This window comes from Acomys russatus, chromosome 15 (assembly GCF_903995435.1).
Source record: "Acomys russatus chromosome 15, mAcoRus1.1, whole genome shotgun sequence".
In the NCBI taxonomy this organism is placed as follows: domain Eukaryota; kingdom Metazoa; phylum Chordata; class Mammalia; order Rodentia; family Muridae; genus Acomys; species Acomys russatus.
Window position 1 is genome coordinate 29,530,648 of NC_067151.1, and position 72,089 is coordinate 29,602,736.

The following is a 72,089-nucleotide window of genomic DNA, read 5'->3' on the forward strand; positions in this document are numbered from 1 at the left end:
AAGAAAGAAGACTGCGGCATGAGAGAACCCCAGAGGTCTTCAGGTGTTCTCTCCATGATTATGTACTTGAGTGATGACCAATATACTCTGATGAGGAAATGACCTGAAGCTGGGAAGAACCAAATGAAGGGATGACAAAGGACAACTGTGGTACACACAGTGCCTGTCTATACTCTCTAGACCTTAGAAACCCAAGATCCTCAGGGCACTGAGTAGAATGCTCAAATCAGCTAGCACTGCTAGGAGAGGAGTAATCTGCAGACTGGGCTCTACTCTGGTTCCCAACAAATATTGACACCAAGATCCCCAAAGATAAATATTTACTTTTATAAGTAACACAGCGGTGCCATAACAATATAAAAAATATTTACAGAATAAAGAGAAAGGATGCTGAAATTCACAGTGTGTGGAGCCATCATTATAGAAGAAAGCCGAACAAACCTGTCAGCTAGGTGACCTGGACAGTGTTTTCTGGGGGTATTGGTGGATGATTTGTTCCTGCATCTCTCAGAAACGAGAGAGAGAGAGAGAGAGAGAGAGAGAGAGAGAGAGAGATGGAGAGAGAGAGATGGAGAGAGAGGGAGAGTGAGCAGGGAGCACTACTTAGTCCCAAGAGGCAGAGGGAGAGGCAGGAGGATCCAGGACAGACAGGATTAAATAAAGAGACCCTGTCTCAAAAGAAACACACAAAAAGATGGCGAGACAGGAGGGTGAATGTTTAAGTGTACATAAAATGGTATAGTATTTGTGTATAACTTTTAGACATACTTCAGTGTAGGTTAAAATAAAGTATATATGCAAATAGTTAATTTACTGTATTGTTTATGGAGTAAGTGTAAAAGAACTCAGTGTATACACCCCCAAGGGTTTTCAAATTTCAGTTTGTTTAATATATAAAAGTAAAAAATTTAGATGGCTATATATCAGAAAATGTCCTTTTTAAATGTTAGTAAATTAATGATCTTTTCATAAATTGAGGAGTTAAGACAACTTACTATGCACATACTCAGAAATAAATGTAAAAGAAATCCTTCATGCAGAGGAGAGTGATGAGTGGAGTCCTTCCTGCAGACAGGAAGGATGGATCTGTGCAGAGGAGAAGGGTGGAGTCTGTGCAGACAGGAAGGATGGATCTGTGCAGAGTGAAAGGATGGAGTCTGTGCAGACAGGAAGGGTGGAGTCTGTGCAGACAGGAAGGGTGGAGTCTGTGCAGACAGGAAGGGTGGAGTCTGTGCAGACAGGAAGGGTAGAGTCTGTGCAGACAGGAAGGATGGAGTCTGTGCAGACAGGAAGGGTGGAGTCTGTGTAGACAGGAAGGGTGGAGTCTGTGCAGAGGGGAAGGGTGGAGTCTGTGCAGAGGGGAAGGCTGTCAGATGGAAATCTAACGCAACCCAGAGGAGTGAAGAGCTCCAGATGTTTACAAGGGCAAATGTGTAAGATTTTGTCTTCTTCATTAAAATCTCTTTAAAAGACAATTCGTTGTTTAAAGAATAAAAATAAAATGTGGAGTTTATTGAAGATGTGAAATTAAACTATGACAACATATTGAAATAAAAATAAACAAGTATATTTGCAAAGAATAATCAAAGAATAATAAAGGTAAGAATGAAAATAAAAAAAGTAAAAGTAAAAAACAATGAAACTGAAGAGTCTCTTTGAAACAGTCAACTAAACTTTTGAATGTATCGTCAGACCTATCTAGAAAAAAAAAAGGCCCAGAATCACCAACCTCAAGAATGGTGAAGGTTGTATCAGTAGAGTTGTTAAAAAGACATGAAGATTATGAACAACTTTGTTTCAATGAATTTGACAACTTAATTAAAATAGAACCAATGATGGTAAATAACACTCATGGTTACCTGCATATCTATTAAAATAGTGAGTTTGTAGCTTGCAAGTCTTTGTGTGAGGACAGTTCTAGATCTAAATGACTTCAATGGGAATTTTCTTTACAAAATAGAAATAAAAACCCAAATACCAATTTTGTACAAACTCTTCTGGAATACTGCAGTAAGAGTAATACCAACTCAGTCAATAAGACTAGCATTATCTACAGACTAAGCCGGAGACACCATGCCACACAAATGAAGCTACATACCGTATGTACATGAATACAGGTACAAACATGTTAGAATCAAATGTAGAAATCTATCCCCAAAATGTCTAAAGGGAATAATTATGATGGCCAAGCAGGCTTTATCCCAAGTATGCTGGTTTACCACCCAATAATCAACTGATGTAATTGAGTATATTAATAAGCCAGAAAGGAAAATTCATATCCTCCCCACAAATACAGAAAAAGGCTGGATTGAATCCAGCATCCCATTTGGAAAAAAAAAAAAAAAAGCAATTCTTCAATAAGTTAGCGTTAAAATGAACCTATTGTTAAAATACAAAGTTAATTTAAAATGAATTATAGTTTGTGGTGATTTGAAAAGGAGTGGCCCCTATAGGTTCATGTGTTTGAATGCTTGGCCCATAGGGAGTGACACTAGGAGGTGTGGGTGTGTTGGAATAGGTGGAGGAAATATGTCACTGTGGAGGTGGTCTCAAGCTACCTCGAGGAGGATACGCAGTCTCAGCTCCTTTTCCAGCACCATGCCTGCCTGCGTGCTGCCATGCTTCCTGCCATGATAATAATGGATTAAACTGTAAGCCAGCCCCAATTAAATGTTTTCTTTCATAAGAGTTGCTGTGGTCATGGTGCCTCTTCACAGCAATGAAACCTAAACTAAGACACAGAGCTCAATGTAAAGCATAAATCTGCAGACTATCTATAAGTAAAGAGGAGAAACACTTTTGTAGGTGACTTTAGAACAGGAGGAAGCTGGGACCACAGTGACTTCCAGAGGAGTAAGGATCAGAAGTGGTGAGAGCAAGCCGAGGAGATGTTTCTTGTGTTCCACAAAAGCCCTTGAAAACGTATCACATGTTCCCAGCAGGGAACCCCTGCTAGTGTCTGTTAAGTTTCAAGGGCTCAGTCACTGTCAGTGGCGGACTGTGATACACAGACAGTGTGAGACACTGGCACTTCTGTACACAGACTAGAGTGGGCAGGTAGTGCTGCCTGGGTCACACTTTCTGAGGTAAGACAAAATTATCGCTTGAAATGGAAGCTATGGACCAGCATCACTCAACAAATGCTGGCACTTTGTCTTTCACCAATGAGGGAAAGATACATTAGGAGTTTGTAAAGCCTGTAAGAGGGGGAGGGGATATTTTTATTCATTTATGTATTACCTTCATGAAAGCAATGAGTTAATGTGCTCCTACACCGGAAGCTCTAGGACAGCGTTACTCTTTGCCAAAGGCGTGACGTCATGGGAACGTGAGCATTACTCCCGGAGGGAACTGTCCACTCTGTGTATGTTGCCCACTTGACTCTTGCTTCTGCCCTGAGCAGGACAGAGTTAACATCACAAGCAATGCCATAGGGGACACCTCACACCACTGCAAACTTGTCCAAGAGACAAGCTGTGGTCAGAAACGGGTCCCTTGAGAATCACAGAATTCTGGGGGCACCATTTGTTGGGGTTCATTTCCTTCTCCAAGCCTGTGTCGAGTTCTTCTGAAACACCAGCCTCACGTTAACTCATAAATCACTTGTTAAGAAACACTCATAGCAATACAGTTCATGCATTTCTGCATAGGTAGACGTAGGCCTCCTCCCCAAACATTTAGAGGATTTATTAAGGAATTGTTGTGTGCTGGTTTTCTGAGACAGGGTTTCTCAGTGTAGCCCTGGCTTTCCTTGAACTCACTTTGTAGGCCAGGCTGGCCTCCAACTCAGGGATCTGCCTGCTGCCGCCCCCTGAGTGCCAGGAGATAAAGCAATTTTGATTGCCCTTTTATTAAAGGATGGGAGTTTTCTAGGATCATGCTCTCAAAGCACCGGAGATGTAGTCATGGTTATTCTTTGCAACTTAGCAAGAAGAAAAATGTGAGTTTTATGGAAAAGATGGTAAAATAGAAAAAAGAGGGAAGATTCTGACTGGACAAACATCAAACACTGGGTGTACAGACTTGGTGGGATGTGGGGATGTTTGTTTCAGTTCTCTTCTCTTTTCCAGTTATCACCTTATGGATAACGAAGTGAACTTAGTTTGAAACCCCTTTAAGTCCTGTATTAGGTTTTAACAATTAGAATACACTTCAGACACTCACTAGGAACTTGAATCTTTGTCCAATCTGTATTCAGTTTCCCTTTTTAATTTTTCATCCTGATACTAGCCCGGCAGAAGTTTGATGTCACAGACTATATTCATTATTATGTTAGTAGTTTGTGGCTACTCACTGAACTTTCCTGCCCCTGGTTGTGCTGTTCTTCACACCCTGGTGCCATCCCTCACTATCCCTCGCAAAGGAAGCTGTGGTTAATGAACAGCTCCTGGTTATCTGCTTGTCTCATGACCAGAAGGCAGGTAGACTACACTTCCCAGCTTCCCACGCAGTTAGGTACGGTGTTCTCCAGCCATCACCTCTAGGGCCTGTCCATAGAAACCCAGCTCATTCATTCTTTGTGTCTTTTTCCTCCATGTAGAAACCCAAAGCAAATGCCAAGGCAACTGAGCTGTGTAGGTCGGCTGCTGGAGATGGCCGTGTCTTCATCAGCTCCTGTGCCTGATATCGGATAGATAGCTTTTCCCCCGTGATTTAGACTTTTCCTGTTTAAAACTGCTGATGGGTCAAACTACTAACACCTGGGGCCTTTTTCTTATGGTAGCTGGTGTTGTCTTAGTAACAGAACTGTCCTTCTGGTCTGACTCAGAGTCACCATGTCTCTACAGAATCACTTGGTCTCTACAAGCATATTTCTTTTACATTTCTTATTATTTAAAACAATTTTTAAAAATTTGAGTGTATTTTGATCATAGTATTCCTCTTCCTCAAGTTTATCCAAATCTTCTCCTCCTCCCTATCAACCCAACTTTAAGTTTTTTCTCAAACAAACCAAAACCCAATACAACACAACACCCCAAACCTAGGAAACAAAATGCACTATCACCTGAAAACAAAAACAAAAACAAACCAAGCCGAACCAGTCCCTCCCACCATACTATAAACAAATACACACACACACACACACACACACACACACACACACACACACACACACACACACTGTGGAGTCCATTATATGTCAGTCAATTACTCCTGAACATGAGGCCTGCCTTGGAGTGGTTCATATACTCAGTGTCACTCCATTGAAGAAAACTGATTTTCTCTCTTCCAGCAGGTGTAAATGACAGTTCAGTTCCACTGTTAACTTTTACCCTAGTGACTAGGTTTATATATACTCATACATTTAGTTTTTAAAATAATAATAGAATAAAATATAATAACATAAAATAAAACTGTCACATCAAAGTTGGACAAGATAGGCCCACAGATGGGAAAGGACCCAAGGGAGGGCACAAAAATCAAAGACCCACTTTGTACCCAGAGGAAAATCCCACGTGAAGACAGTAGGAAAGGCAGCTATCTGCAAGCCCCAAAGGGAGGCCACAGGACAAACTGACCCTGCACCACAGCTTGGTCTCCAGGTTCCACAACTGTGAGACAAGATCTTTTAAGTCACCCAGCCTGTGGCATCCCCAGGAATAATGAAGAACAACACAGATGATGGCAGTCTGAAGACAGGGTCAATTTTGGCTCTTTTAGGGTTGTTATCAAACACCAAAGCCCTGTCACATAGTAAAGCAAAGTCACGCACTTATGGAATCTACTGATAGACAAGCAAGTTTGATATTGGTAAGTGAATAAAATATGGCTATGGTATGGTAAGTTGATTGGAGACTTACGACGAAAGTGCTATGAGATCACAGCTGTTCAGGACAAGCCTGTGATTGGCTATGAGTCAGTCTTATGATTGAAGTGCCCTGTACTTACAGAAATATTTGTCTAGGGGCGGGAAAAGAGGTCTGGCTTTTATCACTACATTTTTTGTACGAGCAGCTCTAGTCACTGAGACCTTGTGGGGAGGGACCCCAGGTAAAAGGGGACAGGAAGTTTGTCTGGAATCCATGGGACCCAGTGTCCTGTCCAGCACCGACACCAGAATGTCCCTCTACTGCAGAGCATTGAACTTGCAAACAATCCATTGATTAGTTTCACGAAGGTCCAGTGAGGTGACTTAGTCACACGTGCTCCGAAATGACAGTAGCACCTGGAAAGGACCTTGGGGATTGTGGTGGAGAATAAACTGGCAGTGTTGGAAAAGAAAGGTCAGCCCATGGGAATTTGTGACAGAAAGCCCCAGGGCAACAAGCAAGCAAGCAAGCAAACAAATAAACAAACAAATGCGGGGTCAGAGTCCGCCAGACATCCAGATGTTCTCTGCTCAGGAACGTGACAACATCTGGAAACATCTGGATGACAAGTGGAAAAGCATGTGTTTTTCCAGCATGGCACATTTGGACAAACCAGAGCCAGAAGCAAGCTTGGCAAGGAGGGAGCAGGCTTGCTGCTGCAACATTCCCCAGATAATCCTACTGCAGTGCAAGAGGGTGGGTGATTTAACACTCACAACCTCACATAAAAAGGCGTACACAACAAGACACGGCTGCTTGTAAGGAACCAGAGATACAGTATGGTAGGATCCGGAGGGAAGAATTGCCTTGTGGAAGAAAAAGGTCTGGCAGTTTCCAGTACACTGAACCTGTCTGCACCTGTGCACAGCCAGCGATGGACACCAGCCATTAGCAACACAGCAACAAGAGAACACTGTAGAATGTAGTGCTTAGGAAGCAAGGGAGAATGATCAAGGTAGCGGTGAGCCTGTGGAGGTTAAGAGACAGAGCAGATGCTCCTGCAGTGGATGAAGATGGCTGAATAGAAAGCAGGGCTTTGAGATGCATTCAGTATGTTTTGAGGCTAATTCTTGAGTTTTTGACTCTTTCCACTTAAGAACATCCTGAGGCTAGGTTAAATAATGCTGCCATTCTTATCCATCCATCCATCCATGTATCCATCTATCCATCCATCCTTTAATCATCTGGGCAATGTTTGTAGGCATAAGGTTATTGTGTAGTTCAAATTCTTATTTCCTGTCTAAATGTTGTGTAAACTCTGCTCCCCAATTATCCCCCTGATGTGTCAATAAAGCAGCTTACAGCCACTTGATGAGCAGGGGAGAGAATAGGGCTGGACTTCCTGCCAGTCAGGGGAGGAGGAGTTAGGAGAAGAGGCAGGGGATTCAGCCAAGGGTAGAAGTCTGAGGAAGATGAGGAGGAAGGAGCTGGAGCCGAGGAAACCTACTAAGTGCCAAGTATCGCTGAGTTGTTTGCTGCGAGTAAGACAAAATGACATAGAGGGTTAAGAAGAGACATTGACTGCTCAAGATTGTGTTGTGAAGTCTAATTTTAAACAAATATAAAAGACTCTCAATTATTTGTGTCCTAGCCAGGCTAACAAATAAGCCCAGAGGAACAAACACAGTTTTATAAAAATAACTCCAACAAATATTTATTGAATAGCTTCAATGGTTAAGAATTATAATAATTTGTGGGAGTTTAATGTGAGCTTCAAATCTAGGGGATGGAGAAAAGAAGCATTGCACTAGGAGGTGTGGAGGCTTACCCAGGTCTGGTAGTAAAATGCCCCTCCCCCACCCCCACTTCCTAGGAGTGATGTTTACATGAAGGTCTGAGGAAGAAGGGAAGGGAAAAGGAGAATGAGAGTTCACTAGATGAGGGCATGACGGCAGCGCAGCTGCAGGGCATACATACGAGCCAGTTCAGGAAGGCTGGGTTACTTGGAGAAATGAGACAGAAGGCAGCATGGCGGAGTCTGAGGAAACCACCTCCTGAATGTGAGGATGGGCTAGTGAGAGCAGTATGCTGTGGTGCTGAGGCAGAGAAGCTGTTACTGGGCGGGAGGTGAAATGTGGGGATCACTGACATACCGTGTATACTCAATGGGCAGACCTGCAGGGAATCCTCAAAGCTAGTTAAGCTAAACAGGTGGTGAAGCCAGGGGATCTAGCAGCGAGGTTGCCAAAGGAACGTCAAGATTCAAGAACTAGGTCATCACTGACAGTGTAAAGGGGCCTGAGAACAAGATCATAATTGGAAAAACTGTCTCCTCAGCAACTTGGGGATGGGCAGCAGCCATGATGAGCTCAGAGGCTTCCTGGTGGCTCAAGTGTAGGAGAGGTGTGAAGGAGGAGTGAGATAAAAAAACTTCCTGAATTGCTCTGGTAGTGATAGCAAGAAAGACTTTGACCCGGAATGGAAGAAGTATTATATGGGAGCACATTTTAAGATGGAAGTAAAGATTTGAATACGGTAAACTGTAGGACCAAAACATTCCATTATGGGTGGCTTGGTTAGGGTTCCAAGGAGGGTGGTGGAAAGTGTGGCCCACGCAGATGTGATATGGTGTCAGTGGGTGACCTCTAAACTAGACCGTGAGAGCAGAATCCAGCCTCTTCCGCTTTCTGGCTGTGACCTTCAACAAGCACTGAACCTCTCTGAGTCTTAGTGCTTTCCTCTGCGGGACATTTTCCCCTATGCGACATGCCACGTGCAGGCCCTGTTCACGTCTGTTTTCTAGACTGTATTTTCTAGACTGTGGAGAGCCTACAGCACAAGACCAGCAGCAGGGTACACCTGCAGGAAACCCAGCTTGCCTGGCCTGTGACTCAGGAAAACCACAGCTCTGTGACTCCGGGAAAGCCCAGCCTCCCTTTCTCTGAAGGCAGAGCTGTGGTTTGGGGACTGTCAACTGAGCTACTTGGGGGGTGGGGAGGGGCAGGGCATTACACTCAACATCTGAGATTCTTCAGTTTTGAACCTCAGTATCTGATATGTTGTCAAGACTGAGGAGGGAAGGAAGGCAATGTGTCACTTTCCAAAGTAGATACTGTGCTCTTTCTTTTGCCCCTACTTTCTTCCAGTGGGCATGGCTGTCTTCCGGTGGACTTTGCTCCCCTGGATTTTGTTAAGCTAAATGTGGCCGGAGGTGAGCCTTAAGGCAGGGAAGCTGAGCCCTAACTGAATTGGGAAGCTAACTGAAAACCTCACTTAAAACTAATCACTAAGCCGGGTGTGGTGGTGCATGCCTGTAATCCCAGTACTCTGGGAGGCAGGGGGATCACTGTGAGTTCGAGGCCAGCCTGGTCTACAAAGTGAATCCAGGACAGCCAAGGCTACACAGAGAAAACCCTATCTTGAAAAACCGAGACCAAACCAAAACCAAAACCAAGCAACCAACCACTACCACCACCACCACCACCAACCTAATCACTAGTTGAACCTCATCCAGTCACAAAATGGGGACTTCTGTCATGCTTTGCTCAAATATGGCAAATGTCAACCTGCAACGGGTCAGTGGCGCTGCGTTTCTGTATTCTGTTCCTTGTTTGCATCCTTCTGTGTACAAACGCAGTCCGGCTACCTTGCCACTCAGGACCTCCCTGAGTCTTGTGCCTTCTAAGACATACTGGAAGCTGCAATTACAAAGATATTAGCTCCGCAAAACCAACTTGCTCATAATTCTGACTTTTAACATATTGGGTCAAGATGCGGGTATATATGTGAGCGCTTTGTAGTCCCTGGTGACCAGGGTGGGGTGGGGGGCAGGGACAATGAAGCTCAGGATCACGTACAGAGTCTCTGCAAGGCCAACTGATGATTTACAACTAAGGCCTCTTGGCCCAGTGGGTTCCTTTCAGATCTTACGCCTATATATAAGACATGGGAGTTTAGTAGTTCGTTGACTCCCCTTCAGTCTCCATGAGTGTGACCATGCATTCACCCAAGACAATGTGCTTTGCTGCTAATGTAGGGCTGGGGGGTCAGGCCCTAACAAGACGCTAGGGTTTAGCCAGCTGGAAGTTTGTAACTCTGCTCATACAGGACTCACCAGAGGCAGATAACAGACCTATTGAATAAATAAGATAGACCTCTGTAGGAAGGTATTTTCTAGATACAATACCCTTAGGTTTGTACAAAACTCAACCCCATTGACCTCAATTTTCAGCCAATAGCTATACATGAAAATATATGGTTTTTGACTGAAAGCCTCAATACAATATTTAAACAAAGTGATTTTCAGAAGTAATCCTGAGTTCCATTTACATACAATGATAGGAAGGCTGAGTCAGGCAGGTCTCTGAAAAGAAAGTTCGGCTTGTACCTGCGCTGCGTGTCTTGCTTGCCGTAAGGCTAAGAGAAGAATTCACAGTACATTAGACTTGGCTTTGCCAGAAACTAGAAAGTCATGCTCGAAGCTTTTTACAGCCTAACATCACAGTTGTTACTTATATAGAGAGATATGCAGGCCATTTACATCCAGGTTAGGAAGTTGACTAGAAGGCTTGGATTGATGTGAACTACAACCTAGAGTTTCCCAGGACTCAGTGGAAGCAGCCTCTTGTTTATGAAGATTTCCATGTGGATGGATGGCTTTTAACATCTGTATCTGATGGTAAGAATGTTAGACGGTGAGCATAGTTGTAAAGCTCAGGCTCCCCTCCAGATGTGCCATGCCAACAAAACCTGCTCGCAGCCTCTCTGTTCCCATGGATGATACATTCCTTTTGTGGGAGAGGTCCTATAGAAAATAGTGCACTTAAAGGCACACTGGGGCTCTGTCTTAATGCTCACTGCTACTTGCAAAATTTCTTCAACAAGGAGTGTAAAATGAACTCCCATTAAGATTAAGTTCAGTCAAGTTTCTCTCGCCCTTGAATGGTAGTGATGGAATTGTAGGAAGTGTCCCACAAAGGATTTCCTTTGGCCATTGTTGTTTTCTCTCTGTTAAAGAAAAAAGTGTGGCAAGGCAGAGTTTAAAAGGCCAGGGCAGGATCTAGGTCACAGCCTTGCTTTCCTCCTTGCATGGGGCCTTGTGCTTCATAGCCTGTCTCTTTAAATATTGGGAATAGAGCTTTGCATTCCTTCTGTTTTTTCATTCTTGGCCATAGGAGTGAACAGCACTTCCCTCAGATTTGTTCAAGGGACATTTTATGGAGCGACCACAGCTTGAGCCTTATCTTTACAGGGTATGCCGGACCACACAGTCCCACCCTCCTTTCAAGGCTGTCTCAGTTGCAGTGATGGCTCAAGAAGACCCTGTGAGTCCAGGGTCTGGCTGGCTGTGGGAAGTGTTCTCAGAGGTCACCGGGAGACAGAACGCATGGGAAGTGGCGGCTCACAGGATTATGGAGGCCTGCAAGTCCAAGTGCCACAGGGCAGAGTGCAGGATGAAGGCCCAGGCTGAGTAGACATTGTAAAGCAGGGCGGAAGGCCTAGCTGGAGAAGTCCTTCTGCTCCACAGTGTCTGCAAGCTTTAGCTTTCCACTGCTCGCACGAAGCCTGCCGACATGAAGGACTGTCATCTCTTTGACTCCCAGTAAACTAATTGCAATGGAATTTGTCACCCCAAACCTCTGTCACAGAAACATTTGGAGTCTTGCTTGACAAGGTAACCGAGTAGCAATGGCCTAGCAAACTTGACATAAAATTAGCCAGCACTGTGGGGTGCAAGATGTAGGATGTCATATGTTTGTTAGTGTTCAGAGAATAAGACACACACACACACACGCACACACACACACACACACACATCACTCATACAGATACACACACACACACACACCACTCATACAGACACACACACACACACACACACATCACTCATACAGACAGACACACACACATGCACACACACACCACTCATACAAACACACACACACACACACATGCACACACACACCACTCATACAAACACACACACACACATGCACACACACACCACTCATACAGACACACACACACACACACACACGCACACACACACCACTCATACAGACACACACACACACAGACACAAATACATTTATGCTCACACACATACACACAGGCACACACATGTGCACTGACACAGAAATACAGACATAGTCACACAGATACCCACAGACAGATGTGCACACAGAAAACCAGATATGCAAATATGCACACACAACACACACACACACACACACACACACACACAGAGAAAACCAGACACACAAACATGCACACAGAGACACGTGAACTTGAAGAACTCTGTCTATTTAAAAAAAAAAAAAAAGCTTTGGGTAAAAACATCTCTTTTCTTTCTGCCCTGGGAAACCAGTAGGGAAAGGACGTGGCACCTGGACCTCAGCGACCCATTAGGAAAAACTCTAGTTGCAAACCTGTTAAATGCTGGTGTTAGCCAGCTGCAGACTTCCTGCACTCCTGTATTTGTGTAGGGACATGAATGGGGCAATTAAATAATGTGTACAAATGAAGTCTACACACACACACACACACACACACACACACACACACAGGGCCGCAGCGCGACAAGATGTCAGGGTGCAGTTGTAGTTTGCTGGGTAACTGGAAAAGTTCCTTTAATAGTGGTGTTTATAAGGCGCTGACAAGATTGCCGCATGCTGCCGAGTCCTGACAATGTAAAATGTATACTGATTATTAACATTATCATCAGTACAGTGTATGTCAGCTGTGCAGATGCACACATCATGCACAGCTATTAATCGACAAAAGGCGACCTGTACTTACGGCAAATAAATTAAAAGTGGGAATCCGATATCAAAAACCCTGTGAAGGTACCGCGCAGAGTCCGTGCTGGATACGGCCTACAAGAACATTTTTTCCCCCCTTTGGTACCTCATTAATGGAACTTCACTGGATAGAATCCAGGCTCTATCTGATTTAAATTAACTTAAAGCATTTTAATGTGTTACAGAAGACCCTGGCCTGATACTAGTCAGTTCAGCATAATGGGTGTGTGAAGATCAGCCGCAGCTGGGAGCCTCCTGCGGGATTGGAAGGCTCTACCCTTGTGCGCTTGCGCAGGAGGCAAGGCTTGCCTCATGGTCGCTAGAGGCTCAGGTGCTTGTCAGCCTGCTGGAGTGAGAGCCTTAGCCACAGTAATGAGAGCGTGTGTGTGTGTGTGTGTGTGTGTGTGTGTGTGTGTGTGTGTGTGTGTGTGTGTGTGTGTGTGTGTGTGTGTGTGTGTGTGTGATCTGCTGTGACTTGACAGATGCTGCCAGCTTCATGCTCAATTAATCTCAGTTGAACTGATCACCCAGTTATAAAGAAAACCATTAGCAATAAAGCAAAACTTCCCAAAGAGCTTTTATACCAGGATGAGAGGAAGTGAATTGGTTTTTAAAAAAGAAATTAAGATGATGAACTGTGTTTGAAAAGAACTGAGCTCTAGCCTTCTATCTGCTGGGCTGATTCAAATCTAAGGGGGAGACGCAACAAAGCCATTTCTTTCTTTCTTTACCTATTTAGCTCAGGAATCATTAGAAGAAAAAAATTTTAAAGCAGCAACTGCTTATTAAGCTTAGCTTATTCTAGATTTGGCGTTATGAAACTTCATTCACATGGTGTCAACTTATTTAGCTATCTGATGGCGCAGTAAGATGGTAACATCAGTTTTCTGTGATTTCAGCATTTATTTATTGATTTATTATTTATTAATAATCACTGGCGTGGGAGAGTGCATGATGTGTGTTTGTTCACACTGGCCATGGCACACATATGGGAGCCGGAGGACTGCTTTGTGGAGTTGGTTTCTTTCCAACATTACAGGGGTTTGGGGATCAAACAGAAGCTGTTACCCACTGAGCCACTTCACTGGCCCACGGCTATTTTAAGGGTAAAGAGATGGCACTCAAATGAAGTTGCTGCAGGGCCAGGATTACCAATGGCTGTGGGGAGCCCTAAACTGTGGTCTCCATGCTCTGTAATGCGTTACTTTTGGGGGGAAAAGTGCATCTTATGGTAAAAAAAAAATACATTACTCTGGAGCTTTAGCAGCTGAGAGTTCAGAGTAGAAGGTGTGTCAAAAAGAGAGCTTCCCAGAGTCGCCCCATTTTGAAGGTAAGCTGTCATGTACTTTGACAGCAATTGTCTGATACAGTGGCCTTCTAAGAACAAACATGGAAAGATACACATGATACATGTGAGACTTAAAGTTTAAAAAGAGTCATAAAGCTGAGGGGGATGGTGCTCATGTGCCGTCATAGCACACGGAGGATTAGGGGGATTTGTGAGGCCAGCCTGGGCTATATAATGAATGTCAGGCCAGTGAGGGATGTACAGCAAGACCCTATCTCAAATAATGATAAGAAAGTATATGAATAATATAAATTCTGTTTTTGTTGAATAATGCAAATGCCTAATCTCATCTTGTTGAAATAAAAGAATATGCTCGCACATCTGGACACTGAAAGCATAGTGTTCACCTCTTTCAAAGTATGAATTGAAAAGGTACACACATTAGTAAAGGCGGTATTTTCTGTGAGCACCAAAGACCATATTATAACTGGTGGCCCTATGTCAGAAGAATATGGTGTCTCACCTGGTATGAATGCAGAGATGTCCCAAGCTGCAGAATTACATCCACATTGGACTGTGGGTTGGGCTGACAAGGGCACTTAGCAGGAGGGAGCACTGGTGTGGCAGGTTACACTCACAGATTGAGTGACAGTTAACACATTGTCCACACTGGGGATGTGAGAGTAACGGAGGCTGGAACTCATTCTGTCCAGATGTCAGGCCCAAACCAACTATTCCAGGCAAAGCAAGCCTGCCTATGGACACAGCCCCTGCAGAGCTGGACACAGGTGGCTTGCCATTGTTTATGGCTTTGCATAACTTGTCTTCACTAAGAGCCCAAAGGTCCTTGGTCTCAGGGCACAAATGCAAATCTCCAGGTAGTTCAGCCTTCGGCAATCTCTGCTGGGTTTTATTTTCCTTCAAGGATTTCATAATGATTTTTATTTTTCCATGAAAGCAGTGTTACAAAGCGGTAGAATATAAATCTCTCGAATCTTATTAGACGCTTGGCATGTGTCCAGCTACCTATTCATTGAGCAGAAAAGGTAATCATGGCTCATACCTCAGACAGTTGCTGGGAGCTTTAACTGAGAGCGTGCGTGCAGACTACTGTGGGAGTCTGGGGGCAGAGCAAGCACCTGCACAATCCGTTGCTATCACTAAATGCATTCCAAACAGCAAATACTGATAAGACAGGGGTTCTTATTTCTAAGATCCTGGCAATGGGAATGGGGCGTGCAGAAATAAGTAAGGTAGAAAGAGATAAGTGGCGATGAAAGTATTCGTGAAAAAGAAGGTACCCGTGATCGAATCTACAATAAAACACACACTCTAAGCTTGCACACACCAAGGCTATGCTTAGGACTAGTTGTGCCCGAAGGTAGAAGGGCCTGGGAAGTGTAGGGCACAGAAATACAGGGCAAGGCCTTGCCAGCAATGGCAAGAAGAATGAGTCTTGTCTCCAAGGAAGAAATTCTTCAGTTTTTACTTCTGATCTCATAGCATGATAAGAGAAAAAAATTGTTTTGCCTTGAAATAAATATACTACATAAATGCATGCTGTGATAGTAAAAACGATAGTTCTAAGAATTAATTTTAAACGAGTATACTGTAGCAGTTAAGGGCCTGAATTTTAGAGCTCTGAGCCTGTAGTTGCTTCTGGTTTTACTCACACTAGGAATGCCACTTACCTGTGCTTAGCCACGTTGTGCCTCAGCTTCCTCATCTATTAGGAAGCCATTAGATTTACCTCAAGGACGTCACATGATGGGTAAATAATTGACTCAGTGTAAACTACCCTCAGGAGAGCTTGACATCTTGAGCATCTCATAAATGCCACAGAAGCTGGGTAACAGGGCAATGTCTGAGCTAAGCTGACCACCCTCGTACACACCAGATATGAGCTGAAGGTGTTTGAGTGCGAGAGGCAAGATGTCTTTTGCAAAGTGCCTTTTAGTAGTAGACAGCCACCAAATCTTAGCTCATTACAGAAAAAAAAAAAAAAAAAAAAAAAAAAAATATATATATATATATATATATATATATATATATATATATATATATATTGTCCACCAAGCATACCTTGCCCCTATTTTCGTCATTATTGTATCCCCTTGGCTGCAGTGAGCATCTGTCAGCTCATGTTCAACTCTCAAGGACGGAGTCTTGCCTGTCTCGGGGTAATGTATGGCTTACTTTCATTTCTACCTTGAGGCTCTCTCTCTCTCTCTCACTTTAGTCACTTTAGGAGTCATCTGTAGGCTCAGGGAAGAGTCAGTGTTTTCAGCAAGCACACAAGCTTCAGATTTCTGAAACGTAGTGACGGCAGCTGTCATTTTAACCTGCGTGGGAACTGTGACACCTGACACTCTCCAGCAAGCCAGTGGGGAACTAATGTAAGCTAGCTGTGTGGCTTCCAAATCTGTCATCTTAAAGTCAACCAAAAGCAAATGCTGCGATTTTGCTTTGCCCGATTGACATCTGAGTTGATTTGGGGGCATGCTGTGAGCATTTTATGGGGGCCAGATAGTTCCCCCGACTTGGTAACAATCTCCTCGTGCCTTTGTTTGCCAGTTTCTGTAACTGGCTTGGGCCCCACTAATTTTAGCTTATTGAGTGTAGTTTTTTTTTTTTTTTTTTTTTAAGATTTATTTATTTGTTATTATGTATAGAGTGCTCTGCCTGCATGTATACCTGCAGGCCAGAAGAGGGCATCAGATCACATTACAGATGGTTGTGAACCACCATGTGGTTGCTGGGAATTGAACTCAGGACCTTTGGAAGAGCAGGCAGCACTCTTAACCACTGAGCCATCTCTTGGTGGAACCATTTTGGCCTGTGGCCTGCCTGGAGCTTATCGACAAAGTTGGGGAAGGGATTTTAATAGGGACTAAAGACCCAGAGGGTATTTCTCTTTGGCTTTTTTCTGGTGCTCCTGTCTCAGTTGTCTTTCTCCAATGTTCTCTCTCTCTCTCTCTCTGTCTCTCTCTCCCCTCTCTCCCTCTCTCTCTCTCTCCCTGGTATTTAATTGAATGTTTTTGATTAACCAAGTTTGAAGTGGTTTTTACTTTGCCTTTCACACATGGTTTGTAGGCGACTGAGTAAAAATGCTGGGGTATAGGGTGTAAAGACAACGTTTGCCACAGTGTTTAGACTAGTATGGCACTTCATTACTGTTGGTTTTCCTGAGACTCTGGTGTTCTCATCTGTTAAAAGGCAGTTAGGATGGATAGAGCCAAGCTGACAGGATGTTCGTTCTTGCCCCGTGAGCTTGCTGTTGAGAGGCCCTCAGGCAAGGCGGAACATGACTCTGCAGATGTAGCATGGGCATTGTAACAACATGTGTTACATAAAACTGTCATGATGATTAAACGTTATAGTAGATAAAGGCACTTACAGCCGTGTGTGACATGTCAACCAACTGAGCACATAAATCATCGTCAGCATCACCGTGTGACAGCTACTATGCCAAGTGATTTCTGTGCATCTAACTCAGCTCATCAGTGGAGGAAAAAACGATCTGCTTCCTTTTGTATATGAGGAAGGTAATTTTGGGGGGGAAATCACTATTTTTACTACTTGAACTCATTTAGAAAAATATTCTTTGAAACTAACACGACACCCACCACATGGATTAAAAGCTTTAATCCCCCTGTCTCAAGCATTGCTTTCTTCAAACCACCTGCCCGCATCACATCAAACATACTTAGAAGACGCCATCTCTCTCGCATCTTTCTCAGCCTTTCTTCTCTCTATCTTGCTTTTGGCTCGTGTGGCTTTTGATACAATTTCTGTTTCTCCATCCAATCCACTCAAGTACCAGCCTCCAGCGTAGCTTTTTGTGCGAGTTCCAAATAAAGAGCTTACCCTCTCGAACTAGAGTTGTTGTTGTTGTTTTTTTCTTTCTGGTCCTAACTCTTTGGATTATTCTCCTTCCTGGTCTCCTTGACATGCTATTTCTTCTCACCTGCTCCAGCCCTTTGCTTTCTCACTAATATTCCTTCTTTCCTCATCTCTACAAAGCAGTTGTGCTCATTCACACGACAGCCTCTCAGTAAGACGTTGATCTAAAGGGGTGCTTGGACAAGCCCTACACCCAGTCTGGTCCTCTCTGGCTTTTCCTCAGACACCACCACCACCACCACCACCACCACCATTGTTAGCACAGCTATGCTTTTCCACCTCCCACTTCAGCGTTCACGTATCCACATATGAACCTAAGAAGCCTGTGCGGTGTGCCTTGTTATCTTGGGTGGGTGTCTATGGTATGAATAGCCACAACTGTGCTTATCATTCTGCAACTTGCTTCTCTCCCTCACCAATCTGTCCTAGCGATCTGTCCATCAACGCACATCCTAGACACCACCACTGATTCTCCGGGCTTTACGGGATCTCACTTATGCCGTGTGGTTTCCTCCTGTCACTGTCACCTGACTCAGGAACAGGAAGAGATGAGTTGTTTTCAGACCTAACTGTGCAACTGTAGACAGCCCTGTGAAGCTGAGCCTTAAGTTTCATTGTCTTTAAAATGCAAGCAGGTCTTTTCTGCCCTTCTCATAGAACTTCGTGGCTCAAATAAGCGATGCGTGTGAGAGAACTTAGGTATTTATTTATATAAGAGGTTGTTGTACTTAGGAATGTAAGACATGAGCTGGAAAGATGGCTCAGCTGTTAAAGGCTAGGCTCACAACCAAAAATATAAGAGAAATATAAGACGTTACAACCTGATTGCATGGCTTTTTAGAAGTTTGTATGGTATGGGATTTAAAGTTAATAAACTAATGATTAATTAGATGAAACATTTGAGGTATGGCTTTGTTTCCCCAAATCTGCTACATCAATTATTTGTCTTTTCTTTTCATAATAACAAAATTAGCCTTATAATGAGGTAGTATAGACATAACTTACACTTCCTTTTTTAAATGGGGAAGTGAAAGGAACACAAACATTTATTAGACCATGCAAGTATGGCATGCCACTCCTCCCTATTAGGAAAACTTTCACATACCCACAAAGTTGAGAGAATCTACTAAGATGTTTGAAATAGATGTGCAGAGCTGACATTAATGTTTTGTTTCGTTTGTTTCATCACAGACCTGTCTGTTGATCCATCGTCTCTCACGTCCATTTATACATCTAATTTTGGGACATCCATTTCCATGCCACCTACAAGTCTTAGTAAACTTTGTAGGCTGGAGAGATGGCACAACTCTTGAAGATTTGACTCACAACCAAAAAATCAAGTCAAACTTCCCCTTACTGGACCCAAATTACACATATCAAGTAACCAGATGTTAGCATCTGCCTATAGTGTTTTTCCTTCCTTGATACAAATGGAGTTCAATTTAATGTCGCAAAAATCTTGGCATAGCACAGCATTTTTGCATGCATTTCTGCTATTGAAATAGTGAAACTCTTTTCAAACCAACACTCATGTTAAAAACCGTGGGTGTACAATAGACCAAAACAGAGCTTCCTGGGATGAAGGAGACGCGGGGCTGCTCTTGCTGCCTAGCGTGCTCTCCAAGGCCCTCCCTGGATGGTTACAGTGCCATGAACTATTCAGTTCGGGTCAATTTATTAAGTTCATAAACCTTGGCATGGTCATCTATGACAAAGGGCTTTGTAAGTAGCTCTGTCCAAGCTATCTGCTTCTCCTCACCTGTGGTGCCAAACCACTGAGATTTTTGCAGTTTCCCCGCCCCCTTCCTAGCCTCCCAACAGAAATCTTTCCTTTGTTTCAATCAGTTTAGTATAAGAGGCTGCATCTGAAACTGTGATACGAATGCCTGAAGCAAAAAGAACCACAATTGGAGGGGCCTATCTGTGAAATGGAAGAAAGGTGGCAAAACCAGGATCTGACCTCCATAGAGAACAAAGCACAGAAGCCAGGGTTAGCCTGTCAGCAAGTGTGCACAGCTGCCCTGCCCGTTCTCCAGGCCCTTTGCCAAGTCAGGCCTAAAACTATCCCCAAAGCATTTCTGTGTCCTGTCGTGGGTGAAGTTGGCTTGGTGCCTCTCCGTGACATATGCGTTTGTGTGGGGAGGAGGGCAGCGCCTTCACTGGCTGGGGTGAGAGGGCTCCATCCAGTGCCCACATGTAGCAGCAGAACGAGCAGATGGGGCACTCTTGGGTGGGAGCTAAGTCTGGGACCGGGTTGGGCCAGAATCCCATGAACCAAGTGAACGGATAAATGCTGGAGGATGAATGTTGAGGCCATGAGAGGCCACGTTTAGTCTTCCCTGTCTCAGAAGAAGAACAGGTCTGAAAAATGGAGGGAGAAAGCAGGGCTGGCCTGGGGGTTAGGGTGTAAGGTAGAAAAGAGTTGGGCTCAAGCCTGTACCATGAGGGGTCACAGGTGCCCAGAGGTAATTCTAACTACATAAGAAACACTGTTCTGTGGCTAGCTCGGCTAACCTAAGGAAATAAATGTAGGTTGTAGTCTGTTTATTAAAGGAAGGGAGGTAGACAAAAGTAAGGGGGGGGGAGCGGAATGGGATGGCTGAGTTTAACCTGAGTTACAGCAGGTCTGGGCAGGGCTCTAGGACCATTGCTTCTCACTCGTCACTTCATATATCTAAGTTTTGAGGATATTAGCAAAATTTCTGGGCCAGGGAGATGGCACAGCTGTTGAAGACTAGACCCACAAGCAAAAAGTCAAGCCAAATTTCCCTCAACTGGCCCCCAAATCGTATGCATCAACTAGCCACACTTTAGCATTTGCCTAGAGTGTTATTTTAATGTCCATGGGGTTTGCATCATATAAAACTTGACTATAGCTTCTTGACCAATAACTATTATTTTAAACATACTTGCTCACAGCTCGCAGTTTCAAAAGGGGGAGGGGAAGGCATTGCATGAAGCCCAGATCAAACCCATACCTATCCATGTGTAGAGAATGTAACCTCGCCTTGGTCTGGGCCCAAGGTGAAAACAGTCTTGGGATGCTTGACCTCACTGAGACTTTGTCTCTACAAACTGAAAAAGATGTTAGATAGACTCGGAGAAAGAGGAAGGATCAGCCCAAGACAAAAGACAGGGCCAGGCGGGGTATTGTATTGCCAAAAGGATCATTGATTAAGAGGAGGAAGGTGGGAGGAGGGAGGGAGGAGGAAGGAGGGAGGAGGAAGGAGGGAGGAGGAAGCGAGAGAGAAAGAGGAGAAGGACATTGGGGAACCAGAGAGAGAAATCTGAGGTTCTGGCCTGGAGTTGGAGGATTTGGCACCGGCAGTGAGCTTGGGAGGGACCTCCAGGTTTGGTCCACGGTTGGTGCGGCTTCTTCTGTCACATAGATGATCTGCTGCACTCCTGAGAATTACGCCAGGGGATTTGCCCCACGGAACTGATACCCAGAAGGTTTCATTCTTGTTCTCCTTAATCTCCTTTCCCTCCTATTTAGGGTAGTCGGGTTGTAAGGGAGGTACATGCCTTTAACAAATCCCCAACAAAACAGAATCATTAAGAAATCGGACCCAACACACCCACACTCAGATACCAAGAGTCTTTTAAAATGCATCGTGTTCTATTGATTTTTATTCCATTCTTTGTCATTCTGCCGCACCCCACTCCGTCCTTTCTAAATACTAGTTTGTAACCCTCAAGCCTACAAATTCTAAGTCCAATCTCTTTCATCTTTTCTAGAACACTTACTTTCTCCCCAAGGATCTCTTTCCTTTTCAGATTTCTCGATCTTGTGTGTCCCTCTTCTCTCCCGTATCCTAAATGGGAAATGGGACTTAATAGTGCTTTAGGACCATCAGATTCATCCTGTCTCATAGAAAGCAAACACAATTCCTGCTTCTGCAGTGACAGCGCTGCACAGTGCCCCCTTTTCACAGCAGTGGCCTTGAGACTGTCCCTGGTCCTTAGCTGTCCCTCCTTCCTTGCCTCCCGCACCTCCATTTACCTTCAAGGTGACAACCTTTCTCCTTTGTCCTTCAGAGGGTCGAACTGTCACTTGACTACTCAAGTCCTTTTTTCCTTCCACTCTTGACTGAGGATTTTTGATCTGTACTTCCTTAGTAAGGATCTTTTTCTTAATTTATTTTATGCATGAGTGCATTCTTTTATTTGATCAGCCTTTCAAATTTAGCTTAAGGAAGGTTTAAGTGAGAAAAATACAAGCCCAGATGCTAAATGGAGGTGGAGGAGGCGTATCATTCTCACTCTCAACACCTTGAGAAATAGCAAAGGCTTGGGCTTGAACAGTGAGTTGTCCAGGGCTGGAGGTAACAAGGTCACTGGATTATGCCACGTGGGTCGAAGGTCAACCTCTGTAGTTTTATAGACCTGGATTTGAACATTAGTTCTACCAGTCTCTAGCCTACTTTGGTCTGCATAACTCCAAATGCCGGTTTCTCCTTGGGTAAATGTGAGTTTTGGTAGTTGTGCTTTGTGATAGTTTGTCGTGGCTGTAAACTTGATTGAGAAGTGCCCGGGAGATGGTAAAGCACACCTCCGTATGTCTGTAAGGATTCACTAGGTGGGGGAGGACCCACCTTGAACATGAGTCACACCAACTATGGGCAGGAGACATGGATGGGATACAATGGGTAGAAGGAGACAGCCTGGAAACACAGACACTCTTTCTGGGAGCCATGATATGAATGGCTCTACTTTACCATCTTCTCCTAGCTACCCACGAAGGACGGAAACACCTGGAATGTTGAGTCAAAAGTTCTTCCTTCCCCCCCTCCCCCGAGTTGTTTCACTCAGGTGTTTGTCGCATCTGAAGCAGTGTGGTGGGGGTCGCATTAGCTCATTAGCCCCACAAGTTCCTGTGTGCTGTGTCCTGCCATTTGTCCTACCCATGAGGACACTGAGGCTCTGTGATAAGAACTCAAAGTTTCTCACTCTGTCATTCTGTACATAAAGCTACCATACTTCTCTGAGTCATATAGAACTCGGGGTATAGTCCTTAATATCACAGACTGGGACCTAGTTTTCTAACTTACTTGCCGGGGTTATCACACACTCAACAGATTTGTTGCTCAGGTAGAATGGCACCATGTCGATTTCCTGCTCCAGAGATGAGACTGGGTATCTGCAGAACACATGTAGGCAAAGAGGACATCAACAGATTGTAATTAGCATCAAGACTGGGTACCTGCTCTGTGCTGTGAAGTTTATATGTGTGAGCTCCTGGTATCTTACAACACTGTGAAAGTAAATGTTATTAGTCAAATTACAGACGGGAAGACGCTATGGGTAGATGGTGAAAACACCTTTCTCTCCTCCGGCTGCAAGTATTACCATTACTAGTAGGTGCAACAGCAGTGACGATGATAAAGAGTATAAGAGACTAGATGTGGAACCAGGTCTGCTTGGTTCCAGGGGGTTTTCATCGTGAAACCTAACAAAAAGTTTGGGCTCAGACAGGTTTAGGCTAAGGGAGACTAGTTTTTCTATGGCGTATTTCATCTGATCTAAATTGGTTCCATTTCAATGAACAGTAGTCCTTGATGGTACTCCAACCACACTAGGATAGAGTGGACTGTCACTTTCTTGACAGTGGCTGAATCCAGATGGTGCCTTCAGTGACGATGCCTCTATAACAAGCCTGAGATCTCACTGCACTTGGCCATGTTGGAGGGACCATTCTGACCTTAAAACCCAGCACGTAGGCCCCAGGACATGACAAGAGAAACAAAGACCTAAGTCATCAAAGACCTGGTCCATAGTTGCAGCGTCTGGGTTAGCTCCTAAATGTACTAGCCTGGCTTTGTGGCTTCCACAGCTTTGCTTCTTGCTAACTGTTCTAGTTGTAGTGTGTCAACCAGGATGTGGGTTTAGTGCATAAAGGGCAAATAATGGTGAAGCTTGAAGCTACACTTTTGGGGCACATTCCTTGTGCAGTTGCTGGCTGGCAATACAGTCTTTCTATTCATCTTTAAGAGTGTCCACATGTGTTCTTGGGTGCAACACCTCAGTCCTCCTGCTTAGGCTCAGAGCACATTATTTTCTTATGTGGTAGGTTAGTTACATTTATGTGACATAAGCAATTTAAAGGAAGAAGGATTTATTTTGGACAATGATGTCAGAAGATTCAGTCTACCACGGCAGGAGCAGCTCACGTTAGAGTAGAAAGGAAGTGGAGAGTGGTACTTCAGGAAGAAGTGAAGACAAGAAAGAGGCCTCCTACCCTTCACCACCTCCCAATGACTCCATCTCTCATCTTACCAGCTTCTCAATGGTAATAAACTCATTAGGTCAGAGCAATCATGATCCAGTTGTGTTTGGGAATGTCTCTCTGTCTCTGTCTCTGCCTCTCTGTGACTCTGTGTCTGTCTCTGTGTCTGTCTGTCTGTCTGTCTGTCTCTCTCTCTCTCTCTCACACACACACACATGCACACCCCTCCCAGAGATATGCATCATTAGTCCTGTAGGTGAGTCTTAATCTAATCAAGTTGACAGCCAAAATTAACTACCACATGTGGATCTCTCCTGAACCTTAAACAATGTGAGGTAGGCACAGGCACTAAAAGGCAGCAAGTCTCCAAGTGTGTTCTGCATAAATACTTCTTCAGAGCGTTAGCAGATGCTCAACAAGCTGGGAACAGCTGTCTACTCCCTTACATAAGAGGCTGATTCTCTTGGCTCCCCAGGAGAGGAATGCTCAGTGTCCACTTTCTGCTTTTTGAACAGGAGGCTGGAGATTCTGTGTCTCCAGCAATGAACATTGCTTTGTATTCCCACTCCATCTCCGGTTCACTATGATGCTTGTGTTGTTTATGAGCTGAGATGTGCCTTTTCTTATCTGTCTTTTGTTGTTTTGAGACAAGGTCTTGCTCTGTGGCCTATGCTGGCCTGGAACTCTTGTCGCTCCTGCTTCAGCCTTCCCAGCTCTAAGTGGCTACTACTATGCTTGGCTCTTTCATAATTTTCTCCATATACATCTTACCTGTCATTGATAGGCACGTGTATGGTACAGAGAAACATGCCCAAGATGGGCTTTTTGGACCCCGTGTGTACTGCAGAATGTTGGAGAACTCCCCGTGTTCTGTGATGACCAAGAGTGCGCTGGCCTATGTCCTGCTTCCCCTAATCCAGAAGGCTGGGAGCTCAGCTTGATGCTGCTTCTGGCTCTCAGTCTCTGACACTCACTTTGGAAAGCTTGCCAGCAAGACTGGAAGGGACAGGAGGGCCCTTTAGAAGAACTAAAAGTTGCTTGGGTTGAGTGGAAGGGGGCACAGCTGCTTCAGGAGCTCCTCAGCCTGAGCGTTCGAGGCATGATAGGTGTTTCTGGAAAGAGGGAGCCATTTTGGCTCTGCTTTGCTGGAACACTTGGAAGGGTTGGCCACAACTCTCCTCTAGAAACATGACCAGTAAGAACTTAACTTTCTTAGGTTGGAGGGATGGCTCAGTAGTTAAGGGTATTTGTTATTCTTTCAGAGGACCTGAGTTCCATTCCTAGCATCCATGGGGGCCAGTGGCCCCCTCAGGAATATTCTAGAGGGTGAGGGTTACTCAGGGGATAGACAAAATCCTGACAACTGGGACAATGAGAGGGAGTTCAGACAGAGAGTCTCTTGGCGAAGGGCAGAAGTGCTGGCATTGTGTAAGGAGATTAAAAAAAAAAAAAAAACTAGATCTGGGATCATATGTGCAGATGTCAGAAAGATACAACTTTCTATGAATGTCAGAATGCACCTGCCATCAGGAGCCTGGGATGCATCCAACTTCTGCTTGCTCATGACAGCAAGACAGCCAGACAACTTGCTGTAAGCCTCTCCTGGACATAGAGGTCAAAGGCTTCGCTCTGGGGAGAGAAAGAATCTCAGTCAGGGGAAGAGTAGCTTCGTGTTCCTAGCTGTGTCCACATTGGGCCGCCGTAGATAGCTTTGATCTGCATTTTGAGCTTCTCTGCCTAGCAAACTGTTCCTCCTGTTGCTCTCTGCTCAAATGTCACTCCCTCATAGATGTGCGCCTGGCTCTGTACCCTGTGGGTCATCCTTCTTGCCTCTGGAGCCAACTGAGGAATTATGTGAGCACTGGTTACCTTCCTGCCCTCTCCAGACAATGAATGCAGTGAGGGCAGGGCTGTTTAGTCCTTACCTTCTCGTTCACCATGGAGAGCGCTTTCCTTTCCACTATAGACATCCAGGCAGGAAACAGCAGGATCTTTTGGAAGGATGCATAAATAAGCCTTGCCAAAGGCCTTCAGGACTTCAGTCAGACTACTGGAAATTGTCACTTCTACAAGTTCAAAAACTCTGTGCCTTTTTTTTTTTTTTAGCTAGGCTCTTGATCTCCATCAAAATAAAAGGGTCTTAGAGATGAAAAAATGATATGGGAATATTTAAAAGTCAGATCAGCATCCCCCATGTCATCTGGGGCCAGCCATACAGCAAACATGAAATGTCCTTTGAACATGGTCAGCTGATGAGGCTGGACAGAAGGGAGTCACCAAGCCATGCTCTCTGCAGAGTCACCCTTGGGCACACGCATGCTGCCTGCTGCCCAAGATTCTGCCAGACTGGCCATGCTCAGGTGGAGATGACAGTAATGATGCAGGTGACTGCCATTACATCCGCAAGGAGCAATCTCCTTGATAAGTCAGCAGAGTGTGTCAAAGTGAATGCAGAATTCAGGTCGGCTAGGCGCTGCCGCTGTGCTGTGAGAGCTCTTTGTGTCTCTCTGGCATGTGGGTGCATAGCCTTTGATGTTAGAATTTTGGCTCATTAATAACTAATTTACATTTCCCAGACAGCAAATTGTGATCTGACACAAATTTATAAAAGAACTCCAAATGGTGAAACTCCTTTATACAATGAGTCCTTTGTGGGCTTTTTCCCTCCCTCTTTCTTCCTAACTTAAGGAGTTTGTGATTAAAATTTTAATGCAATCATTGAAGTCTCCCGGGCTACTTGAAAATAAAGTACCATCTTATTTCCTCCTCCTCAGAGACCATGACAACTGGCTGCTCCTCAGTAGATGCTGTAAATGTTACAATTGTGTTTTCATTTGCTCTGAGCCTCAGATTAAAATAGGATGTCCTCAGTGGGCCAGAGGAATGACCCAGTCAAAGTCTGAAAGAGTGGCAGATGGTGATGGCGCTTCCCTCTTTGACTTTGGGTGCTTTTCTGAAAGTTACCAGATCAGCAGATTTCGTTTCCCATAAGATTGTTTCTTTCAGCTCTTGGAACTCCCAGGGGTGACAATCACTGTTCCAGATGCCCAAAGCCCCAAACCGAATTCTTCTAAAAGCACAGACAGGCAGGCCAGAGTTACCGATCCTGTTAGTGACCTTCTTGGAAGGCCAATTGCTTCATGAAAAATATGGTGCGTTTTTGATAGCTACTTTTAACTGCCAGCTTGACATACCCTGGGAATGGAGTCTTCATGAGGAAGTGTCTAGATAGGGCTGGCTGTGGCATGTCTGTAGGGAATCAACTTAATTGCAGGGATTAATGTAAAACAATCCATCCCACCATGGGCAGCACCAATTCCCTAGGCAAGGGGTTCTGAATCATTATTCAGGGGAGAAAGTTAGCTAAGAGAAAGCAAGCGGGTAAGTACCCGTGAGTTTAATGTCTTTCCACTGTTCACTGTGGGTGTGATACTTTAACTTCCTGCATTGACTTCCCCAGAGCAACGAATGGTAACCTGGAATTCTGAACCAAATAAGCCCATTTGTTTCTTTTTATTTTTAATTTTTAATTTTTTTTTTAAAATCACGACAACAGAGGTATAATAGGGGGTTTCCATACTTTGTGTTTCTTTGGGGGCATATTGAAGGCTAAGAAGAGTTATAAACTGGCTTTTGGAAGGCAAAATTAGGTCTCTCCCTCCCTTCCTCCCTCCCTTCCTCCCTCCCTTCCTCCCTCTTCCCTCTCTTTCTCTCAGCTCTCCAATCATTCCTGTTTGAGAAAGGCTTTGTTCCAGTGTGTTGATGACTCACAGGCTCAGAGGGGGAAGGCAGGTCAAGGCTCCTCTTTGTGCCACGGTACGGAAAGTGCCACCTGTGTCCAACCACCTGGAAATACCTTTCCTGAATGACAAAAGGAGGTCTGTGTGTGAATAGAAAAGAGGCAGTCCAGAAAAGTGGATCAGTCAACGGGGCAGGGCTGTGGGGTGGAGCTCTCTGCTGGTGTCACTTCTGGCCAAGGACTTGGTTCTACTGAGCTGCTCTTTGCTTGAAGAAACAGCATAGGCAGCAGCTTGCTGTACAATGAAAGCAGGTAGGATGCAAAGGTCTTTAAACTGGCACCACTTGAGGTCAGATCGCAAATGGCCAATACAGCAGGGGGCCGAACTGATGACTTGTCGGAGGTGTGTGTGTAGGGGGGAACAAGGAGCCACTGGCTCCCTATATTATTTTAATAACAGAAAAAAATGCATTAGGAATTCCAGGCAAGATTTCCTCCTGGATACAGTCCCAGATTCGAATTCATCTGTGCATGCTTTTGGAAATAAGCCTTTTACAAGCAGGTTTTTTTTTTTTTTTTCTTTTAAATCTCCAATTTCTTCTTTCTCATTGAAGGTATCTGAGGTTTGCCCTCCCAGTTTTGGTTATAAAAAACAAGAAATCAGGGACCCTGCTTCAAGTAGTGTAGTTCTGTAGAAAGCCAAGAAAATATCATTGCCTTTTGGGGTGGTCTTTAATTCAAACAAATAAACTTATCCCAGGAGGGGCACAAGCCACATTTGGCCCTTTTCTGTGGCTTGTGCGTGTGGGTTGGGGAGCAGAGAAGATTGGATTGGTTTATTCTTCCTTTCCTAGTCTACACAATAGCCTATCTGACCCTGAGCAGTATTTGGACTCCACCCCCTCTGCTAAAGTGACAGGGACTGACTGGAGTGTCCCCACACCACCTTGAGATCCACAAGGGATGAAGGAACCTCTTTGTGTGTCTTGGTCATAGCGGGCTCTGGACATTATAGGCATTTAAGAATGAACACTACTGCCCTGCTTATTAGTCTTATTCTCTGGGGTCCTCCTGAATAGCTTAAGAGATACCATGTGAACTGGATGCGGTGGCACACACCTGTAATCCAGCACTTAGTGAGGCAGAGGCAGGAGGATCGCTGTGAGTTTGAGGCCAGCCTGGTTTACAAGTGAGTCCAGGACAACCAAGGCTACATACACACAGGAAAATCCTGTCTCAAAAAGCCAATATATATAGTCTCTCTCTCTCTCTCTCTCTCTCTCTCTCTCTCTCTCTCTCTCTCTCTCTCTCTCTCTCTCTCTCTCTCTCTCTGTTTATGTGCAGGAGTATGTGCCTTTATGTGCATTTACATGTTGAGGTCAGATGTCAACCTTCAGTGTCATTCTTCAGGAATCATCCACCTTATTTTTTGAGACAGGGTCTTTTACTGGGACCTACTGCCTGTCCATCAGGCTAGGCTGGCTGTTTTAAGTGAAAACCCCACACCCTTGGCCATTTCACTGCCTCTATCTTTAGATAGTGGCCTAGCGGGATGGATGGCTATTGATGTGAGTAAGGACCAGGGCTGGGGCGGGGTGGGGGGGGGTGGGGGTGGCGCAGGGAATGACAGGTGTAAATAATGACAAGGAAAAACCTTTATCTATGCATATCCGCTTTTTCCCTGACTACTGATCTCAGATCCAGAAGATCCTGGGCCTTGGGAAGGCTTTGGAGTGGTGTCTCTGAGTAACATATATAGCAGCTGTGATTTGTCCCATATGCTCACACAGCGTCTGGTGACATAGCGGCAACGGACTATCCCCTGGGTGACAACTAAAGCCATGACATTTGTTGAGTTTCATCAAGTGACTGGTATGCCCAGGCCCATATCGTACATCTTGCTGTGTGGGGCTTTTGGCTGGGCCTGGAGGTTGGTTACCTGACAGTAGTCACACAGCTTCAGAGGGGCCTTGTGCCAGGCTGCTGCCGAGTTTTATAAGTCAGCCGAGGGTCAAGGCTGCACTGTGGGTCTTGGTGGTTCCAGGGTGCTTATGGACTGTTTAAACCTTGTGTGGGTGGAGCCTTGTAGCCAATTCTTCTCTGTGCTCTTTGAAAATATGGGGCTGTGGCTGACCAGGGTTTCTACCCACAGTTTGGCTTGCTGTGTCCACGTAACTTGAAAGTGTTTTCAATGACATGCAACTGTTTTACTCAGGCATATGATCCACATGTGTAGCTTATGTTAGCACCAGTCTTGCATCTGTCTGGGGACTTGGTGCTCTGCTCAGTGCATGGGTATAGCTGTATGCCCTCTATGGGAGATTGTGGGCTAGTTCCGATGTCATCACCAAACCCCTTTGGGACTTCAAGTAGGTCCCCTCATTATTACATCTTTATCTCTTTTTTTCCCTGATGTGAAATTCAGGTAAATGACTAGGCTACTCTTTGATTTGGTGCATTTAAAACAAATCTCCTTAGTCATTAATAAATGGAGCACTTTGTTGTGTGGGATGGGTCTTACCTACCATCACACACAATGATGGCTACTTCTGTAGAACAGTGATTGGTAGTTTCTCCTGAGTCTTGGGGGCCTGTGTGAAAGCTATCGGGGCTCTCCTTTGTCCTGCCTCTGCCTAGAGCTGTGATTTGGTAAAGCAATCTCAAAGAATGTTTAGCAGAGGCTTCCCTGAGGTCTTCAGGATGGTTTTGGAAAGGTTATTTCTTTTTGTTTCTGTTATTGCACAAACTATAGCCTTGATTCCGAAGGGAAGTTTCTGAAGTAGTCTCGAAGACATTTACAATGATTTTGGAGTAGATACGCTTTTCCCTGCAACCGTTCTGGTAGACATCCCTGAATGCCTCGTGTGTGGTGAGGAACAGATTGGACTAATGGAAGCATGTCTAGTTGGGAGTCGTGGGCTCTGGATTTGAAAGACAATATGGTGCAAAAGAGTGTGGGCTTCAGATACCAAGAAAGACACCTTGGCTCAGCAGCCACGTGACTGGCCTGGCTTTGGTTTTCTTGGCGGTGAAATGAGGCCATGGCTCCCCCACAGAGTTGCTGTAGAAGTTAAATGGTCATAATCACATCAATGCTTTCTATGTTGGTACTTGGTATCCCTAGTCCTGACCTACCTTCTGAATGTTAGGTCTCCATTTTGCCAGATGGCTGTGTTCTTTCTCCCCACCATGTTTCAAGCTGCAGTTATCTTTTCTATCCGTCACCCTTGAATGGTCCTCCTCCTCCTCCTCCACATCTGTTTTAGTGAAAGGGTTCATCACTCTCTATCAAACCAGATGCCTGCATCACTGTCACGTCTTTCTCCGTCCTTCAACCTGGAATATGCTTCAAGTTACCAAATCTGTTGAATTCTGCTGTCTCAAATGTTCTCATTCTCTGTTTCATCTTCTATCCAAGGCCACCCCTTTCATACCAGTTTTTCATTTCTTGTCCAGGTCACAGAGCTGTGTAGCATTCTAAGTTTTATACCATCATCGGAGTAATTCACCTTGCATCAGTCAGTTGTTGAAAACCCTCAACGTTCCTCCATAAATTTCCATGGGAAGTTATTTTTCTTTGACCTCTAAAAACTGGATCCCCATGTAGAGAGTCCCTTCATTCTTTCTGTCTGGGTTCTTGTCTTTAGCTAGCACTCAAAAGCAGCACCTTATGGCATCCCAGCTGGGTAAGGACTCATGTTCTCTTGGCCTCGGGTTTTTCATATGAAGTAAAATACACAGATAATTTGACAAGATAACTTGCACACAAAGATTCAAATGTCCATGCAGTATAAATATGTAATTGAAAGAATGAAAAAGGAACATTGATTTATAATAAAACTATATATATTCAATAAAAAAGTGTACAAAAGTATATAATGAGGTGGCTAGATGCTTGCACCTGCTTGTAAAGAGGAAATCTGGGTTGCTGAACAGTATGAAAGGATAGTGTTTGCATGTTTATTTAAAATTTCTTGTTTTGGAATAATTGCTAAATAAAACAAAACAAAACAAAACACTAATTCACAGAAACCAGTTTGGCCAGCTGTTCCTGGCTTAAAGAGCCGTGTTAATGACCCCTTCCTCCCCTGGGAGGAACCATGGCAGAAGAGAGACAGAAGAAATGTAAGAGCCAGATGTGGGGGAGCAATAGGAAGAAACAGTGTCTTCTGACATAACAGGACCATTGCACTCATGAACTGGCTCATGCTCATGGCAATTGTGATGCCCTGCACAAGACCTACCCAAGTCGGTCCAATCAACACTTGAGCTTGGGAGGCTGGGACTTAGGAGCTCCTATTTCCAGCTGAGGAGCTATGGACAACAGATGGCTTACCGGTGAGAGACAGTCAGTTTTCTTTAAGGTGTGGCCTTTATTAGGTCAACCATGAGCTAGTGAATGACCCCACACCCATGAATATATGGGTAGCATTAACTGGACTCAGAAGGAGGAAAAAAAAAAAATAAAGAGAACATGAGGTTAAGAGGGGATGGTGAATGGATATAGGAGGACTTGGGGATGAATATCATGAAATGCATTGTATGCATGTATGAAATGGGCAAATAATTAACAAACGTATTAATAAAAATATTGTGAATTAATAAAATATTATATTACATGAGGATGGTGCTAGCATGGCCCCTGTATAGAACCCTTGAATCTCTACTGGTAAGTTTAGGTGCAATACTGAGAATTCTAACCATGGCTGGTAACTTTACAAAAGATGCATTATCACTGTTGGGAGCTATTGGAGGCGGAGGGAAGGTCACTAGTGCAGCCGCCCAGAGGGGAACCACAGATGCCTTACACTGAATATCTGCTGTTTGCCAAATACCTCGCTCATATTTTGTTTCATTGGGCAGAATGAGATGTTAGGCTATGAATTTTTCAGTTTTCAAATGGAGAGACCAAGGTATGGGCAGTGAAGCGATTGACAGAAGGTCACAGAGAAGACATAGTGCACCTTGTTTTTTTCTCTAATTGTTTGTGTACTTTCCACTCTACCACTATATTTGGACAGTAACTCTGGTGCTGGTGAGTAAAACACTGAAGAGAATGCCACATTCCTGGCAAGACAGACGGATGTAGGAAGATGGTATTTATGATCCTATAGTCTCAGTTGTTTGTATGCACAAATTTATTAATTATCACAGTTTTTTTTCTCTGACAGTCATTATTGCCCAAAATATACTCATATTTTCAGGTATAATCAAACTGTAGAGACCTCCTTACTTTGTGAAAAGCCACCTGCAGGCATACATGGTAATAATTAAATGCAAATTGCAATCTCACACTTAACATTTAAGATGAAAGGATATTTACCCTTCTTATTTTTTGCTGTTGTGATGAACCAGTATGGACAATATATATTACTGAAACAGTCATGTCTCTCCTGCACTTAAGCCACCTTTGGGGTAAAGCTACTCTGTTCAGAGGTGGTAACAAAGACTATAAAATGTTTTGAATCCACTTATCCTGAGGCTGTGCTACGTATGCTGGAGAGAAATTGACAAAAGGGCAACAATACACCATCACTCTAGCATTTTGAAGCTTAGATTTCCAAAGACCAAATAGCTATATGCACTATTTTTTTTTCTTCTTGCCAAGTTAATGTATAAAATGAACATTGTTGATATTTTTGTTCTTTTCTCTTTTTTCCTCTTCTTCCTCTCTCTTTTCTCACCCTCCATCTCTCCTTTTCTCATTCTTTCTCACTTTCTATCAATCCAACTAAACCCCAGGTTTTAATACTACTTTATGCATCACATTCTTCCACTTGTTGTGTCTCTGTTGCTGTTGAGTCTGTCCTAGCTACATTGCATTTTTCCCTTACTGTTTTATAATATATCACTGAGTTCTCTAAAAGTCCTGGTTATTATTCTAGAAAAAAAAAACTCAAGTATATAGAAACTTAACTTTTGTAGTTCTGTATGTTGTCTGCTGGCTAAATTTTCCTGTTTTACTATCTTTCACCTATCTATCTATCTATCTATCTATCTATCTATCATCTATCATTATATTGAAGAGCCCTGTATGTATAGAATGGCAGGAAATAAATCTGAATGTCCTTGGCAACTTTATGCAACAGTTTCCCAAAATGCTGGATCAACAGCCATTACTACTATCATCACATGAATGAACCAGGCTGTCCGCAACCGCAGACATTTATAGACTCAAAAGAGCACTATCTTCTCAGCACCGAGTGCACAGGAATGCAATGCACTTTTGAGCATGTGAAAAATCAGAGACTTGCTGGGAGATGCTTCAGTTTGGGACTAAAAGGCCTCAAAGGCTTATAGCCCAATCCACAGGCTTTGAACTGCCTTGGTGGTGTGGTGATAAGCAGCTTGGCCCGCTGTGGGGTTCTGTATTATTTCAGGCTTTTTATTTCCAGCTGCAGAGCAAACATGGCCCCTGGTGCTCTGACTTATGCCAGTTATCTTTGCATTCAGAGAGAGAGAGAGAGAGAGCTACATTATTTCCACTAAACCAAAAGACGTGACTGGTTCAGTTTGATCTGTGTTTGGGCAACTTGCCTCTTTCTCTCTTTTCATCTGGTTATAATCACGACGACTTTTATGACTGCTTTTGCTGTTGTGAACATTGAATTCACACAAGGGTAATGTGATTCCATACTGTGGTTGAAGACATTTGTCGTTCACTACATAGCAATGTAACCTTCCTGTCTTTGGCAGGAGATGAATTGGAAGATGGGTATTCTGCCTATTCCCTTGAGAGTCTCTCACTGAACTTGGAACTAGGCTGAGGAGGAGGAACGCACTAGGGTTCCTCTTGTCCCTCGCTCCCACTCCTACCTACCCCAGGTTCACACTTTATGATGAGGCCACAGGTATGCATGGCTATGCCCAACTTTTTTTTTTTTTTTTAACATGGGTGATGAGGATTTGAACTCAGGTCTTTGTGCTTGCACTGAACTTTCTTCCTAGCTTAGGAGGGAAAGTTGTCCTTTTCATCTATTTGGCCAATAAATACGTCCATAAAATAGGAAATCAGGCTTCAGAAAAAGTAGACTGCAACTTTTGTGATTCTTGTGGGAGAGCTGACGCATCAAAAGGGTTGTCATCAAGCTGTACAAGCAGGTGATGTATTTCTGCTGAATTTTTTCTCAGGAAAGAGAAGCCTGTTTAACAAAGTGGGCCTTCTCTTTCCAGGAACACCTTTGCTATAGAGAAAACACTTCCTGTAGGTTGAAAGGAATTTGGTAGGAAGTACTTCATAACCCAATATTCATCACTGTTAGTAACAGATAATTAAGACGATATTTGAGCAGCCAACATTGCAAACGTACCTACAAACGGTGTCACTGGTCTTGTGTTTAGCTTTCGTTTCCATGTCAGATGTGAGACTCTGACAGCCAGTCTGTATTTGGCCTTCACAGTTTGGGGAGGACCTAGACAAAAATGCCAAGTTTTAGGGGAAACCGAGAGTTTGCCCCTGGAGCCTGACTTACTGTCTCCTCTCCCTGCTGCGATCTTGGCATTGGCAGGGGATTTTTTCTCTTGTGTCTCTTCCTCCAAAGAAAACAAGAAACCAAGTTACCAATCCAGTTTTTATTTCACCAGAGGGAAGAGAGCTTTGTTACTTTTGCCTCATGTTCCCAGAAGAGAAACTAAATACAATCAATGTGCAAATTAAAAAATTAAATAAAGTGGTTTGCCAGTATCTTCTTTTTTACATGCTTGTATGCTGAAGAACCAGTGACCTAGTTTAGAAACCAAAGAATTCTTCTTAATAAGAATGAAATATAAATCCAGGGAGTTATACACTGCTGAGTGGCTTGAATTCAGCGAACATCTATGTGCTATTTTCATCTTCTTCCCAGAGCAAACCTCCTTCCAGTGCCCTTGTTTCCCTGAAATGAGTTCTAGAACTATGCTTTTTTTTTTTTTTTTAAATTAAACCTATTTTTGTATGTGTGAGATGTGCCAATGTCATAGCATGTGTGTAGAAATCAGAGGGCAACTTTGCGGAGTTGATTCCCTCAGCTTTCATGTGGGTTCCAGGGATTAAACTCCAAGCCTGCACATGGAGCGCTCTGCCTGTTGCCCCGTCTCTCCAGGCCTAGTTCTAGAATTTTTAATAGGATTAGAGATGTATGTACCTGTGCCAGCCTCCCCTTGCCGACTGTACACCACTAGGGAGGATGTGCCTTCTCTCACATCACCTACTGTGTGATTTTTATTGTCACATGACACCTGTTAACTCTGTGGGAGTGAGTCTTGTCCAGGTACTAGCAGCTCTGTACTAGCTTGATCGAAAAGGTTGGTGATAACTGAGTCGTGCACACTGAAATGACGCTAAGGCGTCGTCTTGGAGATCAGCTCATGCCACCAGGCTCTGACAACTGTTACATACTCACAGCTTAGACAGTTCTAGAAGAAGTGAGTGATCATGTAACTCACACAGATGTTTCTCTCCCTCTGATAACATTAAATGCATCCTTAGCAAAGGCTGAATTTTCCAAATCTGACTAGCCTCCATTAAGACAAGCATGCTTATTGGAAATGTGGAAAATAAAACTAGGGCACTAACTATATTTTCCCCCTTTAAAGTGCCTGTGACTCACACGCCTATAAAATCTGACACGAGTTTTAAGATTTTAGTGGTAGCCCACAACAAAAAGACACAAATAAGAAACTTTTAAGTTTAAATTTCTCTTTACTTCTTTTGAGTGTGTGCATGTGGGCCTGTGTGAGTTGGGTGTGAGTGCTGGTGTGTACTTGCCATGACACCTGTCAGGGGGTCTGAGGACATCCTCATGTTTCGGTCCTCATCTTCTAGCTTGTTTGTCGCCTCTGTCGTTCACCACAGCATATGCCAGACTTACTGATCTAGAAGCTTCCAGGGCTTCCACTGTCTCGGCTTCCCAACTGACATGTGAGGATTGCAAACAGGTATTGCTGCATCTATCTTTTTACATGAGTTTTGGAAATCTGAACTTAGAACCTCATGCTCAAACAATAACTGTTTAACCCATGGAGCCATAATGCCAGGCCCAAGAAACGTTCAAAAGCAGCCTGACCTAAGATGGAGACCTGGGCGCTGAGGAACTAGGAATGGCATGACAATCCTGTTTGTCTGCACCTAAGATTAAATAGAGACATGAATAGCAAACACATACGTTTTAAGACCATTTTGGAAGAAGATCAATATGGGAAGACTTGCTCAACCTGACCCTGAGATATGTCACACAACTAAACTATCCCGGGTAGTGAAAAATTGGTGTATGGACACTTATAAAGATCAGTGGAGCAAATGTAGAATACAAGAACAGACCAACAAATATATGGCCAATTGCTTTTTGATGCTGATGCCAACTTAATTTATTTTATCCACTACTGGGAAAAGATGAACTTTGACACCTAGCATGATTAACCAAAATTAACTCAAAGCATATCCTAGATCTAACCATGAAAACTAAAATGATAAAACTGAAAAAGAAGACAGGAGAAAAATCATTTGTGACTTTAGACAGACAAAGATTTCTTAGGTTAGACACAAAAAATTAAAACCATAAAGCAAAAATTGATAAAGTAGATTTTATCAAAATTAAAACTTTATAAAAACAAAAACAACCTACCACACTGCGACAGCACATATATAAAACATAGATCTTGTAGAGATATTTTGTCCAAAATTGTGGACAAAAAGAATCGTTTATCAAGCTATGCCAATGGCTGAGGAGCAAGCCGATGCTTACAGAGCAGTCATTGGTGAAGTGTCAACAAACCCATGAAGTGGAATTAAGATGCAATGATCCGAAGCATTGGTGAAGATCTGAAAGAGCAGTAACGTTGCACATTGGTAGCTGAAGAGTCAAAGGCTACTTAATCAGGCTACACACTCCAGCCATCCCACTCTCAGGCAGTTATACAAGGGAAAGTGAAACAAAGCTGTATGCTTAACTGACGTATTCATGGCCTGAAGTTGCCATTACAAGTTACAAATAAAACAAAACAAACCTCAAAAAATCAAGTGACTTTAAATAACACTTTATCTATACTTTGTTTTCAGTGGCAGATGCAGAGAACATATACATTTGCCAAAACTCTTTGAGGTGAGCACTACTGAATTCATTTTTTTGGCATAGACTATACCTTAATAAAATTTAGTTAATGATATACAACAAAGAAGTCCTTATTAATCTATAGCATAAGGCAAGCTTCATCTGTGACTATGCCTACTTTCTTGTATTTATTTCAATTAAGTTTTTTTTTTTTTTTTTTTTTGGTACCATTTATAAAAGATGTCGGATTCTATCCTTTCATCCCAGGGAGTGGTGAAGAACTCTTTTGTCTTGCTCACTTGAAGCATCCCTTCTCTTCCATCTCGTGGGGGACCGCTTGCTGCAGATACATAGTCTGGAGTGACCTCGAGTTGTAATGGACTTCCTGTGTGCTCCCACATAACCGCCCTTCCTCTGGCTCTGCACACGGCCAATTCCGATTCAGAGTAAAGCCTGAGAGTGCTGGACGAGTGAAGGCTCAGGGAGAAAGGAAGAGGCGGAAAGTCCAGAAGTTCCAAGTCTCTGGCTTCAGAAATTAGCCAATTGTTGGGATCTCTCTTTCACCTCATTCCTGGGCTTTTAAGCCAAGGAAATAATAATTTTTCCTGCTTTCTTAAGTGAGTTAAAATGAATTTTCTTCTGATTTCAACCTAAACACTCCTGACAATTAAAAATTTAAAATTCTATTATCCTCACAGTATGTAGGAGTTGTTTCCTGAGTAACGTTGAACCCTTACTCAGATCTAGCCAATGGATAGGACATTCTCCACAGTTGAATGGAGATTGGGGAATGACTCTGACATGAACTCTGGTGCCCCGTATTTGACCACTTCCCCTTGGTGGGGAGGCCTGGTGGCACTCAGAGAAATGATAAGCAGGCTACCAGGATGAGACTCGATTGCTATGACCATATAATGGGGGGGGGGGCAGGAAGGGAATAGGGTGAAAGCGGGAGGGAGGGAGGAACAGGAGGATACAAGGGATGGGATAATAATTGTGATGTAATCTGAATAAATTAATTAAAAAGAACAATCTTTCCCGATCTGTATAATATTTTAAAGTCGCCAAAGTCTCACATTAGTCAGATTTCCAATATTATGACAAAATATTTAAGGTAAAATTTCTGTTAACGAAGGAAAGCTTACTTTTAGACCCTGGCTTCAGAGGTTTTAATCCATTGTCACAGTGGTGAGGTAGGAGTCAAAGTGAAAGAAGATAGACCTCAGTAAGCCTGTCAAAGGTGTGCCCCTTGACCTAACTTCCTTCCACTAGGCTTTGCCTTCCAGAGAGTATATTGCGTCCCAATTGTGCCCAAGCTGGTACCAAGTCCTCAACTCATGAGACTTTGGGGGTACTCTGAGGATCCAAATGATAACACCAGTCTAAATGAGTGTGCTCTGGGCTGTGCACTCCAGACGCAGACTTGCCTAGAATATTGGAACTCATATCTACCTTCATTTTATTTTCTTTGGTATTGATTAATACGGCAGAATTGGGATAAACACTGGTAATTTGTTTGCTTCTTGCCTTACGTTGACTGTGAAGTCAAGAAACATAAACCAACTTAGATCTTTAAATATAAATTAACATGAAGATGGCTCCCCTATCTCTAGTGTTTTTTGTTGATACAGGGGTGATTATTTCAGCACCTTTATTTACTTCTTAATTCTGATTTTTTTTTAAAGCCCTCTTTTAGTATTTTAGAATGTAATTGAATCCTTGGTCTAATAACTATAGCATACTTCTGTTTTGTTTTAATTATTAGTTTAAAAAGACAACAAAGCAGGAGAAATAATTGTTTTTATAATGTACATCTCTATTGGTCATGGTGTGCTTTAGAAGAAATCACTGGTTTGGTCACTATTCGCTTGGGAACATCCATAGTTTGACCATTGCCTACCCTGCTGTGGACAACCATTTCCCTTTCGTGCCCACCAGAAAAGTGGTCATTGCAGTTGTTTGGCACTTCCTGCAATCTGCAGGGGACAAGGAAGACATTAATGTTCTCTGACCGCTTCCTCAGTGTGTTCAGTGGCAATTTTAGGAATGCCCAAGGTTTCTACTCATTTGAAGCTACTTAACATTCTCTGTGTGTCTCTGATCTCCCTGGGGCTTCGGTTTCCTCCAGTTTGAATCACATTATCCTTGATGCAGATGATGGAAACAAAATGAAAATGCAGTTATTAACTTCCCACATTATTTACGTGACGAAAACCCTCCTCTGAGTGTCATTTTCCCTTGTGGGTGACAAAGGAGATAAGGTGGGTATTTTAGTTTGCTTTTCTATTGCTATAACAAGCACCATGACCAAAAGCAGAGTGGGAGAGGAAAGGGTTTATTTGACTTACACGTCCAAGTCATAGTCCACCATTGAGGGAAAAGTCAAGGCAAGAACTGAGACAGGAACCTGGAGGCAGGAACTGAAGTGGAGAGCATGCAGCAATGGCAGTTACTGGCTTGCCTCCAGGCTCATAGTCACCTGCCTTCTTATATGGTCAAAGCCCACCTGCCTAGGGATGGTACTGCCCACAGTGGACTGGGTCTTCCTACAGCAATTAACAACCAAGAAAATGCCCCAGAGACATTCTCACAGGCCAGTACGACAGAGACAATTTTTTAGTTGACGTTCTTCCCTCTTTCCAAGAATGTTAAGTTGACAACATAACTAACCAGGACAGTGGGAAAGGTACAGAGGGTGAAATAGTCCCAAGCATCTGGCACAGCCCCACAACTGCTGCTGAGAGAGACAGGGTAAGCCCTGGGAGTGAGTAGCACTGGTAACAAAGGTTTTGGCAGGGATTAGAAAATGCTGTCTCCACAAAGCTCTCCAGAGCCTGCCCTGCCGCTGCCTCCACAAGAGGACAAGGGCAAGGCTTCATCTCCACAGAAAGAGTATTACAGAATCGCAGAACCTCAGGAATTCAAGGCAAGAATCCCTGAGTGGATTCCTGGGTACCAAAGGGATGCGAGGGAGACATGGGAAGTGAAGGTCAAGAAAGGCAGTAGTTAGCATCAGGCCATCGCATCCTTCGACAGCCTACTCTGGCAGAGCTCGTAGGCACTGGAATAAGACTATAGACGAGGGAAACTCTAGGAGTGACAGAATCCTTCCAGCACCGGCCCTTCCTCAGAAAGCTGGACCAAAGCCAATCCCGCACAATTCTCAGTGGACAGCTCTTAAACACTTAGCTGAGAAAGCTCAATTTACTGTATATTTCCCAGAGAAGCCTACCTGTGTGTGCCTGACTCACCCCTTTCCCATCATGTTCACCTGAGAAAACTGGATTGTTAGTTCTCTTGTCCCTTTGAAATACATCTTCTCATCTAGTAGCCTTTATCTGGGCCCTGGACTATAACCATCCAGGGCAGGGTCCCTGCCGCCAAGTCTCGCTGTGCAAGTGAGGCCCGTATTATCAGAAGCACAGCGGACCTATTCACACCGTCGGTCTCTCCCGGAGCCTTTCCTCGAGCACCTCCCCAAAACCCAAACCCCAAACCTCAAAACTCAAATAGGTGAAAGTCTCAGGAGAAGGCTCAGGCATTGGTGCTTGCTGTGTAAGCCTGATGGCCTGAGTTCAGTCTTCAGAATCTATTCAAAGAGTGACAGCTCTCCCCTGGGGAGATGGGAGGCAGAGACAAGACAGGGCAGCTGCCTGTATGCTCACCGGCCAGGGTGCGGTAAGAAACACATGTGATCCCGCCTCAAAAATAGGTGGAGAGAGAGGACAGACAACTCCCCAAAATTGTCCTCTGACTCCCACATACACGTTGTAGCATTATTTCCTCCCACCATCACACCTATTAAATATTTTCTGGAAGTTCAGAATGGACCCGGAGAGATGATGCAGCAGTTTGGAGCACTTGATTAGTTAACTGAGCTCAGGTTTAATTCCCAGCACCCACGTGGTGGATCACAACCATCTGTAACTCCAGTTGCAGGAGATCTGGTGCCCTCTTGTGACCTCACATGCGCCAGGCATGCATCTGGTGCACAGACAGAGCATGTAGGCAAGACACCCATACCCATAAGAAAATACGTCTTTTTTTTTTAAAAAACGTTCAAGAGTATTCACTTCTGAAGACAGATCTCTGTGCAGCTGCCCTGGCCACTGGTGCACAGAAGGGCCCTAAGAAACAGTACCAAATGGGAGAAATAAGCTTTATACTCAAGGCAGGCTGTGTAGACAGCAGATCCTGTAAGGAAGGCTGAGCGTTAGCAGGAGATGGCTCTGAAAGGCACACAGAGGAGGCGGGCATCGTTCTCGTAGGAACTGTGTGAGAGCAGAGAGACAAGGTGAACTTGGCCTCTTAGGAGGATTAATTTTCAATGCGTTGTCTTTCAGAAGCTGAAGCCTTTCATTTTCTTCCTTTTTGTTGTTTTAGACATAAAACTTGGAGGAGTGCTCTTTCTGCATCAAAGGAGGGCCTTGCCTGGGAGGCCTCTTTTCACCAGCGTTTCCCTACTGTCCCCGGCACAACAGCTGCTGGAACTTTTGAGATTTTGCTCTTCCTTGTTTCTGGATTTTAATGCCAACAAATTAATGTGTAAGATGTTGGCAGAAAATGACTTTCACAGGGCGGAGTGACCTTGCATTTTTTGGTCGGGAGGAGAGGAAAGCATCAGACACGCTAATTGCTGAATTACAATGAACCTTTCTATGATCCTTTGAGTCTCTCAGAGGAATCAAAACAAAATGAAATTAGAGCAGTAATATCAAGCAGCAGGCATTGCGGGGTCGAGATAAAAGCCAGCCTCAACTTTCCTGAAAGGATGGGAGAGGGGTATGACTTCTGATCCGAAGGGGCTGTTAATGATTTTTAGTGGCGTTGCTCTTGTCTTAGCAGTTTGTGAAAATAGGTATTTCCATGGGACATGCATATGTGTAGGCATACATGGGTGCATGTACACACACACATGCATGCACACACACACACACACACACACACACACACACACACACACACACACATTCACACTCCCCTCCTCAGATGCGTACATGCACACACATAAGAAGCTCCTTTAAAATTTTTTTTTTGGTATTTTTTTAAGTTCTTATATTATTATATAATTTTCCCCCAAATCCCTTTCCTTTTCCTCTTCAAAACTTCCTCTGTGCTCCTCTTCGCTCTCTTATAAATTAATGACCTCTTTTTCTTTACTTATTTGTGTGTGTGTGTGTGTATGTGTGCATGTGTGCACACACATATGTATTCCTAAATATGTAAATACAACTTGCTCGGTCCACACGGTGTTATCTGTATGTATATGTTTCCAAGGCCAATCATATAATATTGGAAAATTAGTTGGTATTCTGTTCCCTGGGGAAGACTATTCTTCCTGCTCTCACAATTCCTTAGTAGCCTGTAGTTTTTGTTTGTTTGCTGTTTTGTTTTTGTCTAGGGTAGAGACATAGACAGACGCGCTTCCCACTTCCACGTTAGAATGTCTATTGGTGATGCCTACATTCAGGCCATGTTCGAGCAGCCACGGTAGTGAGAATTCATGGATGCAGCTTGTGATATTTCTAGGGGACACAGTCTTAGTGCAGACTTTCTCTTCTTCTGCCTCTTACAGTTTCTCAAGCCCTTCTTCTTCTGGTGTGGTCTCTGAGCCTTAGGTGCAGGAGTTGGGCTGTAGATCTGTCAGTTGGGATTGGGCTCCATATGCCTGCCTTTTTTTTTTTTTTTTATCAGTTCTGGTTGTCTGCAATGGTCTCCACCTGTTGCAAGAGAAGTTTCCATGATGAGGGTGAGAACTACTTTGAGCTTGTTGCAGGACGCCCACCAAAGAGCACCACTCAGGCACAGTTTGCTTATGGGCAATTGAATGTCTTTATTATAGCCAGATGGGGCTGCACTCAGACATTTGGAGGACAAATATAGTGCCGAGTGTTTAGGGTAAGGGTTTTTTTTTTTTCTAAAGGTAAAAGCTATATCCTGGTATTTTCTCATAGCTGCAGGCGGAGGTTTTGTGCAAGCAAGCCGCTTAACTGAAGCTAAGATAATTTAGCTGGGGCATCTTGACCTGGGGTTCCTAAGAAGGAGTTGGGTAATTTTCCATGGGACTCTCCATCAAGGAGATCAAATTCTAGTTAAACCTAAAATGGCCCGAGCAAGAATACAAGATGGCTGGCTGATATAGGCTGTCCTTCAAGATTCATGACTCCACTAGCTCTGAAGTTGGCTAGGTTTCCAGTACTAGGTATTCTCTCTCTCTTGTCTTAAGTTTAATTAGAGCTGTTGGTTAATGTCAAGGTATGGTTGCCACTGTTGCATGCTTACGGTGATTGAACTGTGGTGGACATAGATGTCAGACCTGGGTAGGACTGTTGGTTACTTCTCTCCTTTGCAGGCTTACATGGTATGTCGTGGTACCATGAAAGCTTGTCCTCAGGAAGGAGGCTTTCAAGTCAGACCCTCCAATTCTCTAAGCCCCAGGTCTGACATGCATGGTGTCTTCTGAAATAGGGTCCTACCTTCTACCTCTGGGAAGGCAACAAAGGGCAATGGCAATAGCCTACAATGTTTTGGGAGTTTCCTCAACAACCTTGACCAACAACTCAAAAGAGGGCTTCCATATGTGTTGAGCACCTCTTAAACTCACTTCTGCTCAATGGTTGATAGAAATGTAAATACATAGGCAGCTGGAGTATAGCTCATTGCTCTGCATACTGTAGTATAGTTTCTCTCAACAGCACTTTGCCATCACCCCTCATCCTTCACTTGTTATTGTTATCTTAAGATAGGATCCTTCTATATCATCAAAGCTGGCTTGGAACTTGCTATCCTCTTGCCTTAGCCTTCTAGATCTTTCTCTTCTTAGGCTAAGACTCTCTAGTGACCTTTGCTGATTCAGAGTACAGGGAGCTGCGGCAAAATTGCAAGCAGGTTTGTAGGATCTCTTTAATGAGCATCAAGGGCATGAGGGATGTATCTTGTGCAACCTCACACTTTCCTCGGTCTCCATAGTGAAGAGAGACCCGTCGTCTGGGGCTCAGCCTCCTGCCTAGATTCCACACTCTTATTACTCCTTATATTGCCACCTTCATTAGTAAGACAGCGGCTCTCTCCAACACTCAAAGGGTGGCTGCTGTCATCCACCTTGAGGTTATCTTCAAGACGGATGCCTTTCAGTATTTTTACCTTTATCAGTCACCATGCAAATCAAGAACTTGCCAGTCAATTCTCATTGCTTGATTCTTCTGACCTCAGGGTCCTTTATCTCCTTTTCTGATCTCCCCTGTTCTCAGTACCCTCTGTGTTCTTCCGCCAGGCCCCTGGGAGCTCTGACTGGTTACTAAAAAAGACTGGCAATATCTCTACTGCTCTAGAATCTTCTGATGTACTTCTTTAGCGAAGCTTGGCTCTTTTTTTTTTTTTTTTTTTTTTTTATGATGTCAGTGACTTCTATGCAGTTTGCTGAGGTGCAGGCTGTTTTATCTCTTCTGGCTTTGGAGTAATGTGCCCTTCTGCCTTCACACTGTCCTTTCAAGCCATTCTCACGTCTCCCTCATAACCTACTGTATTAGGCAGTGTACTCTAAACCAGCAGAGAATTCCTGGAGCTCTGCTGTTCGTCAGTCTACATTGGAACAAACGGGGTTTCAGTATTGGTGAAGGGACGCAGCAGCAACAGGAGAGATGAACTGTCCAGCAAAAACAAAGGCAAGGGAGGGGGGAAGCAAAGGTTCTCCTTCTGTATCGTTTCCCCTTGGCTGCTGCAAGAAGGTGCAGCTAACATTTTAGGATGCTTCCTCCTGTAGCAAATAACGTGATCAAGAAAGCCCATCAGAGGAGCCCAGTGACTCATGTTTTAGTTATTCCAAAAGCAGTCAAGTTGACGCCCAAGATCAGCCATCACAGCTACTTATGTGGCAGCTGTGGTCCCTGCTCTTGCTCCATTCAGTCCATCCTCAATCTAATAGCCATCTGTTGCTGCAGCCCTCCCATGGCGAGTCTTTCCCGGAACTGACAAAGCTCTTCCAGGGCTGACCCCTGTGTCTTCAGCCAGGGCTTCCCAGGCCTTGCCACCATTTCTATTCTGTCCCCAACCATACCATCTGCTTGGCTGTGCCATAGTTCTTCTAGCTACACTCTTGCCATATGCAACCTCTTTGTACGTACCATTCAGTTCACTCTGCAGATGTTGCCATGGCTTAGTCTGTCTCCTTGCCATTTCTACCATGTCTTAGTCAGTGTTCTATTGCTGTGAAAAGACACAATGATCCTAGCAACTCTTGTAAAACCCATTATTTCTTCATCTGAGACTGTTAGTCTCTCTCTAGCCTGAGCTCTGGCTACTTTCTGCTCTTCCTTATCTACTTCATGGTCACTTGCCCATCAGAGTATTCTGCTGATGGCTTGAAATCCTTTCCCATAGAAGCTGGGGAAAGGGTGGGTGTTGAAGCATAGAACCCCTAGAAATCTCTATGGATGGGATAAACCAGTTTTGTATTTATATGGATTGGACAACCCGGTTTTGAAAGAAACAATTGCAAAACATCACACTTGCAAAGTGCCTTTAACCTCATCTATGGACACATCATGTATTAATTATTTTATCTGGCACTTGAGGATTTGAAAGTGTCTGACAAAGGTGTTAAGGCCAGGTTCAAGACAGTTTGCATTTATGACAGCTTAAAAAGCACGTTCAGAATGGTTCCCACCTTTTAAATGTGTCTGTTAGTATTCTACGGTGTGTAACAGCGTGGAAAGAATGATGTGGTCAATATGTTAATATGATCTTCCGTCATTTTTATGAGACTTTTGCATCTTTTCATGCAGCACCTAATTGACAGTTGGCCCTCCAGTCCTCTCCAATGGAACCGCCTATTAAATGGAATTTATGGCCACTGATTTTTAAGTCAGTTAAAGGACATGAATTGAAAATCTACTTTAAGTGCTGCTCAATGAAATCTTTCTCTGGTTGGAAAAATCTCATTTGAGAAAGTAGCTATTTATTGTGCGGTCGAGAAAGCACCTCGAGGGGCCTGCCGAGCTACCGGGTCCTCATGTGATGCATCTGGGTACTTCTTGTAGGTGTGGGTGCCCTACTTTTGTTTGCATGACTAAATCCCAACCTTGCTGTTGCTCTTCTGAAGTATGGCGGATGACTGACAGAAAAGCACTTGTCCAGGAGGTGTGGGGGAGGTGCATCTGCTCATCAGATGCCTCAGATCTCTGGTGCATGCTGCCTTTCCCATCTCATAGCCCTTCTCCTGAGGTGTCATTTCCAATGAGGAAGCGATCTTATCTTCTTTGTGGATGTGCCTTCTAGGTCTTGGTAAGCATGTAGCTGGTCTTTACTGGATGAATTAATAAACCAATACATTGATTACCTCGGCCTTATTATTATTGCAACTTTGATATAATTTTTACTGCTGCAAACCTGTTAAATATTTAGTTTACAAATCAGTGTGTTTGTAATGACGCTCAAAAATAGACAATCAGCAAGTGAGTGAGCCATTGCGGGTTAAGAAATGTCACCTTCTCCAGCTGATTGCTGGTGGGTTTCGTCAGGCAACCATGTCTCGGCAGCCACCATCATCCTACCTTGAGACAGATAGCAGATCATGTCTTAGGCAAATGCTCTCTGGTCTGTTTGTCAATAACAGCTGAGGGTAATGTAAGAGCAATTGCTCTTTCTGTGTATCTCTCTTTCTACATCTTCTTGTTTTCTGTCTTCTCACAGAAGTGAGCAATGTGTGGCTATTTCTGTCTCTCTGAAACCTAAAGTCAAGTCATTGGATTCATGTCCAAGAGCCTGTGACAGTGTCTTGGTTTAGGTTTCTATGGCTATGAAGAGACACTGTGATCACAGCATTCTTGAAAAGCAAAACACTTCATTGGGGCTGGCTTACAGTTCAGGGGTTTAAGCCATTATTGGCATGGCAGGAAGCATGGCAGCCTGCAGACAGACATGGAGGAGCTGAGAGTTGGACATCTTGATCCACAGGCAGCAAGGAGAGACTGTGCCACACTGGACATAGCTTGAGCATATGAGGCCTCAAAGCCCATGCCCCTCAGTGACACACATTCTCCAACAAGCCACACCTACCCCAATAAGGCCACACCTCCTAATAATGCCACCCTCTATAAGCCAAGCATCCAAACACATGAGTCTATGTTCAGACCACCACGGATAGTTTCTCCAAATTCCTGGTTAAGCTCTTTATCCAATGCCATTCAGATTTTCTGAGTTCACTTGATCCACATGATTTCAATTGAGGATGTCACATGTGTGAAGACTAGACTTAGTTGTCTATGAAGGAAGCAGAGCAGCCTTCCAGAGAGACATGCTGTTAGCAAGCAAGATAGGCGAAGAGGACTACATTTGGGTGTGATGTTCTTCTGCTGTAGCTTTCCTTTTCTCTTTTCTCTTATACCTGTAAGTAAAAGCAGACTGTAATGTTACACCATAAGGAAAATTTAAAAGGGGAAGGGTAGGAACCCAAGAAGAGAAGGAACACCCGAGTTCAGTACTCTTGAGGAAGGGCAATGATATTCTATGCAACTTCTAGGTGGAGCATGAATTTTAACACATACTGATAGATGATAGATGAGGTATTAGGAAAAGGAAGCATCCAGAGGAGCCAGTCCATCAGCAATAGAAGAAAGGATTAAAGAAGGTGCAGGGCATAGTCAAGGACATGTGGGGCACAACTTTGTTGTCATGTGGGGATTATGTTGGAAACTTTTTTTAAAGATGAGGGATGAAAAATCAGATAAATGTGATAGATATCCTTAAATATTGGACTTAATATCTAATACGAGAAAGTGGTATATGGGTTGTGGTATGGTGTTATAGTTTACTAGGTAACTAATTCTGGACAAACTATTAAACAGTTGAAGATTCTCCCAGTAGAGTGGAGGGGCAATTCTTGAGTTAGTGGTCACTGCATTGAGGTTCAAAGTAAAAGAAATGACGTTTTCCGCCAAAGTTTTCAAGACATATTAATTCAGTACCCAGGTCATGGGGTTACTGAGGGAGCCAGAGCTCTAGTCTCTAAGACAGCAGTTCTCAACCTGTGAGTCACGGCCCCTTTGGGGCTTGCGTATCAGCTAGCCTGCGTATCAGATATTTACATCATGAGTCATAACAGCAGCAAAAGTACACCTATGAAGTAGCAATGACAACATTTTATGGTTGGGGTCACCACAACATGAGGAAGTGTACTAATGAGTCACAACGTTAGGGAGATTGAGAACCACTGCTCAAAGTGTTGACACGTTAGTACAGAGAACCTGCTGAGACAAGGAAAGGGTGGCGATTTCAGGTGATGACAAGGGCTGTGAATGGTAGGTACTAGGTGAAGACCAATGGGACGAGTGTTAGAGAGCCCAGCTGGTCCTTCAGCGAGCTTGAGGAGTGGTCAGTGATGAAGATGGGGAGCTGACAAGCTAGGGATGCGGACAGCCAGAGAACAAGACTTGTAGGCAGCCGTATAGCAAGCCCATGTTTGAGGGGTGGTGTAAAGGCTGACAGAAGGGTGGGGTGAGGAGCTGAGAATGAGGAGATAGGTTTCTCAAGAGTCAGGAGAGCTTAACAACAGCTTGTGTTTTTACTTATTTTCATTATTCTAAGGACACCAGGAAGCACAGCCTCATTTAGAAAGGGCTGGGAAACAACCCCGTTAGCCTTTGAGAAGGTAATTGGCACATTACAAGAGTGGGGAGGCCGGACAGGAGAATGTTCCAATAATTTAGGCAAGAAACAGTGATGGCTTCACCAGCATGGTTCCTGAGAAGCAGTAATACTTGCATGATGCTATGTTATGTGTATCTATTTGACCAGAAAAGGATGCCCAGGTAACTGATAAAGTGTTCTGTTTGAGTGTGTCTGTATGGTTGTTTTCAGGAGATAGCATCTGAATCATAGACTGGGTGAGGAACATTTTCCTCCTCAGTGTGGGCTCCATTCAGCTTGATGAGGACCTGGATGGAACAATATGGTGGACAATAATTTCCTTCCGGTTTAGTTTGGGATACCCACCTTCTGTGGCCTCCCTGGGGACACCAGCCCCACAAACTCCTTTAAATTTGGACTGTGACTTATGCCATTGGGTTTCTCTGGTGCTCAGGACCTGGATTCAATCAAATTAAACAATGCTACTGCCTTCCATGATTCCTCTGCTTGCACAGTTGATGAGACTCGATTATTTCTATAAATTTGTAAGCCAATTCTTATAACGAACCTTTCTCTTCTTTCTTTCCTCTCTATTATCTAATATATATGATATGAATTATATATTATTCACATTATATACTACATTACTATATCATTATATATATAACCTCTACTTCTATATTCTATATCCTCTTTTATCTTTTTGGGAGAACCTTAATTAATTTATTACTAAATTTGGGACATTTCGAGTGTCACCATACAATGTTGATCAGTTACACATGATCTTAGATAACATGCCAAATAAAAAGCCTCATGATTTGCAAAGTCCCAAGCATATTCCTAACAGATATTACCATTTTAGGGCTTGGTAGTCAGAAGAGAAGGTCAAAGGTCTTGATGTTGGAAATGGCATGAGACAGCACTGCAATAGGTTAGTTAGGTAACGCCATGCACACGGGGAGGCGGTGTATACCTAGTGCTTCCCAGCTTAAACGTCTACGTGAATTCCCTGGTGACCTCATCAATACAGACCCTGGGTCTGTAGGTCATGGATGAGACACAGGAGTCTACATTTTCAAAAAACTTCTAGTTGGTTCCAGAGTTGAGTAGTTGGTGTGCAGGACAGACTTCTGGTGACAAAAGGTTCAGGGGACTGGATCCGGAGAAAGTTGAGTATTGTTTGCGCTCAGCTGGGAGTGTGAGGATAGAGAAGATGTTTTCTTTCACAGTGGAGGTAGACGTAGGAGAACAAAGAGGAATCAAGAAAAAAAAAATGAAGTATAGAATCAAAGTGTAGAAGAAATGATGGGGTCAGTAATATGACCACTAAAGTCAAGACCAGGGAAGGAATTTTCTACTCACAGTCATTTTTCTTAGGCAGTAGCTTGGGTTCTGATGAGAGTTCAAGATGTACAAAATCCCCATGACCTCTTTGGCTGTGTCTGAAGGGATGAAGTGTCAAAATTTCCATCCTTCACTTTCGTGTCCACTGAATGCTGGATCACAGAGTCAACATGTACTTAAAGAGCCCCATGGTGAAGGTGGTGGCAACCTAAACTGAGCCATGTGGTTAGACCTGAAATCGATAGATCATCATGGAAGTCAAGAATGACTGTGTCTTCTTCGGCCATGGTATGTTAGACAGTCACTGCATGGCTCCTGGTTCTCGCTTCAGGTATTAGCGTCTCAAAGCCTAGGGACCAGCACTCAGACTTTCATGGTGACAGCAGCAACAGTGGCCCACATTACTAAGCATTAGGTACCAAGCACTGTGCTAGCCATTTGTCAAATATCATTTCACTCAAACTCACAACACTGGGGAAAAGATCACAGTATTATTGTTCTGCCTCACTCAAAACACCACGTCCTCCAATACCCTGCTTTTTACATCAAGGGGCATGAGGGTTTTTTTTTTTTTCAAAGTTCAGTGGTTTGTCAAGGCTTCAGTAATGTGAAAGACTGGATTTAGATCAAAGTAACTCTTTTGACCAGCAGACTCAGGGGGCCTTGTTCCTGTAGCTCCCCTCTTAATCATTGGTAAAATGGCCTCCTCACAGGACATCTTCAAAATTAGATACTTCCATTTCCCTGGAGTTAAAAACAGTGTCTGTGGGAAGCAACGAGTATAAATGTGTGGTCTCTGGTTATCTGAGTGACCTTAATCACAGGCCTTGAATGCTTGGGCTGAAATAGTTCTACTTGGGTGGAAAAGGGGGGTGGGGCTGATGAGGTTCCTAGAGTCTCTGCTCCAGCCAACATTTGAGTGGCTGCAGGATCCTCCTCACAAACAGGGATTCTGAAAAGCCAGTAGAGCCCAGTTCACACAGATGGGTAAATGGCCCGGGTATTAGAGATTTTGTTTTGTTTTGTTTTTTGTTTTTGTTTTTGTTTGTTTTGTTTTGTTTTTGCTTTTCGAGACAGGGTTTCTCTGTGTATCGTTGGCTGTCCTGGACTCACTTTGTAGACCAGGCTGGCCTCGAACTCACAGTGATCTGCCTGCCTCCTCCTCCCAAGTGCTGGGATTAAAGGCGTGCACCACCACGCCAGGTGTGTATTGGAGATTTTTACAAAGCCTTCAAGGTATTCTGGTGGGCAGCCAAGGATACGTCCCCAGGCAGCTGGCCAGTCCTTAAGGAAAGTGCGCATCTTCTGCTGTCTCCTACAATGTCCCCATGTAAACATCCACATGACATAGACACATGACCCTAGTGACTACCAGCTCTGTTTTCGTGGTGGCTTTGTTCTCGTTATGGAACTCAAGCAGGACTCTGTGCTGTGAGATAGTTGCTACAAAGCCATGTTTCAATGGAGCATATTAAACAAACAAACAAACAAACAAAACTCCAAAAAACTGACCCTGGGCTTTACAGGTGAAAAATGCAAATGCGTAAAACATGAGCTTTAAGAAAAAAAAAAAAAAAAAAACAAAAACAAAAAACAAAAACAAAAACAAAACCCAAAGAAATAAAAGGAGCTGCTTCTGCAGAGTGGCTTTCCCAGGAGCCTGGTACAGCCGTGGTACTTTGTGTGCCTGAGAGGTAACCTGGCGTTAGGATTCGTACTAAAGGCCAGCAGGCTCCGCCTCAGTTTGGCTGAGAAAGTGCAGTCACTGGACGTCTGAGATATTACACAAGGATCTGAATGCTGGGTGCAAGTGCAACATGGAAATTATTTCAGCCATGAGTTTGAGTGTCAGGTGTCCTGCTGGGCCTCTGGGATCGGATACTCTTGTGGGGAATGTAATGCAGCGGAGGCCCCATGACGCCTCACCACATGGAGGGCTTCGTGGCGCCGTGAGCAGTAGAAATTGCCCTAGGCTTTTGTAGCTGGCCTTCCCCGCCACCCCTCACCCCCGCCCCTCCACCCACCGCAAACGTTGCCAGAACATTTTTACTTTCAGATGATGCCGTTGTGAGAATGCGCATGTGTGTCCAGGCCGTCCAGATGGAGTCAAGCCCGGTTGTATTCCCTTTTGATCCCCACCTTTTCTCACTTCTCCTCCTGAACTGCTGAACCCAGAGCTGTTTGCTTTTTTTCTGTGGCGGAATGACATCAGCAGGGAGGCAGTTCCTGGGCCAAGGGAGCCAAGTCCTCAGACACCATCTCGGAAGTAGGACAAGTACATTTTGTTTCTCCGATTCAACCCAGAGAACTGCTTGGTCCATGAGGCCTGTGCCAAATGTGTTTGCGCAACCTCGGCGGTGGTGCCCAAAATGCGGTGCGAGACTTGCCCAGAGGTTTCATTCCGTTGTGGAATGAACACACACAGACGTTAAGGCTAGCGTTGGTGGCCTTGTCTATGTGAATCGCGGCCTCAAACCTCAGGAAAGGTTAGGGTACTAGAAAACACAGTACTGTGCCTCTGGCTAGGCCTCTCATAGTCCTTTGCCTCAGGTCATAGCCTAGTCAAGGCACACAGCCATAGGGGAGCATTGAGGTAGAGCTGGCCAGGGCACGGGGCCATCTTGTTTTGGCCAGGAACATGTTCCTGAGCGGGGGTGGGGGAGTTAGGGAGGAGAAAAGCTACCAATTTGGCTGTTGCTCCTGAACATTTGCTCTGCATTCTTGAATCCTCTTGGTTAAAGACCTTATACCTCAGGCAATGGGACAAGAATACACGCACTCTACACATGTGAATACATGCATAAACAGAGAAACCCAACACATCTTGGTGGGTAAAAAGCAGCTACTGCGTGTGTGCCTATATATGCATACTCTTGTTAGGAGAAATCAAGAGCTATAAAAACGTATGCACATATTACTGACCAACATTTGAAGGCTAAAATTTTATCTTTCAAAGACTAATATAATAATAAGCTTGTATGTATTATAGGGCCTTATAGGCCACAGTAAATTCCACATGTCTCAGTCCTCTCTTGGGCCTAACCACTTTGTAGATCACGTGTTAGCTTCTTCTGTAGTTTAATGCTTAAGGAAATGAGGGAAGTATCTTGCATATCAATTAAGTCCCAGGACCAAGATTGAAAGCACAAGTCATCCCCAGCCAATTTCTTACCATACTGGCCCTGTAATCTTTAGAGTAAAATGACCAAAGGTCAACTTTGAGGTCGACTCATCCATTTGTAGGACTAGATGACCCTGCTCAGCACCTGTCAGGGTAGCCAAGAGACCAGCAGCAGCATCTGCAACATTTGGGACTTAAAAAAAAATACAGTTCCAAGTTCACCCCTGACCATTTGAATCATAATCTGTGCTTTGATAGTATCATGTGGGTGATCAGCCAAGTTTGGGACACTAGGGAGGATGGGACTAGAACTGTACTCTCTTTTCTGATGTGTTTACCAGCTCCTAGACATTTAAATCACACATGGTAAGGAACAACCACCACCACAACAAAAATAAATAAATAAATTAAAAGGAGTAGGAAAAGAAGAGGAAGAATAAAAAGAAGGAGGAGAAGACGAAAAGAAGAAGATAACAACAATGATGATGAAGAGGAGGAGGAGGAGGAAGAGGAGGAAGAGGAGGAAGAGGAAGAGGAGGAGGGAGAGGAGGAACACAAGGAGGAGGAAGAAGAGGGGGAAGAGGAAGAGGAGGGGGAGGAGAAGGAGAAAGAGGAGGAAGAGGAGGGGGAGGAGGAGGAGGAAGAGGAGCTGATGCCAGCTCATGCTAGGATCTCACTGTTCTGCTAGGAGCCAGATATAGGAGATGATGCCTTCAAAACTCTCCAGGTAGCTTTTCTGTAGCCAGGGTTGAAAACTATTGGAATACAACAATTTAGCAGTGCTTTCCTTTCCATCTTTGTTGGATCTGAGTCTTGTCCACGGGGAACAGCCTAAACATGCATCACCCCCTCGTGCCTGATGTGCATGTTAAGACTCACAGGACCTATTGCTGTGTTGAATCTAAACGTTCCTGTTGCTTGGAGAACTGGCTTTGATAAGCACTGGCGGGTGGCCGTTTGCTCTCTGTGGTACCTATCCCAAGGGCACAGTACAACTGGAGTCCCTTTCTCTTCTGGGAAAAAGAATCAAAATGTCCAGAGAGAAGCTGCCGGCTCTCATAGCTATCTGAGGAGATATGAAGAGCTTTATGGTATGTTAGAAGTGTTTCAAAGCCTTCGAATCCTCAGGATACGGAGAAATTACAGGCCCAGATCATTTGCAATTTAGAAAAAGCTCTTGGGGGTGCCTCAGGATGGACAGGATCATAGGTCCCTCTGCAATGCCACCTAGAGTGCCACCACCAACGTCCAGGGCCCAGGAACGACCTGGCCATCTGGTGAGGTACTGAGAGTTCTGAGGACATACTGTGTTTATTGCATATCTTTTTTTTTTTTTTTTAAGAGGCAAAACCCCAAAGAACCTCTACATTTCCCTGTATCCAGAGTCACACTGTCAGATTTGGAACCATGTTTACTCTGTTGCGGAGCCATCTGTTTGAGATATCAAGACAAAATTCATCAGGGACTTCTTATGTCTAGGTCAAGACAGGACAGCTGTGTGGCTCAGGCTGGGGAACCAGCCCACGCAGGCACTCGTAACTCTAGATGGCCCATAGCCAGTGGGACCTATTTATTTACTAGGAACAGATGAGGATTTCTTGCAGAGCCCTGCCCTGCCACTGATAGGCAAGCCTAGGCACTTGTCACCTGACAGCTATGCCTGTCAGGCCTTGCCCTGGACATGTGAGGACACATGCACAGTCTGGGTGCCACACACAGAAAATGGGCAGCTGTCGCCATTCCTGGCTGCCGGCCTGAGTTGCGCCTGGTCATGTCCCACTCTGCTAACTGCCTTTCCTCCTCAGCTTCGGCTTCATGGCTTAAGGACTCTATGACTAATTATTTTATTTTCCTTTTTCAAAATGTCTTGGATTGCTCTCGTCACCTCCTTTTCATCTCTCCCTGGCCCACATGCAGGGTCTGATAGCTAAGTCTCCCTCCTGAGCAGGATCCTAGGGCAGTGGGAATGGCTTCTCTGAAGTCTTGGGCCTGGGATCAAGTAAGTTCTGGGTTCCTGTCACCTGAAGGAATCCATATTCACTCTCTGCAGGTGATTGATTGGACCCCTGGTTTTCTCATAAGCAGCATAGACAAACCAGTGTGTGTCAGTCCACCTAACAAAGGGGCTGAAATGGGACTGCTTGTGTCCTCCTGAATGTCAGTGAGTAGCTAGGCCACAGGGCTGAGGGGTTCCCTATACTTCTACAACTTAGAATTTTTCAAAAACATTTTATTTTTAAAAATTTAAATGATTAATTTAAAGTTTTATTTTGTTTTTATGAAAGGACTAATACATAAGGGGTTCACTGACATTTTGAGAGATGTATATATTATTATTATCTTTTTCTTTTCTGAGACAGGGTTTCTTTGTGTAGCCTTGGCTGTCCTAGACTTGCTTTGAAGACCAGGCTGGCCTTGATCTCACAGAGATCTGCCTGCCTCTGCCTCCCTGAGTGCTGAGATTAAAGGTGTGCGCCACCATGCCCCGCTGAGATGTATATATTATGCAACAGCAAATTTCAAATAGTTACCATAGCCACCACTTCAAATATTGATCAATGAAATCCCTACCCCCCACCCCACCCCAGAATCCTTATCTAACTAGAGTTGGCTGAGTAGATATGAATGCACTTTACAAGCTATGGGCTAGGTTGAGAAGTCTTGTCATTCTTCCCTTCCTGGGTAAGCAGTGTCTTCTTTCCTTCCTTCCTTCCTTTCTTCCTTCCTTCCTTTTTTTCTTTTTTTCCTTCTTCTTTCTTTATATGTGTTTCTATGTGCATGCATGTATATTTGTGTAAGTATCTTCCCTGGTTACATTCCACTTTCTCACCTTGAGTTCATCAAATCTGACTAGCCTAGATAACCAGCTTGCTCCAATATCCCCTGCCTCTGCCTCCTGAATGCTAGGATCACTGCCTGGGATTTTTTTTTTTTTTTTTAAACATGGGTTTTAGGCATATGAACTGTGGTCTTCACATCTTTACACTTTTTTGGCAAGTGCTTGGTCCACAGATCTACTGAGCAAGCTCCACTTCCTGCCCACCTGCCCTGCATGCTTTGAGGTTCTTGTGTCCTTACCGGGGATGCACTATCGTGTCCGTTTTTATGAGATGCCAGCAGTTTGCATGCTAGAAAAGCAACTGAGCTATATGGACAGACTGCTGGATCTTAAATAATGTCAAACTAGCAAATCCGTCTTCCAAGATGCTGGGCAAGATACCTCCCAAATTCCAGAGTCCATGTAAAAGAGAAGAGGGTAGTCTCTCCTTTGTAGAGCCAGCAGAAAGAAGCCAGTGTGAGGGAAGGTGTTAGGAAAAATGCAATTTCACTGCTTCCTTGCAATGCAGTGGCTTATTAGCTGCTAAATAAGTGTTGCCCTGTGGTTGTCCCAGAGGGGCTGGCTGTAATGAACAAGGTGGAAGAATCTAGCTCATTTTAATTACACATTAGCACTACTGAAGTACTGTTCACACCCATTGGCTCCTTACAGAGTATCTCTCAGGCCAGGCTCTCTGCCCCAGGGCCAAACTCTCCATTGCTTATTCAATTATGTTGTGGCCATAGCTAATCATTTTTACATTTGCTTAATTCTTGTACAGTGGACAGTCTCTGCAGTGGGGGGGCCCTTTGCGTATCTGTGTTTTAATCACCCTCTGCTTTAGAAGAGTCTGGGGACTGCCGTTCTCACTGTGGTGCAGTGGGAGTGGAGAAGCTCAGCCCAGGCTGGAGACTGGAGTCCCTGCAGCTGCTGACTGCCAGCTGGCCTTCTGAGCTAACTGCTAGGTCGAGCAGCCTGTGTATTCTTTCCTGTGGAAGGCACTTGTGTGCTTGGCCCAAGAACATATAGCTCAGTGGTGTAGGCCTCGCCTAGCATGTGCGATGAGGCCTTGAGCTTGAGTCACACCATGAAAACAAAAACAAAACGTAACCCCAAACCAAACCAAACCAAACCAGAACCTCAAGGCAACCAGATGCAAACCAAAAGCAGCAGTAAAACCAAGCAACAAAGGAACCCTAAGCAAACCAAAGCCGCCTCTCTCCCCTCAAAGTCAAAGCCAACAGGACAACAAGAGAGCGTGCCCCCTTCAACCATCTCCTCCAGCCATGGAAATAGATAGGGAAGGGAAAAAGGGTTTTCCACAATTTACTTAAAAAATGTAAGCAAACTAGTGTGTGTGTGTGTGTGTGTGTGTGTGTGTGAGAGAGAGAGAGAGAGAGAGAGAGAGAGAGAGAGAGAGAGAGAGAGAGAGAGAGAGAGAGAGAGAGAGAGAGAGAGAGAGAAAGAGAATCTGGAGAAGCATCATGCATGCCACAGTGCATGTCAGAGGACAGCTTTTCAGGGGCTTGTTCTCAACTCCTACAAGTCACTGTTTTTCAGTTTCCAGTTGAGTTTGTCCACAGGCTGCCTCAGGAGTGCTGGGATCACAGGTAGGTAACACTGCGGCCAGCTTTTTATGTGGCTCCAGGCACTGAACTCAGGGTTCCAGGGTTGTGCAGCAAGTGTTTTCCTCACTGAGCCATCTCCGCAGCCTTGGAAGAAAAGCTATTTCAGGAGGCAAGCCCTTATTGAACAGGTTTATTGCTTCAAAGGGGGTTTCCCCATAAAGCATTGGAATCCCAGTGTAGAGGGGCCCAGCATCTAGCTTGGGGTTTTGATGTTTATACTTTGCCTGTGTAGCCCTGCTGAACGGAACGTTCTGTGATGATGGGGTGTTTTTGTACCCGGGATGCTCACTTTCACAGCCATTGCAAATGGCTGCTGAACACTTAAAACTGGCCTTTGTGACTGAAGACCTACATGTTGAAATGTACTTGATTCTTAGCAATTTGCAATTAAAATTAAATCACTCCATTTGTCTCGGGGCTACTAGTCAGAGTCAGGCAAGGCACGGCAATGTGAGGAGTAACCGGGCCCAGAAAAGCCCCTACGGTGTGATGGGGGACACAGTGTCCTGTTCAAAGAATGACTGTGCCCTGTGCTAGCTAACACATAGCTGCTGTGTGCAGGTGCTCTTCCACTTGTTATGAGGTTTTGCCCTGATAAGACTATGAAACACTGGAAATATAAGCCCCAAAGTACATTTAATGAGCCCAGCCTGCAGAACATTGCTGCTGCCCAGCATGCTTGGAGATGACTAGGACAAGATCAGACTTCAAAATCTGAAGCATGGCCTCCCCTGAACGTGTGCCATTGTCATGTGATCTTAACGTTGGAACCCCATCAGGTCAAAGGACAGAAAACTGAACCTGTGCTCTTAGCCTGTTCTTACCCGCTGGACACTTTTGTTTTGCCAGACTGACATGGGAAATGATTCAACCCTCTTATTCTTCCAGGCAGCGAGAGCATCCCGCAGGCATCTCAAATACCCCCATGGGAGAAAAGACTTAATCTGCCTCTTGGCTTCAAGGATCTGGAACAGTCTGTCTGGAGGGCTGCAGTGTCTTTGAAGCATCGTATTTTATCTCTAAAAACTGCACGGAACCGTGGCCATCTATCCCTCAATATATGCGCGCTTACATAACATTAAGAGAAAAATCCCCTCCAGATCGTCAAGTAACACTGCAGCGAGGAAGAGAAACAGCAGTTCCATCTCGTGGTTTCATGAATCGTCTTGCCTGTGGTCTGTCACTGGGGGCCTCATCCCACAGTTAGACAAGTGTTGACACGTGCAAATGATTTCAACAGTCAATTTAAACATCTCTGTCATCTCTACTCTTTATTAGTTAACAGGTAGGTAGGATATTTTTATTTAACAGCCGTGAGGTTTCTAGTCTTTTCTAGAAAGGAGAATACAAATAGGTGTGGGGGGGGGATGACCCTGGATCCTGCTTCATTATCCTTACATTTAAGATATTTCAATGCGTTGTATAACTGTTTCCTCCAAGACTTAAGTAGGAAGCTCCTTAAGCAGGAAGGTAAGCCATTCAAGATAGCTTCAGGAAGGAAGTCCCTGAAACCAACCAGATTTACTAAGTCCCTCCCTGCCAGAGTAAGTGATAAAAGATGAGAGTCATTCTCAGGAGAAGGGACGCTGAGCTGCAAAGAAGATTCAGAGAAGCCAAGCTTCAGAGAAGACTCTCAGACCAGACCAGCTACCTGGAAGATGGAGAAACCCGCTGAGCTGCCTGGAAGAGGTTTAGACCAGAGTCACTAGAAAATAACTTGAGCTGCTGTCGTCTGTGCAGTGGGCTCCAGGTTCCCAGCTTCTGTGAGCCGTCACCCATACTGGAGTAGGCTTTGGTGAAGCAGCTCTCTTTGAGTCATTTATGCCTTTGTAAATGACCTCTAAACCACACTCCAGTAAGTAACCGCCAGCCCCCCCCCAAATTCATTGGTTCACCAAGTGGGACTTTGGTGGTACGATACTTTGATCTGTCATGGGATCCCTATTTGGGAGGAGTGGAAGTGTGTGTAGCATCTACCCAGGACAAGTTTTGTCACACAACACAAGGGAAAAAAAATATAGGCATATGGCAAAGCAGAACACATAACAGGGAATAAAGAACTCACCAGGAGGTGGTAGGCACACACCTTCTATCTTAGCACTTGAGAGGCAAAGGCAGGTAGGGCTTTTGTAAGTTTGAGGCCAGCCTTATCTATATAGCGAATTCCAGGTTAGCAAGGACTTCATAGTGAGACCCTGTCTAGGGGAGAGGGATTGGGGGGGGGTGGGGAGAGAGAGAGAGAGAGAGAGAGAGAGAGAGAGAGAGAGAGAGAGAGAGAGAGAGAGAGAGAGAGATGAATTTAAAGTCCCTTGTTAAGAATGCCCTTGTTTTCTGCACTACATTTGTCTTAAAGAAAAAGATGGAGAGAAAGGAACTCAATTCATATTGGGATTTAGTGAATGAAAGTGGCTCTAGCTCAGTTCCTAATAAAACTTTATTTAAGAAAGCAGGTATGAGGGAACTGGCAATGGATATATTTAGTGCATAGATATATACTTTAAACGGGCAATGTCTATGATACAAGAAATACAAGTCACATAAAAGAAGTCACAGGTTTTTAGTCCTTGGTGATTTTTTTTTAAGATAGGGTCTCATGTAGCCCAGGTTGCCCCCAAACTCACTATGTAGCTGAAGTTGAATTTGAACTTCTGATCTCTGTCTGCCTGTACCTCTTTAATGCTGAGATCACAGGTGTATACCACCTAGGTCAGATTACACAACTGATTGACCCCAGGGCTTCTTGAGTGCTCGGCAAACCAACTAATCTAAACCCCCAGTTCCCTGGCTGAATTTTGGGACTCTGGCTTCCCAACCCACTCACTGCCTTGCTCTGGCACCTACCTCCCTTTTTGCTAAGGCTTCTTCCAGTTGGTTGGAGGATGCTGAAGAAAGATGGATTCAACAATAAATTTGTACCTGGCCGTGGCTTAGGAGACCAGGATAGGAAAAGTTCTTGGGTCATTTTTAGCTACATAGGTGTTGGGGGATTTCAGGGTTCATTGTGTGTTTCCTGCCAGCCTCGGTAGGAGTCATTAGTAGAACAGATTGAGAGCTCTCGTCTATGGGGCTGCTCGTACAGAGAGCTTTAGTTTGCTGTTTGTTTGTGTTTCCACAAATCTTAGGGTAACTTTGCTCTTCTGCCTGCACTTTTGTTTTATAGGGTTGGCGCTTGTTTTTCAAACACCGAACTCCCTATGATGTCCACAGCTCTACTTTTCATCCAACCTAATTTTTAGTCCGCCAAATATTGCTACCATAATTTTAATTGACTACCATATCCACCCTCGTTCCCTATCGGGATACCATAAGCACCTCAAATGTGAAATTTGTTGAATAGAACTTACACTTTTCAATCAAACCTGCTCTCTAGCGTATACTTTTCTCTCAGGTGGCGGTGAGGTGGCCTACGTAGCTCCTCAGGTTAGCTACAACTCATTAGTTATCTGTCTCATGAAGTTTCTTCTTGGATTCCTACTGCTCCAGACTGATCCGGATCATTCTTGCAGCCCATCTGAACACAGGCTACAGCCTCCGTAGTGTCCTCTACTTGACCCCTGGCCTCAATTTCTGGAGTAACTTTGGCCCTGTTCTCCTGAAATCATGTTTTTAAATATAGGGACATAGCCATCTTTTGCTTCAAATTTCCCACAGAACCTTATTTTTTATTATTTATTTATTTATTCATTTATTTTGGTTTTTCGAGACAGGGTTTCTCTGTGTAGCCTTGGCTGTCCTAGACTCGCTTTGCAGACCAGGCTGGCCTCGAACTCACAGCCATCCGCTTGCCTCTGCCTCCCAAGTGCTGGGATTAAATAAAGGTGTGCGCCACCATGCCTGGCTCAAACCCTTATTTAAATTAGGTTTAAACTTTGTAAATTAGGTTGCAAGATTTGTCCCCAATGCAAGATGTGAAGCCCCATGTACTTGCTGGGTCTCTGCCTTAGTTGACCCACCTAGTACGTCACAACCAGGTCACATGGCCATGCCCCACTCCTCAGATCTCATACAGCCATTCATGGCTCCAGGTTTGCATACTTCGTCTGCCTGGGATGGGTGGCCTTTCTTCACATTTCTTAACCCACCCTTCGCTCAAGCCTGCTTGGAAATGCCAGTGTTTTACATTTATTTTTTCTAAATCTCCTTCAGTCAAGATGATCTCTGCTGTCTCTTACACCTTTTAGCTTGCCTGCGGTTCGTTTACAGGTAGGCTGTCCGTCTCTGCGTCTCCATGGTCTAGCACATTATGTGGATGCCCATACTTTTTGCCTAAGTACCAGTCTTTGCAGTGATGGTAGCTAACTCCATCACTCTGGGAGGCTCTTCTTTAACTGCCTTTGTGTTGTTGGTGCCTGGCACAAACTAAGTGCTTCGTAAATATCCACAGGTTTTACAGATAAGGAATCCTTGGAAATTGGATATGGTGATAAGTAAACACGTCTCTCTCCCTCAGCCTTGGGAAGCTGCAAAGTGGGCTTTTGTAACAAAAACTGAAAGCCAACATGGCAGCTAAGCCTTTCGTTTTCATTATTATTGCTACTTAGAAAGGAGTGATAGCTACTGTATACCAAGGGTATATTCTACATCAAACTTAGTATTAAAAATTGCCACATCTTAAAAAAAGATATATTTTTGTTTATGTACATGTATGTATCTATGTGAGTGTGTACCCCATACTTGCAGACCTTGGGTCCCCTAGAACTGGAGTTACAGGTAGCTGTGAGCTGCTTCATATGGGTGCTGGGAACCAAACTCGGGCACCCTGGAAGAGGGGCAACTTTTCTTCATTGCTGACCTTCCTAGCCCCAAATTAACATTTCATTAAAGGCATCTGTGTGTGAATCAAGGGCTACCATCAGAAACGGCCTGGAACTTATTTTAAATTACCTTGTGCACATCTGAAAAACTCAAATTATTGTCTAAGCCCCTCAGACATTACACCACTAATCCTTTTCTAATGATCTCATCCTAAGAAATAGCATCAGCAGGGGACTGTGGAGGCCTCCCCTCCCCTTAACAACATAATGAGCAGATTTGGGTATTTACATAATAACTTAGGATGATTTCAGAGCACGCTAGACAAAATATAGAGCCACTTAGATTGGTGCCATTGCCGCCATCTCAGCACTCTTAGGAATTAAATGGAGATGAAATGGAAAAGGGCAAAAATCTGGGAGTGTTTGGGTGTGCCCCACTTGGTTTAGGTACTTAAATGCTCTGGGTTTGTAGCAAGATGTCATAATTAGGAAACTGGGTTTATAGAAAACACAGGCACTGAAGCTTTGAGCAAAATATTAAAAAAAAATTAGTTGGAGCTAAAAGCAACTAGGTTCCAGAAGTGGTTTTGAAAACAGCTAGTAATTATCATTTATGCATGGGAGGCCACTGAGCCTAATTGGACAGGACTTGCTATGTTGCTCATTTCTGATGTACGTGCTGCCTTTGTTTAATATTTTATTTCTACATCTTTTTTTTTAAACTTCATGAGTTGAGCCCTATGGGTTTTTAAAAAATTTTTTTAAATTAAAAAAAATTTTTTGGGGGGGCTGGAGAGATGGCTCAGTGGTTAAAAGCACCGGCTGCTCTTCCCAAAGGACCCGGGTTCAATTCCTCAGCCACCACATGGCAGCTCACAGCTGTCTGTAATACCAGTTCCAATGGCAACACCCTCACACTAAAATAAAATTAAATAAATTATTTAAAAAAAATTTTTTTTTTTTTAACCTTAAAACATTTACACCCATGCTTGTGGTGCTCTTGGGAATCATTTTCTTTCCTTCTTCCTGCAGCCGCTCAATGGGAAGAGTGTCTCTTGGTCCTATAAAAGCCGCTTCTGAGCTTCTCCTAGTGAGAATGTGTTATTCTCATCCTCACGTTTGAAAGGGAGCTCTGCCAGCCTCAAATGGCTTCGGTCTGTGGTTTCTGCCGAGGTGTCTGCTGCAGGCTGGTGCTCCGTTGGTTCTGTCCTTCTCTCTGTGCTCCTCTTCTCAGTCTTTGGCTGCTCTGAGGCTCACTGTGAAGTGTCCCAGTGTGTGTTGCTGTTTACGGCCCTCATGAGTCACAAGATAACTGCCATAAATTAACGCTGGGAAAGACGCATTCATTGCCTGGATAGTTTCCTTTTGTTGTAACTACTCCGATCTGCCCCTTGGAGCTTTATTATCGTATTTCTTTGTGATGTCCAGTGAAGTCTGCACTTCTCTGTTTCTACTTTGCATATTGTGTGAGGTTCAGTCCTAATCCTTTTTTTTAAGAGTATTTTTTTTTGCATTTTTTATTCATTTAATTTATTTATTCACTTTACATTCTGGTCATAGCCTCCTCCCTCCTCTTCTCCCAGTCCTACCCTCCCTTTCCCCTCTGTCATCCCCTATTCCTTGGAAAAGGGAGGCCCTCTACTCTCCCACCTCACTCATCAGGTCACATCAGGACTGAGTTGGTCTTCTTCCCCTGTGGCCTGGCAAGGCAGCCCCATTGAGGGGAAGTGATCAAAAAGCAGGCAACAGAGTCCATGTCAAAGACAACTCCTGCTCCCCTTACTAGTGGACCCACATGAAGCTGCCCATCAGCTACATCTCTGTAGAGGACCTACCTAGGTCCAGTCCATGCATGTTATTTGTTTGGTGATTCAGACTCCACAGGCCCGTCTGAGCCCTGGTTAGTTGGCTCTGTTGGTCTTCTTGTGGAGCTCCTGTCACCTCCAGGCTCTTTTCTCCTTCCCGCACTTTCTCACAAGGATCCCTACACTTCGTCTAATCTTTGGCTGAGTCTCAGCATCTGTTTCTAACTGCTGCTGGATGAAGCCACTCAAAGGGCAACTCTGCCAGGCTCCTATCTGCAAGCATGGCAGAGTATCGTTAATAGTGTCAGAGGTGGTCAGCCCTAATCCTTTTAAAATAGAGACATAATTATTCTGAGAGCCAAGGACAAGATAACCTACTCCAATCTCTTTCTCAGGTATATTTTATTTTTTAAGTTCATGTTTTAAGAGTATTTTCCTTCTCTGTCTCCACTGACCACAACCAGGGCGCTGTATATAGGATGAAATGCTTTAAAGAAGGTAAAATGCTTGTCTATTTTGAAATTACCACCCTTTACCTGGTATGTGCTGCATCTTCACAGACTCACCAGCAAAAATCCACCAAGTTCTTGGAATTCTATAGAAGAAAATATTTAAGGTAAGTCTTCTTAAGCTTGAAGCTTGCTGACCTAGCCTTTCCTTCTTAAAATCTGTCATTTTACAATAGGGTAAAGTCCTTAGGGCGGGGAACGTCAGGAGAACACTAGAATGTGTGTGTGTGTGTGTGCGTGTGTGTGTGTGTGTGTGTGTATGTGTCTATACTGTGTGTCTGCATGTACATACAAGTAGAGGGAGAGCTGTGGGCAGGGTGGATGTGAGGCCCTAACTACTGCCTTGGTGGAGGGGAGACAGGGAGTCCACACTGTGCCTCGCAGAGAGAAAGTCTGCCTAGGGTCATCTCAAGCCCAGCAGTCAGGGATTGTTTCAGGAGATACATGATAATAGCTAATCGCACACTGACTCCCTTGTGTTCCTGTGGGGGTCCCCATTATGTGTGGGCTAATGATGTGGAGGAGGGTGTTGCTAATCCACTAATGACTTTGAATTGCAGTAACTTTGATGGCTTATGTCATCAACATGGACTGGGGAAAAAATACATGTGGTATAAAATTGCCACGGCAGCTGTGACATATTACCACAGTGTAGGGCCTAACACAGCCTGACAGAGTTGCTTGGCTAATGACAGGGGACAGGACACACGGCATCCTTTTCCCTTGTCCCTTCCAGCATCCGCAGAACTGCTGGCTTTATGCAAAGTCGGCTATTTGAGGAGAATGGGAGAGAAAATCATGCAGACGGTGTCAAAGCCCTCCTAGTGCTGCTCCCTCCTGACAATCTGCAGCTGGGAAAGCTCCTCTCAGTTGACAGATTCTATGATTACACCACAACGTGCCCAAGTTATCCAAGGCACTGTTTCCACCTCACCCTCTTCAGCCTCAGTCCCACCTATAGCTCTCTTCTACCAAGTAAAGTGACATGTTTACAGGATTAAGAGATTAGGACAGTGGTTCTCAACCTGTGGGTCAAGACACCCCCCCCCCCACAGGTGTCACACATCAGATGTTTCGCATCTCATATATTTATATTATGATTCAAAAGAGTAGCAAAATTACAGTTATACAGAACTAGCAACAAAATCGTTTTAAGGTGGAGCATCACCGTGACATAAGATGCTGTATTAACTTCATTAGGGAGGTTGAGAACCACCGGAGTAGGATGAGGTGTGGATGTACTTGCAGAGATGATAGCAATCGATCTACCACTCACATCAAGAGGATAGAAGCCAGGTCCAGGTGAAACTCAGTCTCCAGATGGAACGACAGTGTCAGGAAACTGCCGTGGTTTGGCAGGCCAGGAGCAGGGAGGGACTAATATGTATTGAATATAAAGCAGAGGCACCTTGCCTGTGCATCAGAAGCTTATGGTGTAAGTGCCCTTATGGGCTCAGGCCAGAGAACCCATGCCAGATCATTTGCTCAGGAGCCTATGAATATTATACTTTTAGTTCAAAATCAAAAGTCAGACTAATGTGTTTTATGTAATAAGTTATTTCTTTGGGTACTGGGGTATCTAGGAAGGAGATATTAAAAGAGGCGAGTACATAGCCTTGGTTAAGACGGAACCAGGAGATCTCTAAGAATGATTGACAAGTCATTGTTTGTGAAAACATCTTAAAGCATCCTCAAAAGGGCTAATGAGGAGCAATGGAATAAAGAACCATCTAATCCATTTTGATCAGACACAAAAGTAAAAACCGTTAAGTTGGGGACTGTGGGAAGTAGAAGAATATTCCAACAAAAAAAAAAAAAAAAAAAAAAAAAAAAAGAATATTCCATTACAGAGACCCTAGTCCCAAGCACCAGAGCCTGGAACCATATTGCCTTTGATTTTGGAGGGACATGATAGAATATGTTATAACTTCTATGCCATGAAAAGACTTGGAAGGTTCTGTGAAAGATTTTGAGACACGAGTAGCGAAGCTGTTCACTGTTGCCTGTGTATGTTAAAAGAGGGAGGCAGAAGTGTGGAAAGTCAGGCACACTGTGCCCACACTGCTGGGCTAGAACACAGAGGACTGGGGTTGGAGGGAGGCAAGTGGTCCCTAGGAACTAGAAAGGCTGAAAAGTGGAGACAGCCCAGGAGCCTCCAGACAGAATGAAGCCTTACCAACGTCACATTTGGATTTTCACTCAAGTGATCCAGCTGTGGACTTCTGAGTCCTTGAATGGTACATAATAGAAACTGTTTTTGAGACAGTGTATTCCTATGTTACCCTGGCTTGCCTGGAACTTGTTTTGTAGATCAGGCTAGCCTCAAATCCATAGAGACTGGCTTGCTTCTGCATCCCATGTACTTGAATTAAAGGCGTGTGCCATCATATCCAGAAAATGTGTGTTGTTTTAAGGTAATTGGTTTGTGGTAACTGGTTGCTGTAACAGTAGGCGCATATGGGGGACAAGTGTGTTTTTGTGGGTTTAGTGTCTTGTGATGGAGCCTAATGTTGAATGGCTGTCCCCTTGAATTACAACGTACAGAATGAAAGAATAAATGAAGGTATATTTATACATGTATGTATATATATATATATACACATACATGTTATGGGACAATTGTCTCATCCTAGAAAACTTAGAATGATGAGACTTCTTTGCTGCCATAAACTATTTTTATATTTTATCAGCTTCTTTTGATTTGGGCACAGACACTCACAGAACACGCAAACAGTCATGGTCTCCCTAAACACACACGTGTATATAGGCACATAAACAATGCTGGGCTTCTAAAGAACAAGACAAGTTCCCCTTGCCTGTCTATCTTCGTAACTTGCCTGGGTTGAGGCAACAAAACGCTTTTCATTTGGGGGCCCAGCATGGTCTGTTGGGATGGTCTGTAGGCAGCTACTGTTACAGCCCAGACTGTGAAATGTTCTCAATCTGATGACCTTAGATTCCTGGTGCAGGCTAATTAAGCCGCTTCTGCCTGTACGGAATGTTCTGGTTTGCAGCAGCGGTTGTGTAACTGTTTAAACTGTACACCTTTGCTCCAGGGAGCTAGTACGGTGCCCTCCATTCTTGTGTTGTTTTTCTGTGAAGCAGGCAGCAGCAGAGCCGTGCCCCTTTAAATGAGTAAGAATACCGTGCACTCGGTTTTGTCGTGAAATTTCTGGGTTTGTGACTGGCGAAGGGGTGAATTTTGGAGGCAGGCAGTGGGTAGAAACAGCTAGTGTTACCGCTCAGCAAAGCAGAAGTTCTTTCCGATCCTGCTGGGGAGTGCTTTCCTGTGCATACTGTCCAGGGGGCTTGAGACAGGAGGCTTAGGGACCTGAAGCTGAAAAGACACAGCAGGCAGGAAGGTCGCTGGAAGCCAATAGAGACATGTTGACTACTGGGTTTTATCTCCAGAGCTAGTGTGAGAAGGGGAGGAGCTGGTTATGCTTTATGCCATTATACTAGGTGCCTCTGGCATGAACTGGACGTAAGATGGAGGCCACACAGCTCGCCTGGGATCTTCTGTAGGCAGGAGAAACAGGAGTGCTCTGCTGCTTTTCTCATCTCAAATTGTTTAACCTGTAGTTGCCAAAGGTCTCAGAACAGAGAGCGATGCTTTTGTTTGGGGCAATTTGCTCAGCTTGTCTGTGACTCTGGTTTTCACCTGTGAAATGAAGATATTAGTGCAATGCACACAGTTTTTTTTGGGGGGGGGGAAGGGGTTTAGCAAATTGTACATGCAAAATACACAGGGCATTGCCAACCCCAGAGTGCACTCTATAAAAAGCTACTTTTGTTATTGGCATACTCATGAAGTAAGATTATGTGTCAGAAAGAAGGCTAAAAGCTTTAGGACAAAGATGCCTAGACAGAGTCCTGCCTGGTGCACTGCTGCAGTTTCTTGAGGGGAAAGACATGGGAATTACTAAGAATAAAGTTAAGAATCTCTAGGGCACCAGTCATGAACTCTGGTGTCCCATATTTGACCACCTCCCCTTGGTGGGGAGGCCTGATGGCACTCAAAGAAAGAAGAAGCAGGTTACCAAAATGAGACTTGATAGCCCATGACCATATAGAGGGGAGGAGGTCCCCCTCGGTCATAGACCTAGGGGAGGGGAATAGGGTGAAAGCGGGAAGAAGGGAGGGATGGGAGGATACAAGTGATGGGATAACAATTGAGTTGTAATCTGAATAAATTAATAAAATTAAAATTAATTAAAAAAAAAAAAGAATCTCTGGGGCTATGGCTTCATGATGGAGCAGTTGTTCAGTATGCTCAGTTTTTAATTCTACGATCACAAAAGAAACCAAAACCAAAACCGTGGATGCTGCTAAGACTATAAGTGGGACAGAGCATGCTGCCCACTGGACCTGGGAGGGTTTGGCATTCTCTGTCCTCCAAGTTCATTGTGATGAGAGGAAGAGTAAGTAGGTGTTCAGGAGACAGATGGGTAGGAAGGACGTTTCAGAAGAGTTGCATCCCTTTCCTTCCTGCTTGGTTGCACACTCTCACAGAGGGGCCTGACTACAAAGCCTGACACACAGTCATGGAGTATCTGACACTCCTATGCAGACTGTTTACATGCGCTAGCTGTCACCTCACTTTGGTTCATTGAAAGTGGACAAATAGAGGCCTGGACACACTTAACAGAGAAGAGAGAAATTATCAGAAATAACTACCGCAGCTGGGCCATGGTGGCGCATGCCTCTAATCCCAGCACTTCAGAGGCAGAGGCAGGCGCATCTCCGAGTTGCCTGGTCTACAAAGCCAGGACAGCCAGGGCTATACCCTGTCTCCAAAACAAAAACAGAAATGTTGGAGGTTGGTCTGGTCTGCCTAAATGAGCAGACTCACATACCTGAAAATGTTTGTAACTTTGCCTAAAACCTTGTGGGAGCACTTAAGTCTGTTTTGTACCTAGTAGGTACTCAATAAATACTAGTTGAACTAAGAAGTGGTGTCTTATGTGAATAGAGGCTCTCCTTAGGATTTATTTGGACTGTAAGTTTTATTGGACCTGCTCATTAGCGCATTCTTGGGTAGGAGCCAGGAGGTGCTACATGTATATTTATTCTGTTGCTGTACCAACACGTGGGTATTAGCCTCCACCTCCTTTCTTCTATGAGTTGCTGGTGTTGAATATGATCATGCTCACTGTACATACTAAGCACAAATGGGCACGGTGAGTGGGTGGATGGATACATTGATGCTCCAATAAACAAATCGCTGGATGAGTGAATCAGCAGATGGGTGGGTCCGTGGGTTGGTAGATGAATGGGCATATGGTTTGGTGAATGAATGATGGGTGAATGAGTGAGTGTACATATGTATGTATTAATGAATTGGGTAATTACTGATGTGTCATTTTTCTAGGGATGTTTTCGGCTGTCATAATATTCCCACAGCTGACTTTATCTGTGAATGCGTGTATCGTACAGTGAAGCTAAACACACAGCTGCAGGTGTGTGTTTCTTATTTTCTGATGCAATGAGGAAACACTTATGAGGAGAGGGGGCTAGGTGAGGAATGTATCCTTCCAAGTGTATGAGGAGATTCCCCTGTGGACACGACCATGTTTAATCCTCACAGCAATTCTATGAAATAAGTGTTCTTATTCCCACCAAATTGCAAGCACTTAATGAAGTGGAAGAACTTGCTCAGGAAATTGCAGTGTGAGGACTCAAACCTAGCTCAATTGTACTCACCTAGAAGCCTGGGCCTTTCCTAATATATAGAGCAAAGAGATACATATTAGTGCATAGTTGACCAGAAGGTCTCAGAAATACGAGTGGTTGTGTTTGAACCCAGTGAGGCCACTAATTTCCTGCATTGGCAAGTCACTTAATTTGCCTTCTCAGTGTGCTCTATATTTTAGTAGAGGTAATAGGATCTTCTTTGCAGGAGTGCTGTAAAAATCCACGACTGCCATAGGAAGCTTTGAGATAAAGAGCTTGTAGGGATAGGCTTAGAGTGCCGTTGAGCAAGAATGGGGAACTCCGTCTTGTTCTATCTCAATGAGCTGGTTTGTAATTCGCTGTGTTTTTGTAGAATATTTATTTGTTATCAGGGGAGACCCATTAACTAGTCAAAGTCCTGAGAATAAGTGACTGTTGGTGCTCGCCCTAAATGGGACATCTGTACTATTCCTTCCCTGACTCAGGGACTATCACAGGAGAAGGGGCAGTAAGATGGAGCTGAAGGTTGGGATGAGTGCCATGAAATGCTGTCCTCTGGACACGGCTTAGCTGTATGACAGCTCGTGAACTCAAGTGCCTGTGATTACTTGCATAAGGCATGCACAGGATGGGGCCCATCAGCATTCCCTCCTAGATGGGGTTGGGGCTCCCGAGGCCCCACCCCACCCCAAGCAACTATTGGTAGTTACTGGTAGTTAGTGGTTTCTGGTAAAGGAAGAGTAATTTTCTTCAGTAGTGTATCCACTGTTAAGAAGTTGCCCATATTCCATTAAACAACCCTCTTCCTTCCAAGGCTATTAGATCAACCCTAAATAAACTCAGTGGGTCTCTCATGCACAAAAGACATGAAGGGCTAAAGGGATGGCTCAGCTGAAGAGCACATATTTCTCTTGTAGAGGACCCACTAGCAGTTTCCAGAACCTTTGGCCTCCAAGGATATCTTCAGTTCCTGCCTCCATCTCTCTCTCTCCTTCTCCTTCCCTCTCTCTGTCTCTGCATCTCTCTCTCACATACATATACTTAAACTTTTTAAGAAATGAATCTTTAAAGACATGAA